The 72,089-nt window shown below is 43.6% G+C and overlaps 1 long non-coding RNA gene and 1 pseudogene across 1 annotated transcript; both read right to left on the bottom strand.

Moving 5' to 3' along the window:
• Positions 1–10,967: 10,967 nt before the first annotated feature.
• Positions 10,968–14,352, bottom strand: LOC117052623 (annotated as a pseudogene).
• A 32,476-nt stretch (positions 14,353–46,828) lies between these two features.
• LOC117053187 lies at positions 46,829–67,652 on the bottom strand. The gene is made up of 3 exons (XR_004427363.1): positions 67,560–67,652; positions 47,923–48,009; positions 46,829–46,962 (listed from the first exon to the last, which is right to left on the bottom strand). It is a non-coding gene; the product is annotated as an uncharacterized LOC117053187 (long non-coding RNA).
• Positions 67,653–72,089: the final 4,437 nt, after the last annotated feature.

Genomic DNA, 72,089 nt, shown 5'->3' with positions numbered 1-72,089 from the left:
GGTCAACCCTGAGAGGGGTTGTGCCCGTGCCCAAGTCCAGGGGACATCAGGGTAGCTGACTGGTGCTCCCGCTTTCCGCTGTCCCTGGTGTTCACCCTTGGCTGACCTACGATAGAGCTCTGGGGCAGTGCTGCCTGCAAGGGTGCAGAGACCTAGTTGAACCAGAGCCTATGCAACCACTCACTTGATTGTAATCAATAAAGTTGTGGCCGAAATTCTGCCAAAAAGCAAACCAAATATTTGAGTCATGTGTGAATTTATTTCTAGGGAATGGTTAAAAGGTCTAAACAAGCAAAGCCAAAGTTGTATTTGTGATTAGTCTACTAGAAGGGGACACCAGGTGCTGGGTGGCCCCAATTCTCATTGCCTGGCATGAATAGTTGTCCTTATGTGCCTTGTAAGGTAGTGGCGATTGAGAAGGGACTATGGGGGTTCAAACAAACAGAGTATGGAAAGAAATATTGGTATGCATTGCAAATAAATACATTAAACCGAAAACAGCTTAGGACTGGAGCCTTCCATTCTTTATTTTTGTAGCCATCTGCATCTGAGCTTGCAGAATAAGGTCTTTTCAATGTGTTTTTGAGGGCTGATGCCAGAGAGTCCCATAATCTAGATGGCAGAGTGTGGAACGTGGATTAAAACAGTGGGATGGGGTGGTCTCTTGGTTTCGGTTTTGTGTAGTGATCATGAGATCCAGTTTCGTTCATCTTAAATTGTCTTCTTAGAGCCAAGCATCATTAGGCACCTTTTTACAAATGTACCCTGTGCGTTGCTCACAGTGCAATGCTATCCAGCAATGTGTTCTGCAATTATTATTATTATTATTATTATTATTATTATTAAGGCCTATTGCAGCACAATGGTTTTTGTGTTCATCTTTAGGCTCACCAGATTTCCAGTACCTGAAAAGAAAAGAAAAGAAAGAGCAGCACTTTTTCTTGGATGTCTACTTCTTCACGCGCTCCCCGTGCCTTCTACCATTAAAAAGATGTTCAGCTCTTTCTCTCTTAACATCCACCCACAGTAGGGATGGATTTTTCTCCCCAGATTTGAGAATTCTAACCATGTAAGGAAAACAACAACAACTGTGGGTCACGACAGTCTATTTTCTTTTCATATGAAGTGATTTCTCATAGGAAACTACAAAAAAATGAGGGTGTCACTTTGGAAGTCTCTTTGGTACACACAAGAACTTTCAGTCAATTTAGTTTGGGCAGTATCCAATGCAGTTTTTCTGCCATTGTCTTGATTTCCATTTCTGCAACAGAACTGCCACTTTCTCCTCTCCATATGCACCCACATCCTCATCAGATCTGCTCTGTATCATTTTGGGTGTTGGAGAGAGTGTGTTGAAAGAGAGATCCTTACACACTCATAGCAGAGTTAGCACAGTGGTGATTGTTCTGAGCATATTAAAACCTTTTTAGGTTTGCATCCACCTTCATCTACCTCCTCTCATCTCCATCACCCACCCCATGCATGAGGATAGCAATGACACTATACAGAAACAAAAATAGCTAAGTCTACAACTGAAATACAAAATGTAATCTATAACCACAAAACCATTATAGGGTTGATTGAAATAATATGATATCTCTCACATATATATCTTATCTAAATCTAACATGATGGTTCTAAGTTGACTTTAATCAATTATCCATAGTTGACAAAGGTAACACCCTAGGCTCACTCTTATTGTCACTTGCATTCTCCAGTGTCCATTGTATACTTAATCAAGTCCCACTATGCAGCACTAAAATTCTCTGATAAATGTATTCTATAACTCCCTCATTTTTAGCTCTCTGTGAATCTATTAAATTGATATTACTAGTAATGGTGTAGTAGGTTTTTTTTGTTTTTTGTTTTACTTCCATGAGATGTTTAGGTGAGATCTGCCATTGATCAAGTCTAAGATCACATACATGGGTGGCGGTGTGTTCTAAACCACAGAGCCTAGAGCAGGGGTCAGCAAACTTTTTCAGCAAGGGGCTGGCCCACTGTCCCTCAGACCTTGTGGGGGGGCTGGAATATATATATATATATATATGTATGTATAGTGAACAAGAACAAATCCCTATGCCCCACAAATAACCCAGAGATGCATTTTAAATAAAAGCACACATTCTACTCATGTAAAAACACGCTGATTCCTGGACCATCCGCGGGCCGTTGCTCGGTCCCTGCTCCTGCCAACCTATCAGTTCGAAAGCACATCTAAGCGCAAGTAGATAAATAGGTACCACACCAGCGGGAAGGTAAACGGCGTTTCTGTGCGCTGCTCTGGTTTCGCCAGAAGCAGCTTAGTCATGCTGGCCACATGACCCAGAATCTGTATGCCAGCTCCCTCAGCCAGTTAAAGCAAGATGACCGCCGCAACCCCAGAGTCTTCCGTGACTGGACCTAAAAGTCAGGGGTCCCTTTACCTTTTTAAGATCACATGCAGTAGTGGTTCCTAATTGGTGGTCCATGGACCACGCATCCGGTGGTTCAATGATGTCATTCACATAACAAAAACTGCTGCAGAGATATCAAAATGTTCAAAGGTAGGGTGGCCCATGGCTTGGCTTTTGAAAAACAAGGGGTCTGCAGTACTTAGCTAACTGGGAACCACTGGCACAAAGGGTTTAAGTTCCCAGCTAGTATTATACAATCCCACTGCCCCCGTTTGTAAAGTTTACAAAATACCTTTGCCAAAAAGGATTAGTGGTTGGTATTGGGTGCATCAATGCAGATGAATGTCATTGGATTTTGTTCCAGGAGACCTTGCAAAATTGAAAGCACCCATCTGCTGATCCAGTCTTGGTAATAAATGCCAGACCAGTTCTCTGTTCTACTACCAAGCTGTGGATGAATGAGATCTTACTCTGACCTTGTACATCCATCAACACAGGTTGAAAAGAGTTGTTAGATACTTAAAGGGAACCATGAACTGTCTTAAACTGCCAGCTGACAGTGTTGCTCAACTTTAGGTTCCTGCAAGTCCTTTTGAAGCTGAGCTAAGCAGGACAAACCATTTAAAAGCATGCCTTCCGCCTCTTCCGAATCACCACATTCATTAAGTTAGAGAATCAAGAAGAGTAGCCCTAACCTAGTGAGAAGCAGCAGCTGCTCATCTGGACAAGGATGTGGAGGAGTACATATGTAGATCTTTGGTAGTAGAGAAAAGTGCATGGCAAAATATATTTGGAAAGGGAAATTATGTAAACAGAATCTGCAACTTTTTGAAATGCATGCCACTAACAAATATTTCTTCAGAAACTTACGTGTTTAAAGCCTCTGCTCCTGACAGCCATTTCCATTTTCCCTTGTCTTGAAAGACTCCAAACCAAAAAAAAATAACCACACTTTTTTACTTCCTCGTTTATAAAATACTAGGGAAGGGGTGTTGAGAAAGAACAAATAAAATCTTTTAAGACAATGTCCCTTTCTCTGGAAGACTATAGCCCTTTACAGAAATTCAACAGGCATAAAACAAACACATTCACCTTTGAAGACCAAATCCAATTTTTTGGGAGAAGCAGTGATCAAAAACTATACATAGTATTCCAAGTATGGTTGCATCAAGCACCAAGAATAATATTGTAATGAGGATGTGCTATTGTCCCCCTCATCCAACTTATGATGATGCTGATGATGGAATCAAAGAGGAAATATTGTAGTGAAGGGTAACTTCACCTGCCCTCACTGAGACGGGTGACATATGTGTTCCAGTCATGACACAGAGTTAAAATTTCCAGATACTGTAAATGACTGTGCCATAAAACTGTTCGTCTTGGAACCACCTAGCAGGACAGTGACCTGTGTGGCAAATACTCCAATTTCTGCATCCATGTTTGATGGTTGGTTCCGGAGACACTGGAATCAGTCTGGTTGTGGTGTGCTTGATGGCATGATGATGGGGTCTCACCCATGCCTGGGCCCTGCAGCACCCCAGTAGCCCATCTGCCTGGGCTAAGGGGCTGGGAGAGAGATGTACCTTGCAAACTCCTCTAGAGTCATCTCCATGATACTCTCATATCATAGGGTTAGGGTGGTGAGGGAAGCCTTTTTTCTATGTAGTAAGTACATCTCAAAGAGCAGAGGAAGAATCTACAGACAATCCAAGAGATAGATGCCTCTGAAGTATCTACTCCTCTTCTTCCTTCAAGACCTCCTTCCTGACTGCCAGCTTCATTCTATTACAGCTCAGCAGCTCCAAGAAACCTTATTGCGTCTCAGATGGTAACAGCTGGTCCCTGCCCCACCCACCCCTCAGCTTGACTGATGGAGTTGCTGTATTGCCTGCATACAGGTGGATAGGACCTTCTAAAATGGATAGTAATGATAGGAGCCCTTTGACTCAAGAAGTCCCACTACATTTCCCATACTTAGCTTTGATGCTCACCTGTTCTTCGCATGTTTCCACAGACATGAGCTTGGCGCCTTCCTCCTCACATTTTTTTTTTTTGAATCTGCCCATGAGTTTAGGTCACGAGAAAGGAGATATATTGTGCTTTGATATAAAACCCAACCATCATTCAAGTTTCCAATAAGGTGGTCTTTGAGAAGAGAAAAAGAAAACAAGATAGGGAATTTAAGATGAACCACCTTGTAAGTCTGTGCAGATTTCAACTATTTTTGTTAAGTTCATTTCTGTGGCCACATGATAACATATATTTATCCAGGAAGCCCAGAAAGATTATATGGTACATGACGCCAAGTAAAATACATAGAATGTATAAAGGAAAGAGCAACTCTTGTTGGAAGTGCCAAAAGGAAGTGGGGACCTTTATACATATGTGGTGGCACTGCGAGGTGATTCAAAATTTTTGGACCCAGGTCTTAGAGGAAATTAAAAAAATGATGAAATACAATATAAAGAAAAACCCCGAAGCACTTCTATTGGGAATTCTGGATGGAGAAATAAACAAACAGGATGTAAAACTTTTTCATTATGCCACTGCCGCGGCCAGAACTTTAATAGCTCAATATTGGAAAAAGAAAGATCTGCCGGGAATTAAAGAATGGCAAGAAAAATTATTCAACTATATTGATCTGGCTAAATTAACAGATAAAATTAGAGGATACAATGATCAAAAATTCCAACAAGACTGGGGAAAATTTGGAGAATACATCAAAAAGCAATGCCCCACTGTGAAATGCTGGCTCCATTTTTAGACATACTGTATCGGGATCAAAAGGAAAAGTGTTAATGGAATGGTGAAGTAATGAAAGATTACAATGAATATTAGTGTAGTACAAAGAAGTGTTAAATGGAATCTGGGAGGAGGACAAGTGGAAGTCACAAGGGAGAAGGATAGAATAATAACTGAATGGACGAATGGATAGAAGGAATAAAGGGAGATATGTGTAATAGGCATAAAGGGTCAGATAATAAAGTGACTGATATGATTAATGTATTCGGAATAGGATGTCATGAATTAGAGAGGTATCTTATTATTTTCCTTTTTTTCTTTTTTTAGTAATGATGTATGGATTAGGTCATGACATGTATAATAAGGCTTTTATCTAAGCAAAGAGCCATATGCAGGCTTTTTAACTCAAATTTTCTTTTTTCTGTATATGGCTTGTGTGTTTCGAGACGATGTTATTATTTGGATTCATTCTTTCTGTATTAAATAATAAAGTTAAAAAAATATAACAAGAACAACATTAACTCTTCAACCCATGCTGATGCTGCAGTAAATACCTGGGTCAGCATAGCTGGAACAGGGAGTGCAATCAAGAACCTTTTAATTGAGAGAATAGACAAAAGATACATGTCCCCTCACAGACCTTATCTGAACCACAGGGGCCTCACCCACTTGTTTCCACCTGAAGACTTAGGGCAGCATCAGGGCAGACTTGAAGTTTGGAGAGGGGGAGTAGCTGTGGTTTATCAAAATTCTCTCTCTCTCTCTAGGCTCTCTGTTCAGCTGTGGAGGGGGAGGGAGGGGAATCTAGAGTGTGTGTTCCTGCCATTGGACAATTGGGACAGATGAGGGATTCTGCTGATTTACCACCTGCTTTGTTGCTCAGCATTCTCCCTGCCTGAGCTGACAGGATGGATCCTGTGGGCTCCAAATGGCTCTGGGGGATATTCCAGCTGATCTGACTGGTGCTCCTGCCGAGCTCTGGCCGAGCTCTGGAACAACCGAATAATAATAATGATGATACTTTATTTATATTCTGCCCACCTGACTGGGTTTAAACCAGCCACTCTGGGCAACTTCCAACAATTAAAACACAACTGGACACCAACCATTAAAAACTTCCCTGAACAGAGCTGCCTTCAGATGTCTTCTGAAAAAAAAAGATAGTTGTTTTTTACTTGACATCTTGTGGAAAAGAGTGCCACAGAGTGGGCGCAACTACCCAATGGCTTGTGCCATTGACACAAATGGCCCTGAACACCCTCTCTCACTTCATGCAGCCTGTTGGGTCCCCTGGTATACTGCAGAGGTGAGGACGAAAAAAGAAGCTGGGAGATGGCTTGAATGTGATTAGAGGAACAATCCGGTTGAATGCATTCAACCACTGATGAGGGCTCATCCTTGAGCCTACCAAGTGGCAGTGAAGGATACAAAGAAGGCCTGCTTTCCTTCCTCCATTGTGCCATCCAGCAGAGCTTTCCAGGGTAGCACAGGGCCTGCTGCAGTCTGGCCCAAAGGAGATGATAGAAGTGAAAGCAGCTTTCTGTGACTTGTTTGCAAAACATTTTGAGGATAAAATTGTTTGCATCTTGCCTCTATTATAACAGATGGATCTTGAAGGGTGTCCACAGCAGAGCCTGTTTCCATTGTGTTGGGTGTGTTTCAGTCAGTAAGGTTCAAGAATGTGGACAAGGTGCTTGGATCGGTCAGGACAACCACTTGCGCTCCAGCCCCTGCCCCTTGTGGCTGATACAAACTAGCAGGGAAGGGACAGCTGGCTGGACAAGAAAGGTGATTACTGCCTCTTTATAAGAGTGGTTGGTCCCAGCCTGCTTGAAGGAGGCAGTGCTAAAACTGCTCCTTAAGAAACCTTCCCTGGGCTCAGAAAAGTACAAGAGACGTAATACACATTCATTCCCATTCTTTGCTTTTGCATCTAAAGCTTTATACGCAATTTTATAGTCACTTTAACTATTAAGTACTCAGTGACCGAGGGGTCAATTCACTATGTGAGTGGGATTGAGGGCTTCTTTCTTATGATGGGCTTGTGAAACAGAAGAGAGATTTTGCTGTTGCACCAGTCACCCCACTGCCCAGCAGTCTCTCTGACCAAGTTGGCAGAAGTTGCCTTTGAAGTGCTGCTCAAGAATCTCTCTCTTTCAGTTGACCTCTTTTGATTGTATCTGCGGAGGCGGGGCTCTCATGCGTGAAAATAATAAAGCACAGGTCTTTTAGCTGACCTGTTTTGATTTTCTCTGTTATACCAAAGAATGGCAAAGTCTTTTCTTTCCTAACCATAGAGGCTAAATAATTTCAAAAGTTCAGGAGAACTGAACTGAATATCTGATGTTTCTCTAGCATGGCCCCATGCAAAGGAGGGCAGCACTCTGCTCTGGTTCTCAGAGTATTCAGGAGGGGCTTTCAGCTGGTGCAGACTCAGGGCAGGTTCCCACTGTGCTACAATTCTTCAGCATCGTAGGGTAGCTTACCAATTTCTTTTTGGAGTTGATCATTTTGGTTGGCAAGATACCGCATTTCCTCTGATATGTTTTGAGCTACAGTGAGTATTTGGAAGTCTAAAAGATTTGAAACAGTTTAAGGCAGGAATATCTGAAATAACAATCTGCAAATATTAAGAAACCATTTTCAAACATTTTGGAACACTCAAGCCTAAAACAGGAAGCAGAGCTCCAGGGTGGGGTTCTTATGAATATGAAAAAAAACAAAATCGAAAATTCTTTCTAGTAGCACCTTAGAGACCAACTGAGTTTGTTCCTGGTATGAGCTTTCGTGTGCATGCACACTTCTTCAGATACCCACCTGTAACTGGAACTATGAATATGAGGACAGACTTGATTCTCTGTGGCTGAGATCACCAATGGAAAACCTCGGAAGACCCCTGGAGCTGGATCAGACCAAAGACCCATGCAATCCACTATTCTATTCTCATATTAAAAGTGACTCATAAAGTATATTTTATGTTCCCCTCCTATGTCCTCCTTTTCTGCTGGGAATCACAGCGTCACAAAGCAATTCCACCTCAAGTCCCACAGTAAAGCCAAATATAGAAAGAATACTTTTCAGTTTTCTATTATGCTTTGTGAGATCTAAGAAAATAGAGGCGCTGAAACTCTTTTTCTGATGAATAATGGGTTGCATTCCACATAATTCTAAGGACATTGTGTCAATGCAGGAATTTCTCCTTGTGCAATGCAATCTTCAGCCCCTTTCCCTCCAATCTGTTCCCCACCCTGGAGAGCAGCTTTGGTGATAGCATGCAGGGAGAAGTGGGGGCAAAGTTCCCTTGTGCTAGTGCTAAAATCTTGCAGTAGCACAAATCTTGCATTAACACAAACATTGTGAATTACAATTTGATGGGGAAGGACAGAATTTCTAGTGGGGAAATGTGAGAATCACAATCATCTGCTTTTCTTCCTGCTGAGCAATAAAACAGTCATAAACTCTATTGGGTCATGAGTTTCATTGAATATATGTATTGCTCACACAATATGGATCCCAAAGTGAACTACAGGAATTGAAGCCTGTTTAAATTAAACAGTGTCTAGCAAAAGTGAGGGTGTGCATAACAAATGCTTACCATCTTTGCTTTCATGGATTGTATCAATCCCAACAACAAAGGTCCGAATCATGTCTATTGCCATTTGAAACTCTGCTCTTTTTGTACTTCCTTCTGATCTAAGGAGGAGGTAGGTAGAAAAGAAATGATTAAATTGTCTGATTATCTGGGGGAGGGGATACTTGGTTTCAAACTACTTTTAATATTGAATTTAAATTGCTGACTTGTAATGCAGATAATATAGAAATACTTTATTGTCACTGTACCTCATGTTTACAGTGAGATTAAATGAGCCCACCCCCAATCTCTCAGTCCTTGTTACAGTCTATGTGCTGTCGTACGACCACCAACCCCGAACGTCAGCTGCAATGTTGCTGTCTTCCATTCAGCAGCCCAAGGATAGAAACTGTTCTTTAAAACTGTTGGTGTGGCTTATCATGCTTCTATATCTCCTGCCCGAGGGAGGAGATTGAAAAGGTGCTGGCCAGGGTATGAGTCATCCCTGAGAATGTCCCTCGCTCTTCTGAGGCAACCGTCTCCTGCGATGACGTCTAGTGAACTCAGGGGACAGCCCACGATGTCGTGTGCTGTCTTCACCACCCTCCGTAGGTACTTTCTGTCCATTTCTGTCAAACCAGTGTCAAACCACTGTCAAACCACTGGCAGAGAGAAGTTAAAAATCCTCATCAAGACCCCTGCTAATTGACTGGCACAATTTTTTACCACTATTCCCAGCACCCCATCTGGGCCAGCAGCTTTGCTGGGATTCACCTCACGCAATGCAGCTTTCACTTGATGGTCATACAAAACAAGTGGCTGTGAGTTTGTAGGCGGCCAGACAGGAGCTGAAATATCTGCTCTTTTTGCCTCATAGCGGGCAAAGTAATCAAATCAACAAAACCATGAATATGTCTTTTATTAATATTTTCTGCTCTCAGCCCTTGATAGCCGCTGCCCTGCTGGTCTGAAGTCCTGTTTCAATTTGGCCTGTTACTTCTGTCATCAGATGGTTGGCCCTCCTTAGAGAGCTGTAAATTTCTGGGTCTCTAGATACACCTGTCCTCTTTGTCCTACAGTATTGCATTTGCCAGGCTGCCTCATGCTCTGCCAAATGTGTATAATATGTAAATTCTTGGATCATTTGGTTCCCTCCCCCTGAGTTTTGCTTACTTTGAGTGCCCTTTAAAAATGAATTAGCTATGAAAATAGGCCATTTGTTCATCTATCCAGTGCTATTTTTCTAGAAAAAGAGGTGCCAAACTCACCTTGAATATCTCCCTTGTTCTCTTAGAATGGCAATGGTGCCCACCTGAGAGGGGCTGGATGAATTCTGGCTGAAAAAGCCCTGCATATATCTCAATATTTAGGTAGGCTCTGGATCCACCCACTTTGGCCATAGCCTTATCCTTTTCAGTCTGTTTTCCCCAAGCACTTTCCTTCATGGGACTGGAGCCTTAGCAGAGGACAGGGTGGATTGGATCAGGAATGGAGGTTCTCCCTCAGAAAATGAGGATTAGTTTGGAAAGGAGCTGAGAATGGCAACCAGGAAAGGGAATTGCCCAGGGTGTCCCAGAGACTTGTTGAAAGATACTCGGAGTCCAGTGTGACTTTCATGCTCTTTATTCAGCTCATAGTAGTGAGGAATACAGTTTCCCCAAAACGTTTGCTTTATATACACTATTTACACAATGGGCCCCACGTGATTGGCTAATTCCGGGATACTCCTGCATGCCAATCGGAGTGTGGATTCACTTCCACCTGGAGCTGGATTGGGTGGCTCCTGCGGACCAATCAGACTGCTGCAATCTCAATCCTATTGTTCTGGGACCAGTCAGACTGCTGCAATCTCAATCCTATTGTTCTAGGACCAATCAGCCTGCTGCAGTTTGGATCCTATTCAACTCAGTACATAACACCCCTCCCCTCAAAGTTCCAGTCCTGCCTGGGAGGTTGCATCCATAGTCCTCAAGGTACGCTGGCCGCCTACGTGTGCGTTGTGGCCTGTGCTGTTCCCTGGTCAGGGGTTCTGGTTCTGGCTCGTGTTCCGAGGCTTCTGGTTGTGATGGGGCTGTTTGGTCTGGCTCAACCAGCTCGCTCTGTCATGGCTCAGGTTCCGGTGCCCTTTCGGCCTCGCGGGTCCTCTCAGTATTTACTGATTCTGCCTCCCCTGCCGGCCCCTCCTGCTCTACGGGTCTGAATGCCCCACTGTTCCCTTGGGACTCCTCTGACCTGTCCTCCTCCTGGTTATCTGCTGGGAATCGTCGCCGTAGCTGGTCGCAGTGGCGGCGCCAGCATTGCCCCCCCCCTCTGTTAGCACCTCGTATGACACGGGGCCCGTCACCCTGGTGACTGTGGCGGGTACCCATGCCGGGCCTGCCCCAAAATTCTTTGCGTACACTGGATCCTGGGCCACAAAGGTCCGGGGGTTCCTGCCTTCACCCATCACTACCTCATCCTGAGCTCTGTCGGGGTGGAGGCGATCCAGTCTGATTGCGAGGCGCCGGCCCATTAGTAGTTCAGCGGGGCTTCGGCCAGTTGTTGAGCTGGGGGTGCTGTGTTGTGCTAGAAGGAACATGGCAAGGCGGTACTCCCAGTCCCCTTGCGTCATGCGGCGTAGGGTGTCCTTGGTGGTCCGCACCATGCGCTCTGCTTGGCCATTGGTGGCACGGTGGAATGGTGCTGAGCGGATGTGGCAGATGGCATTCTGCGCTGTGAAGGTCTGGAATTCTTCTGACATAAATGCGGTTCCGTTGTCTGAGACGAGAGTGTCAGGGAGTCCATGGGTTGCAAACAGCCTGCGTAGTACCCGGATGGCTGCGGACGTAGAAGTGGATGGTACCAGTGCGATTTCCAGCCATTTGGTGTAGGAGTCCACCACTATGAAGAATGTTTTCCCCTGGAAGGGGCACGCGAAGTCCATGTGCAGGCGTGACCATGGTGCTCAGGCGGACTCCCAGGACTGGACTGGGGCCCTTGGGGGATCTGGGCGGGATTCTTGGCAGGCCTGGCAGTGTTTGACCCAGGTCTCTATCTCTCCGTCAATCCCTGGCCACCATACATAACTCCTGGCGAGGGCCTTCATTCTCACTACCCCTGGGTGTGTCTCGTGTAGGGCTGTAAGGACCCTTTTGCGAAGGGGCTCAGGAACGACGACCCTGCTTCCCCATAACAGGCACCCCTTGTGGGCCGACAGTTCACGTTTACGGGTTGTGTAGCCAGCGAATTCTGGCCCGGGGCTGCTGCTGGGCCATCCCCTCCACACCCAGTCCAGGACCCGGGAGATGACCCTATCTTTCTTGGAATGGTGTGCAACTTCTTGTGCCTGAATAGGGCGGTCGGGAAGCAGCTCCAGGCTCATAACCTCTTGTGCGGGTGCTGGGTCGGGGCCTGTTTCTGGTAGTGGTAGCCTGCTGAGGGCGTCTGCGTGGCCCATCGCTTTCCCAGGGCAGTGAATCAGCGCATACTGGTAGCCGGCAAGGAAAATTGACCACCTGAGGACGCGAGGAGACAGCACTTGGGGGGTCTGCTTTTCGGGGGCAAACAAACCAAGCAACGGCTTGTGATCAGTCACCACGGTAAAGGGCAGCCCGTACAAGAAATCATGGATTTTTTTTTACTCCCTTCACGATTGCCAGACCTTCCTTGTCGATTTGCAAGTAGTTCCGCTCAGCTGCGGTGAGTGTCTGGGGAAAGTATGCCACTGGCACCTCTCTTCCATCTGGGAGCTGGTGTCCAAGGACAGTGCCGATGCCGTAGGGTGAGGCGTCGCATGCTAGCACCACCGGCAGCCTCTTGTCGAAGTGTGCCAAGACCGAGTTTGAGACGAGCAAGTCCTTGAAAGCCTGGAATGCGGCCTCCTGGCGCTGGCCCCACACCCAAGGGGCCCGCTTGTCCAGGAGTCTGTGTAGGGGCTCTCCTACTGCCGCCTTATGGGGAAGGAAGGCATGGTAAAAGTTCAATAGCCCCAAGAAGGCCTGAAGTTCAGTTTTGCCCTTGGGCGCTGGGGCATCACAAATGGCCCGTACCTTGTCCCCAGTCGGGTGGACCCCTTCTGCATCCACCATAAATCCCAGAAAGTCCACCTGAGGCGCTCCTAGTAGACACTTTTCCCGCTTCACCTTGGGACCCGCCATCTGGAAACGGTGCAGAACGGTACGAAGGTGGTCCTCAAACTCCTCTGCCGTGGGCCCAGCAATCAACACATCATCGAAGAAGGGGGTGATGCCAGGAATCCCTTTAAGGAGCGAGTCCATTGGATTCTGGAATATGCCTGGTGCCACGCTGACACCGAATTGCAGCCGCTTTACCTTGAACGCTCCCTTGTGCGTCACAATTGTCTGTGCCTCTGCTGTGGCTTCATCTACTGGCAGCTGTTGATAGGCTTGGGCCAAGTCCAGCTTGCCAAAAAATTTTGACCCAGCCAGGGTGGTGAGGACATGGCTGACCACTGGCACTGGGTATGCGTGGGCCATGAGGGCCTTGTTTATGGTACATTTGTAGTCTGCGCAGATGTGGACCGAACCATTAGGCTTGAAGGGTGTGACGATCGGGGTTTCCCAGGTGGCATTAGGCACAGGCTCCAGCACTCCTTGCTCCACGAGCCGGTCCAATTCCTCGTCTATACGGGGTTTCAGGGCGAACGGGACCCGGCGGGCCTTGAGCCTGACAGCTCGTACTGCGGGGTCCAGCTGTAGGGCAATGGGGGGCCGTATGCTGTCCCAATTTCCCATCGAAAACTGCCGGAAACTCCTTGCATATGGCATCCACATCCACTTGTAAGCTAGTGCGGTTCACCCCGGTGACGGCTAGCCCCAGTGGTCCAAACCATGCCAATCCCAGTAAGCTAACGTAGGAGCCCTTGACCACGAGCAAGTCCAGGTGCCGTGTCCGCCCTCGATATTGCACCCTGAAGGTCCCCACCCCCATTGTGGGGACCTTACGTTTCTGGAAGTCCCAGAGGGTGAATGGGGCCGGCCTGAGTTTGGGACCCCCATTAGGGCACAGTTTCCTTAAGGTCCGTGCTGAGATTATGGATAGGGTTGAACCTGTGTCCAGCTCCATGCGGCACGGGGCCCCCTCTATCTGTACCTCTACATAAATTTTCTCAATGTTGGGGTGGGGCAACTGGTATACCTGGTAATCCGTGGTCTCTGTCGAGTTGCCTTGGTGCGTTGGGCCCCGGGACCTGGGGCTCTTGGGGCGGTCATCTGATGCTTGGCGTCGGATGGGCCGAGCCCGACACACCCGGGCGATGTGGCCTGATTTTCTGCACTGCCTGCACTCTGCATTGCGGAAACGGCAGGCCCTCCTCTCGTGATTCTCCCCGCAGCTTGCGCAGTTCCCTCCTTCTGGTTGAGGCAGCTGTGGTGTGTGCACTGCTTGAGTGCGCCGCTGTACTCTGTGCACCTCAACTCTATCTGATCCTGAGTCGTCGATGAGGTCCTCGTGGTGGACCCTTGGTTGGGACGGCACGCTCGGCCGTGCCTCTTACATCGACCTCTCGGTGGCTTCTGTTGCCAGGGCCTCCTCCAGGGCGACCTGGAATGTTAGGTCCTTCTTGGCATAGAGGTGTCATTGCAGCTTCTCGTCCCTCAGGCCACCAACAAGGCAGTCATGCAGCATGTTCTCCAACTCTGAGAAGTTGCAGAACTGAGCGGCTTGGCGGAGGGAGGTCACAAACCCCGTTATGGTTTCCCCAGGGGCTTGCCGCTTTGCATAGAAGGCATTTCGACGAGCCACCACCGAGGGCTGTGATGAAAAGTGCCCCTCAGGCTGAAAGTGGCTTCCCCACAATACATTATGAGATGTTCACTATTTAATAGATCGTGTGGGATCTATGAGGTCTTCAGATGTTTCTGGGTGCCAGATCCCTCCATCACAGGCATCATGGTCAATGGTTGGGGATGACAGGAGTAGACCACTAACATCTGGAGGGCATGTTCCTCACCTTTTAAGGAAGGTACATACATTTAATTCTATAACTACCTCCTGATCATCAGAAAAGATGGAGTACTAGATCCGGTCTCAGTTGGATGCATATAAATCCAATTGAGTCTATCAAGATTTGGAGACCATTTGTTGGGCCTGGAAAAGAAGCAGAGGGAAGCTGTTACCTAGGCTCTCCAGTTGTGCCATTTTGTTTTCTTTTTGCAAAGACCTAGCTTGGCATTTGATGCTGCGGCTTAAAGAAAGAAAGAAGAGGGCTGTTGTCTAATCCCGTTTCAAAGCCATCTGAGCTACAAATGGGTTTTCCAAAGACTTGTATTTTCTGGTACATAATCTGGATCTGGATTGACAAACTGGACCCATGAATCAGAGCAGGGCACCTGTATTGCCAGTGAAAGTGGTGTTCCTGGTTTGCAATGTAGCTGTAGCTTTAATATAAGGAACACGCCTGTTTGAGAAGAAGTGAAAGCAACTTCATGGCTTGGCCAGCTATCAAGCACCTGCCTGCATGGGGGAAGGAAAGAGGAACCAGTTGGGAACAAGGAAAGCAACCTTACTTTGAACTGCAGAGATAAAGAATGCAAATGAAGGCTCATGCCCACATGTGCCGACTCCCAGGCCAGATCAAAGGATGGGAATGAAATTACATCATGAATTAGATCTGTTGCCAGCTTGGAATACGACTTTGACTGTAGACTATATAAGGACCAGTAGCTGAAGGAGCCAGGGAGATCTTGATACATTGTTCTATGCTCCATGTCCCAGAAGCCTTCCAGATCTCCATTGGCTGGGGAAGAAGAACTGAACCTATTCTATCTGCATTATGATTCTTGTTGCCTAAGATCTTTTGTAGTTTTGTAGTTTATTCCAGTTGCTGTTGGCTTTATATTAGACTCCATTCTACGTTGCTGATCAATTTATTTGCTAATGTTAACCAATTAATTGAAGTTTGTCTCTACCTAAGAGTCTCCGTCCAGTGGAATCCAAAGAAACTCTTGCTTGCCTGGTGGTTGCTATTGGCCAAAGAGCCAGTAGGGGACGCTGGCAAGACAGCACCTGTACACAGCCCTAGATTGCACCACCACTCAGTTTCATTGGATGACCCTGAGTTCTAGTATTTAAAAGAGAAAAATCATCTGTAGTTTAAAAAAATTCTTTATCATTTTCCCTCTTCGTGATCTTTCTGTCCTGGAATGAGACCCTTACATAGCTTGTAAGGAAAGTGTTCCACCCATCAGACCTCTTTCTGTTTGGATACCTTGGTGTTGTCATGGAACAATAATTTCTCTAATTTCTTCTTAGGGTTGTTTCATCCTCCCACTGCTAAGAACCACCACCTTTCTGATGTCAGGCATTCCAGAACTCTTCCCATTTAGGCTATACCATTTCCTGATTGGCTGCTGATCATATCCAATCAGCATTCCATATAAAGCATAAATCCAGGAAAATAATTATTTCAGATTTGTTATCCTACCTTCCCCTCACCCAAAAAAGTTATTAGTTTTATTTTTTATTTAGGCCGGGTACATACTTTACCTTCAAAGCATATCAGAATAATCCTTATTCCTCATACTAGTAGTACTAGAATAATCCTTACTCCTCATACTCCAATACTTTTTCCTATCTGAACACTTCTGTCATGAAATATGGCAAAGTGCATTAGTGTAAATCTTCATTTGCAAATTTAAAGCACAAAGAAAAGGAACAGAAGCAGTCAAATTTCAACATGTTCAGTATACGTTTACTGATTGTATCATCATCAAAATGTACATGCCACCAGTGCTATTTTTCCACACTCAAAAGGTACTAGAACTGACCATGAACACTTCCCTTGCTCTCTTATAATTGTGTCCACCTGAGAGGTGTCAGAACTGAGTTACAGTGAGTTCCAGATGGAAAAGGCCCTGCATGCAACTGACTTTCAAGACAGGGTAACTCATAGAGAAGTGTACTTGAATGGAAAGATAAATCTGCACAAACTCTGAATTGGAGTCTGATAAGCTTCATAGTCATGCTGACCACATGACCCGGAAACTGTCTGCAGACAAACGCCGGCTCCCTCGGCCTATAGAGCAAGATGAGCGCTGCAACCCTAGAGTCATCTGTGATTGGACCTAACAGTCAGGAGTACCTTTATCTTTACCTTTAAGCTTCATATGCTAGAAACCCCTCATAACCATGGGTGCACTCCTGGCTACTCGAGTCCAGGGGCACATTGATATGTGATTGCTCCCCAGCGTGAAGAACAACACACACAAGCCATTAAGGCTAAACTATTTTATTGTAGATAAGATGCAGAGTATGTCTCTGCTTGCCAGCTCAATAAGTCAGAGCTGTGCGTCTGCATGTCCAGCATCTCTCGAGCCAGAAGTGAAAGTAAAGTACAATAACATCACATGTGTGAGAATGCGGATAGGACTGGTGGCTTTCACACAGGATAAAAACAGATACATAGTCACGTCAGCCTCGCTGCTGCAGCTTTTGCAGCTCGGCGTGTAATAATATCCTGACATACTCCCCCAATATTAGACAATGAAAGAGCGGCAAAAGCTAAGGCATCATTAAGAGAAGCAAACAAACAGTTATCATTTACATGGTAGGACCCTGTCACCTTTGTTCCATTCTTGGAACTCTCTGAGACTGGTTTTACCAGTTGGAGCCTTTGGTTACTGATTCTCCAGGGGACCAGAGCACTTGCTCTGTCTTTGTTGGCAGGAACAGTGTTGAACTTTGCAACCTGTTGTTGTGGCTTTTTCACATCTGTGAATTGAGCCTGAGTGTCTCTGTTTTGAGTGCAAACTACAGCTACATTTGCAACGGCTGAGATTGCAAACTCTTTAGAGTACCTTTTGGGCACCTGACCCTTTGTAACTCTCTCTGATTTACGCATAAGATGTAGATCTTCTTTGCTGAGTTTCTCCTGAACAGGACTTTTAGGAGAACTCTTTCCAACAGTAAACAGTGCCTCTAAGGATTCTAGCACATCATCTTCTGTTGATGGCCTGGACATAGCATGAGCTCCTCTTTCAATGACAGTGTCAACTGTGTCGGAACTAGCTGTGGTTAAGCTTGCACTGCTACTGTTAGTGTCTGAATGCTCATGTGTATTGACATCAATGGGAAAGCTTTGGAGAATCTGTGTCTCAGGCTTTGCAGTAGGTTCTACCTCTCGGGCAAGAATTACTATGTTAGAGGAAGGCAATAGAACTCTGTATTGACCTTTCTCATAGCCCATAAAGATGCCTTGGGTGGTCGTACCTTCAAGTGATTCCACCCAAATCTGAGAACCAAAAACCTTAAGATGCTCAACAAAAGGCTTTCTTTGAAATAGTATCTCATAAGGTGAGCATTCCATTCCTTTTGGAACTTTCCTGACCCAAGAATATGTGAAGGCAGATAGACTCTCAGCCCAATTCTTTTCAGACAGCTGTGCACTAAGCAATTGTGCATGCATACCTTCATGCAACTCTGTGTTAATTTTAACACACAAATCATTATTCCATGATGATTGGCTTACAGCAACTTTGAGCCGAATGCAATGTTGACCTAGGAAGTCCTGGAACTCCTGTGAATCAAACACTGGTAATTGATTAGTACACAAACATTCAATTTTGCCATCATGCATGAAATCTATCTTAGCACAAAATTCAGTGAACTTGGCCAAGACCTGCTGCGGACTCTCCATAGTGTAAATCCACGAGAATCTAGAAAAATGGTCAGACGGCAATAAATAATATTTAGCTCCGCCTCTAGATTGTGGCAAAGGCCCTATTACATCAGCAGACACCCGCTGGAAACATTTTGTGACTTTTTCTCTGCATGGCTGTATGGTAGTCTTCTTGGACTTAGCAGCACCTGCAAAAGAAGAGTCAACAACATCAAAACAACAGTCAGTAGAAGCAAAAGATAGTAAGTATAGTCCATCTTTGTTCTTCTGAGCTGTAAGGATATCTTCTCCATCCTTAGAAATTGTGCACAGTTCTTTTAACATTGTGAACTCGAACCCTTTCTTGGTAAGCTGTGATACACTGAGAAGATTAAAGGCAATCTCTGGCACATATAAGACATTGTTTATAGTCAGCTGGTGACTCTGAAGAAAAACAGTTCCAGACCCGGTCAATTTTAGGCTTTTTCCGTTCACCTGCGACACGGTGTGGTCCACCTAGACACACACACACACACACACACACAAGATGCACAACTATCTACTCCATATCAATATTGCCTAAAATCACTTCTGTTAAGGAAGTGGCCTTTTAAGAGAAATTTCCCAGGAATCTGGCATTTAACTTGTTGGAAGTTGTTTTTCCTTTGAGATGGTAATTACTTAATTCCTGAGGCAATGGGAAGGTTTTTTCCACCTCCTCCCTTCTTGCAGAGAAACACCTTGAAATTCTTATAGCAACACAAAGGAGACATAACACCCTGCAAGCAAATGCAGCAAGCCAAACTAAATTAAATGCAAAATCACAGGCAACTAAGAAAAAGAGTAGTCTGTGGAACTTAACAAAATGCTAGGTTTATTAGGAACAACCACTGAGGAAAAATCAAGGAAAGTATGATGAAATTATAAAATAATACACTAAAGCTGCAAAGCTTATGGCCCTTCAGTCTTGTAAGGCTAAGGCTGCTATGCAGTGCTGCAGCAAGCCAGCAGCATCCAAGGTAAACAAAGAGTTGTGCACATGGAGCAAAATGGTCCTCATAAACACAAATCAGGGAACACAAATCTAGGAACAGGTAGGTAGCCATTGGTCTGCCATAGTTGAAACAAACAAACAAATCCTTCCAGTAGCACATTAGAGACCAACTAAGTTTGTTCTTGGTATGAGCTTTGTGCATGCACAAAATAATGGTTTCTTTTTAAAACCTCTAGAGACCAGGACACTGGACAAGGCAATCCCAATTGAAACCTTAAGCAGGGAGCAAGCAAACGTTTTTAAAGTGCACAAAAGCCAATTTAAAAAATGTATTATTCTGTCACTTAGCAAAGCCTTGGAATTCAGCCTGTGATCGGCCTCGCGGTTGTCCTGGCAACCCTCAACAACCCAGCAAAGGAGGAGACAACAGGAAGCACCCCCCACAGATACAAAACAGAGGGGTAGCAATGAAGATTCTGAATCCTCTGCCCTCCCGACAAGCAGGCTAAGTGACTGAGATCTGTGTTATCTCCGATCTATCTGCTACAGGAGGCACAACAGCTGTTTGAACGTGCCGGCAGCCGGGAGAAGCAGGCAGCCAGCAAAGAGGAGGGCAGCCACGTGCTCCATGGAGCCCAATCGTCTTCTTGTCTGATTAGGAAGCAGCTGCTCAAAGGCAGCCAGGCTCCGCCCACCAGCTAACCCTATTGGCTGGCTGAGGGGCTCGGCGGCAATGGATAGGGGTTGATCGGGGGACGAATACAACCCCCTGTAAGCGCGGGAAATGGCTCCCGCTTGCTTTGAGGTTTTCTTTTCTCTCCAAGTAGGCAAGGTTTTCACAGTCCCTGGCCAGCAGGGGAGGAACCGCTTCCAATAAAAATGGGATTTTTAAGGGAAATAAAAAATAAGGGATAGGAGCAGGAAACACTTTAAAATACGGGAGATTCCCGGGAAAAACGTGGTATTTGACAGCACTGATGTAGGCTGTTTAAAACCATGAAACAAAACACATCTTCATTCAGTTGCACATTACGCTGTGCCAGTTCCCTTCTTAACTCCTTCATCTGATTAAGATGCGAACGCAAATTGTCTCCCTTTTTTAGGTGAAGGTTTGTGAGACGCTGAAAATGCAGCATTGAGCTTCCAGCTGCAATTCTTAAATGTTCAGCTTGTAAAGCAATCCAAAAATCATTAGCGTGAGGCAAATCCCTCACGTGAATTAACTGAGATGTATCTAGATGCAAAACTAAAGTTGCTTTTGCCTGTTGGTCCCTGTTCACCCAACGTGGACCAGGCAACAGTGGAGGGGCATTAATCACGACATCAAGCAAATTTTGCCTTGTGAGCACTGCCTCCATTTCAACTCTCCAGGTCTGATAATTCTCATCAGTAAGCAACGGACACAATGAGCTGTTCTGCTTCTGCTCTTTTGCCATTGTGGAGAAAAAGGCTTTAACTCTCTGATTTCAGAAAGCACTTAATTGTCCAAGCAAACAAACCTAGCCTTCAGAGGTTTATTGCCTCGTAAATCAGTCCGGTTACTCACAGCTCCATTACAGCTTACTCCTTCTCACAGCGGGAAACGGCCTGCTTCAGCTGGAACTCAGGAATGCTGTTTTCGGCTGCTTTCTCCCCGGTAGACAGCAACAGGAGAAACCATCAGTCAGAGGTCCAACATCTCCGGAACCATCCTCTGCTACCAATGTCAGCATACGTCCCGCTGGGGCAAGTTGTGAGACTGACCCCCCAGGTAGGGACGAAGCCTGGGTGCACTCCTGGCTACTCGAGTCCAGGGGCACATTGATATGCGATTGTTCCCCAGAGTGAAGAACAACACACACAAGCCATTAAGGCTAAACTATTTTATTGTAGCTAAGATGCAGAGTATGTCTCTGCTTGCCAGCTCAGTAAGTCAGAGCTGTGCATCTGCGTGTCCAGCATCTCTCAAGCCAGAAGTGAAAGTAAAGTACAATAACATCACATGTGTGAGAAAGCGGATAGGACTGGTGGCTTTCTCCCAGGATAAAAACAGACACATAGTCACGCTGGCCTCGCTGCTCCAGCTTTTGCAGCTCTGCGTGTAATGATATCCTGACAGTTTTTAACACTTGACTTATATTATGTTTTTATATTCTGCTGGAAGCCGCCCAGAGTAGCTGGGGAAACATAGCCTGGTGACTGGGGAATAATAATAATAATAATAATAATAATAATAATAATAATAATAATAATAATAATAACAACAACAAACCATTAAACACTTATCTAGCAGTAAAAGTAATAGTGTTTGTTATATCCATTAATTTTAGACATAAGCTTACATGTTCAGTGTTCAAACATATTTATGTAACCTTTTCACTGAGAAAATTTAGTGGCTGCTATAACAAGGTCTTGATTTTGGACATTAAAATAGTTAAAGAAAGGGGTCTAAATTTCTTTTTGTCATGCCTTGAATTGCCCTCCTGTGTTTCATGAGACTCTCAGGCACTGCCGTATCCCAGATATTATTTTCCCATATCTTCAGGGGTATTTTTACATGAGTAGAATGTGTCCTTTTATTTAAAATGCATCTCTGGGTTATTTGTGGGGCCTGCCTGGTGATTTTACATGAGTAGAATGTGTGCTTTTATTTAAAATGCATTTCTGGGTTATTTGTGGGGCATAGGAATTCGTTCATTTCCCCCAAAAAAATATCGTCCCACAAGGTCTGAGGGACAGTGGACCAGGTCCCTGCTGAAAAAGTTTGCTGACCTCTGGTCTGGTTCTTCCATTTATCTCTTCTGATAAAACAAAAAAGAGGGGTAGTGATGTATGTCAATCCCAAATCAGATCCTAAACTTATATATAAAGTTGAAGAAGGTAGAATGCTGGTGATTAAAGTGAGTCTAGATGGGGAAATCAATCATTTTAGTTGGAATCTATGCTCCTAATGAAAGGAAAACTAATTTCTTTAAAACATTGGAAGAAAATTGTTTGACATGTGATCAATAAGATAAACATCACACACATGAAATATTTGGGATACAGAACTCCACTTGCAGGAATTTTTTTTAATTAAATGTGTTGATTCGAATAGAAGTCAAAAATTTTGTAGCTGTTGATAAGGGATTAAGATCAAGACTGAATGTAATTGGGTTAATTAAGAATCAGAAGCAGGAAGAAATAAAGTCATTATACCTAGAAATACAGCGGGTCGGAAGTCACACAAAATGTATAATTGGCTTTATAATTGGTGTGTGTGTGTGTGTGTGTGTGTAAATTGTAAGTGTAATTTGATATTGATAAAATGTTTTATATTGAATTTGAATAACTGAAAATTAATATTTGTAGCCCACGAGTTTAAGCTGCACGGGTTGCCGTTGAGAGTTATTTCAGATAGAGGAACACAATTCACTTCACAGTTTGGGAGGAAGATGATGAAGCTGTTGGACGTAGAGGTGTGCCTGACCTCAGCAAGACACCCACAAACCAATGAAGAGTTGTATCGACAGTACCTCCGCTGTTGTGTTAATTATCAGCAGGAGGACTGGGTGGACAAGCTGGGACTGGCAGAGTTTGCCTACCATAATACAGGTTTAAGGATTTAGATTTGGTGGATAGAGTGCCTGAAGAACTGTGGATGGAGGCTCGTAACATTATACAGGAGGCAGCAAGGAAAACCATCCCAATGAAAAAGAAATGCAAGAAAGCAAAGTGGCTGTCCAATGAGGCCTTACAAATAGCGGGGGAGAGAAGGCAAGCAAAATGCGAAGGAGATAGTGAAAGATACAGGAAATTGAATGCAGATTTCCAAAGAATAGCAAGGAGAGACAAGAGGGCCTTTCTAAACGAGCAATGGAGGAAAATAACAGAATGGGAAAAACCAGAGATCTGTTCAAGAAAATTGGAAATATGAAAGGAACATTTCGTACAAAGATTACCACAATTAAGGACAAAAGTGGAAAGGACCTAACAAAATCAGAAGACGTCAAGAAGAGGTGGCAAGAATACACAGAGGAATTATACCAGAAAGATATGGAGGTCTCATACACCCCAGGTAGTGTGGTTGCTGACCTTGAGCCAGACATCCTGGAGAGTGAAGTCAAATGGGCCTTAGAAAGCCTTGTTAACAACAAGGCCAGTGGAAGTGATAATATTCCAGCCGAACTATTTAAAATTTTAAAAGATGATGCTGTTAAGGTGCTACACTCAATATGCCAGCTAGTTTGGAAAACTCAGCAGTGGCCAGAGGATTGGAGAAGATCAGTCTACATCCCAATCCCAAAGAAGGGCAGTGCCAAAGAATGCTCCAACTACCACACAATTGCACTCATTTCACACGCTAGCAAGGTTATGCTTAAAATTCTACAAGGCAGGCTTAAGCAGTATGTGGACCGAGAACTCCCAAAAGTGCAAGCTGGACTTCGAAGGGGCAGAAGAACCAGAGACCAAATTGCAAACATACGCTGTATTATGGAGAAAGCTAGAGAGTTCCAGGAAAACATTTACTTCTGCTTCATTGACTACGCAAAAGCATTTGACTGTGTTGACCACAGCAAACTATGGCAAGTTCTTAAAGAAATGGGAGTGCCTGATCACCTCATCTGTCTCCTGAGAATTCTCTATGTGGGACAAGAAGCTACAGTTAGAGCTGGATATGGAATAACTGATTGGTTCAAAATTGGGAAAGGAGTACGACAAGGCTGTTTATTGTCTCCCTGCTTATTTAATTTATATGCAGAATCCATTGTGTGAAAGGCTGGGCTGGATGAATCCCAAACCGGAATTAAGATTGCTGGAAAAAATATCAACAACCTCAGATATACTGATGATACAACCTTGGTGGCAAAAATTGAGGAGGAATTAAAGAAACTGTTAATGAGGGTGAAAGAGGAGAGCGCAAAATATGGTCTGAAGCTCAACATAAAATAAAATAAAAAACATTATGGCCACTGGTCCCATCACCTCCAGGCAAATAGAAGGGGAAGAAATGGAGGCAGTGGGAGATTTCACTTTCTTGGGTTCCATGATCACTGCAGATGGTGACAGCAGTCACGAAATTAGAAGATGCCTGTTTCTTGGGAGAAAAGCAATGACAAACCTAGACAGCATCTTAAAAAGCAAAGACATCACCTTGCCGACAAAGGTCCATATAGTTAAAGCTATGGTTTTCCCAGTAGTAATGTACGGAAGTGAGAGCTGGACCATCAAGAAGGCTGATCGCCGAAGAATTGATGCTTTTGAATTATGGTGCTGGAGGAGACTCTTGAGAGTCCCATGGACTGCAAGAAGATCAAACCTATCCATTCTCAAAGAAATCAGCCCAGAGTGCTCACTAGAAGGACAGATCCTGAAGTTGAGGCTCCAGTACTTTGGCCACCTCATGAGAAGAGAAGACTGCCTGGAAAAGACCCCGATGTTGGGAAAGATGGAGGGCACAAGGAGAAGGGGACGACAGAGGATGAGATGGTTGGACAGTGTTCTCGAAGCGACTGGCATGAGTTTGTCCAAACTGCGAGAGGCAGTGGAGGATAGGTGTGCCTGGCGTGCTCTTGTCCATGGGGTCACGAAAAGTCGGACATGACTGAATGACTGAACAACGACAATAAAGTGATGTCTACTGTCAATTTGAAATCCAGATGGTTCTCCATCAAGGCCTTTTGATATTCTGTTCTTAGGTTCTTTATTAACATCTTCATTTTCTGATGATTAACCTTAAAACATGCCAGCATGCCAAATTCATTTAGTTTATCTACAGTCTCCGCTCCCCGTAATGGGTTTTCCAGAACTATCATCAGATTATCAGCAAAGGACTGTAACTTGTAATTTTCTTTTAAAATCTTTATCCCCATAATTCTCTCACCTTGGCTAATATCTCTAAGCAAAGCTTCCAAATCCAAAATGAAAAGTAATGGAGACAATGGACACCCTTGTCTTAACCCTTCTGTATCTCACAGGGTTTAGGCAGTTGTCCATTAACAATTATATGAGCTGTCTGTGATTAATAAATTGATCCTACCCATTTAATAAATTTATCTTCAAAGTTCATTTTTTGCAAAACTCTAATCAGAAATATGCAATTCACTTTGTCGAAAGCTTTTTCTGCCCCGTCCGTCCCTTGAACTCCACCACACACCCATTAGGTAAAACAAAGGTAAGTATTTACATGTTTCTGTTTCCTGGCCAAGTCAAGCACACCCTTTTGTCTTGACCAAGACCCCAATCCATTGAGGTTGAGTTTGCTATTGTCTTTGGGATGACTACCTGTCTGGCACTCAGCTGCCAGGCTGCCAGAGTATCGCCCAGGCAGTGATGCTGCTGTGTACGTCGTCTCACACTTCAGGGATTATGGCCATCCCTAGCCCTCTCTCAAGCTACTCTTCTGGTAGCCATAATTCTTCTGATCAGAACACCATTGGAATGGAGCAAATCTGTCACTGGGGTGATTTTACATGCATTTTTAAAGGTTTTCTCCTCAGAGAAACCTAAATTCCACAAGTCAAAACAAAATAAAAAATAAAAAAATTCATTCCAGTAGCACATTAGAGACCAACTAAATTTGTTATTGGTATGAGCTTTCATGCGCATGCACACTTTTTCAGATACACTGAAACAGTGGATAATATGTAACCTTCAGATTTGATACAATGTAACAAAAGTGGTTACATTTTTTACACTGACAAATACCCCTTCCTTTTGGTCCATGTGGGAACCAATGACACTGCAAGCCATAGCCTCCAGAAGATCAAAAGTGATTATGAGGCTCTGGGCAGGAAGTTGAAGCAATTAAATGCACAAATTGTCATCTCATCTGCCCTCCCAGTTGAATGACGTGGCCCAGGGAGAGGGGGGGAAATAGGGGAAGTGAACAACTGGCTTCGCAAATGGTGCAAACAGGAACGGTTTGGATTCTTAGATCACGGTCTGCAGTTTCTTGAAGATGGACTTCTGGCAAGTGATGGTCTGCACCTCACAAGGGTTGGAAGGAATGTTTTTGCCATGAAACTCAAAAACCTCACCAGGAGGGCTTTAAACTGACTTATGTGGGGGAGGGAGACAGTGGTCCTGAAGGTAGGAGTCTATCAAGTACTGAAGATGATCATCCAAATGTCAAGGACCAAATGGAGCAAACAGCACGCAGACCTAGTGGTGGGAGGAAAATATCCTTAAATAAGAGCCATGGGGGAATGATCAATGGTCTTCAATGTCTGTATACTAATGCACAGAGCATGGGAAATAAATAAGATGAACTTGAGCTCTTGGTACAGAAAACTAAATATGACATAATAGGCATCACTGAAACCTGGCGGGATGAGTCTCATGATTGGAATGTAGTAATAGAGGGATACAATTTATTTCAGAGAAATAGACCAAACAGGAAAGGAGGAGGAGTAGCGTTATATTTCAGGGATGTGAATACCTGTGAAGAGATCCAGGATTTGAAACTCCAAAGCCAAGTTGAGAGTATCTGGGTCAAAATTAAGGGAGAGAAAAATAACAGTGATCTCATTGTGGGAGTTTACTATAGACCCCCAAGCCAAACTGAGGACACAGATGATGCCTTCCTGGAACTGATGGCCAAGCATTCAAAAGGAAGTGAGATAGTAGTAATGGGGGATTTCAACTACCCTGATATTTGTTGGATGTCAAACTCAGCCAAGAGCATAAGGTCGAACAGATTCCTCACTGGCCTTGCAGACAATTTCATTGTCCAGAAAGTGGGAGAAGCAACAAGAGGATCAGCCATTTTAGATCTGGTCCTAACCAATAGTGATGACCTGGTTAGTGGGGTAGAAGTGGCAGGATCATTAGGTGGGAGTGACCATGCTCTACTGGAGTTTATTATACAGCGGAAAGGAGCAACCAAGCATACTAAGACTCAAATTCTAGACTTTAAGAAAGCCGACTTCAGAAAACTTAGGGAAATGCTGGGTGAAATCCCATGGACAGAAATACTAAAAAGGAAGGGAGTTCATGATGGTTAGGAGCTTGTTAAAAGGGAGATATTAAAAGCACAACTTCAGGCAATACCAGTGAGACGGAAACATGGAAGGTGCCTAAAGAAGCCAGGGTGGCTATCTAAAGAACTTTTAATTGATTTAAGATTTAAAAGGGATATGTACAAAAAATGGAAAAAGGGGGAAACCACCAGAGAGGAATTCAAATAAATAGCCAGTACTTGTAGAGACAAAGTCAGAAAAGCTAAAGCACAGAATGAACTCAGGCTTGCTAGAGAGGTTAAACGCAACAAAAAGGGCTTTTATGGGTACGTCCGTAGCAAAAGGAAGAACAAGGAAACAGTGGGGTCACTTAGAGGAGAAGATGGTGAAATGCGAACAGGGGACAGAGAAAGGGCAGAACTCCTCAATGCCTTCTTTGCCTCAGTCTTCTCCAAGAAAGAAAACAATGCCCGACCTGAAGAATATGGAGCAGATGATTCAGCAGGGGAAACACAGCCCAGAATAAGTAAGGAGGTAGTACAGGAATACTTGGCTAATTTAGATGTATTCAAGTCTCCAGGGCCAGATGAACTACATCCAAGAGTATTAAAAGAACTGGCAGAGGTGATTTCAGAACCACTGGCAGTAATCTTTGAGAATTCCTGGAGAACAGGCGAAGTGCCAGCAGACTGGAGGAGGGCAAATGTTGTCCCTATTTTCAAAAAGGGGAAAAGAGAGGACCCAAACAATTACCGCCCAGTCAGCCTGACATCAATACCAGGAAAGGCGGGAGGAGCTGCAAAAGCCGGAGCTGGAGGCGACGGCGGAGGGAGGGTGGAGAAGAGACACAGAGTCGCAGGTTGCAAGCTGAAGACCTCCAAAGTAAGGAGGGAGAATCAAGATGGCGTCGGCGTAACAAGCGGGCTTCGGAGCTCTCGAGATAACACGAGCGATAATTATCGCTCACTGCTTCCAGGGAAGTAAACAGCTTTTAATTCCCTAATTTTATACATTACTCTTATCTTCCCATGGGATTTTACTGATATCTCTTACAAGCTTCCACGAGACACCCTGGGCAGGCTGCCAGCCGATAGCCGTTACTCGTCAAATCCCTTCTTTGTTTTGTTTTTGCTACTATGAATTAGGGCTTTTATCTCTCTTCTCGTCTTTCTCATCCTTCTGGTTTTCCTCCCACTTCATTATGATGCCTACTAGTAAACGCAGCAGAGACCCAGAGGAAGCAGTCTCAGCACCAGCTCCCAAACAAGCTAAATTGGAGGACTCTTTTAGTAAACTGACCTTCATGGTGCCAATAAAAAACAGATTTTCTCCTCTTAAAGATGTCTGCGAAAACGAGGTGGTTACTCTAGCGGAGGATTTGAATACTCCACAGACTATAAATGTAAATGGAAAAGCTACAGGGGATGGATCCCCCCTGGCGACAGGTCCAGAAATTGAACGGGGGGATTGTACTAGTTGGGAACAGCTCCATCTAATAATCAGAACTCTTCACTGTATTTTTGAAAGACTCAATGGGCTATCCTCACAATTCTGTAAACTTCAACAAAAAATTGTTATTCCTCCGCCGAAGGCAGCCCAATCTGCGGCAACAGGTGATCCAGGCAGACAGCGATACCTCCCTTTGAGTAACAAAGAACTGGATAACTTTAAGTCTCAACTTAATCCCCTATTGACCCACTAATCGCTGATTCTACAACCAAGGAAATTATGTCTCACTATCTGGGATGGGTCTCCGCGGTGGTGTTAAAGAGCATCTAAGCAAACTTCTAAACATTGTGCCATCACAAGTCGACCTTATTGCAGTGCTACCACTGAATTATCAGCACAGGCACCAGAAAGTAATGCTCGCTTTTTATTCCTCAAGGATTCCCTCTATCTCCATCAGGCGGAAAGCATTCCTGGCAAGTTGCGGCATTATACCAACAAGAGTCTTCACCGATTCCAAGATAAAACCACTCCTAATCGATAGATCTCCCGATAAGACCTCCTCATTTACTATCCCAGATACAATCCGGGACCCTGAGCCACCTACCTTAGAAACGTATGTCCCGCAACAATCCATGTCCCATGCTTCCACCGTAGTAGCAAAGAATCATAGCTGTGAGGACAACCACCGGACACCCCCGGAGGAAAGATGTCTTATCGCCTCTTTTGCTGAGCTACCAACAATTGAACAACAGGAAATAATCTGTAGGCTGGACTCACTTAAACAACAGCTCTTGCACATCCTCCATACTAAATCGTTTATGAACATTAATCATCCCAATTCAGCAGAACCGTGCTCTATGGAAATGGATGAGTTAATCCCTCAAAGCCCTATGCCAAAGTGTGCGACTCCCTTGCTGGGTGCCAGGGCCTCTCTCCAGGAAACAGATCCTCACTCCATACCTCAAGTTGGACATCTATCCCCACCATTAATAGATCTACATTCATCCCTCTTGGAAAACGAGCCGCAGAAGGAAGCTCAAAATCTCACCTCTCTTAATAAATCATTGCCATCCTACTCCTCTATGCCGGAACTGGAGTCCTCCTACCCAAACGACATACAAAGAGCGGATGCATTAGTGAATTCTCCTTGCTCAGCCCTAGAGGCAGTTCCAGATCTACAGTCTCCTCTGATACCGAGACAAACACAGGAGGATGATGCCCCAGTGCTGAGAGTTAACACCGTGCTGATTGAAGATCCTGCAGGTCATATAAACCAGATCACCTCAACCTCATCTGGTTGGCCTACTAGGGGGCCTCCCTCTGCCGTCTCTGCGAAAACTGATACACAATCCCTTAAAGACCGACGGCTCCACTTGGAGGCCCTCCACACATCGTCCCCTAACATCATGGAGGCGTGTGACCTGTCTGTATTAGAAACTCCACCCAATAGAGGGAATGTCCAGCTGCGTCAGCCTGTCTATCCCTCTTTGAACTATATGCCAGTGCGGCCCACACTAGAGCCACTCCTACAAAGTAAAATAACTGATTTCTTCGCGGGGTCCTCTCAGCTCTTGCACATCCTCTCCTAAGGACACTATCTTTCCCCCTAAATGACAGTTAATTGGAGAGCATAGAAACTGTCCGCTATTGGTTCTTTGTTGGAACATTGCCGGTTGGCGTGGGAAAAAATCTGACCCCGAATTTCTGGCATACATCAACTTGTTTCACATCATCCTATTACAAGAAACCTGGGAAGAGGAGGAAATTGTTATAAATGGTTTTGACCTCCTAACACTCCGTGCTAGCCCCTCCTTGAAAGGTGGTCGCCCCAAAGGTGGCCTCGTAATTGGTGTTTCACTCAAGCTACATACTAAACTCTCTTTTGTGCAGGCTTGCCCTCCTTATGTTCTTTCTGGGCTGATAACAGGGGGAAAGATCTCGCTTCTAATATCCAATGTTTACCTCCCCCCAGGAGGGCGGCGCCCTGAACTTCACTCTAGATGGGACTCTTTAGAAGACCATCTTCTTTCTTGTTACATTAAGTGCCCAAATATCCCTTCTATAATCAGTGGAGACTTTAATGCCCGTACCGCTGCCAATTGGGACTCATTGACTAAAACCAAATGGTGGGTTACCCCCTGTTTTGACAACTATGAATGGGAGCACGCTGCAACAAAAATTTCTAAGGATTCCAGAGTAAATGAGGCAGGAGTTATCTTCTATCTAATGGCCGTCCACCTGAATTTAGTTTTATTGAATGGTAGATACCCCCCCTGATATACCGGGGCAGTTTACTCATCTTGGCACAAAATCTAATAGTGTCCTTGACTACCTGTTGGTTTCCAGGGATTTAGCTATGAGTGTCCTTTCCTTTAAGGTCGATAATGTGCAAGTTAGTGATCACCTTCCCCTCATGGCCATGCTGTCTCTGGTCTGGCAAGGGGTCGATCATAGACACTTCCCCCTTATGGAAATTAACGCAGCATCCAAATTAAGAGGGATTAAATGGTCAGAGGTTCTCGCCCTAAAGTATAAAGATTTTTTTCAGAAAGAAATGCAAGTTCATCCAATTGTTTCAATTTCCGACTCATGTGATCCCAGTGCAGTTCTGAATCTCTTTAGCCACCTTACAGCAAACTTTACTGCCTTTTTTACATTGCCTTCTCAAACAGTTATGTGAGCCCAATATAACTCAGGAGCTCCCTGGTATAACTCTGTATGTAAACAAGCCAAACTCCAACTGCGTTCAATATACAACGAATACAAAAACTCAGGCGCTTCCAGTTTACCACCTATATACTTTCAAGCCAAATCAGTCTATAAACAGGCTCTGAAAATGGCAAAACGGGAGTGGCAGTCTACCCGTTGGCAAGCCTTGATCTTAGCTTCCAAATCCTGCAGAGCTAATGAATTCTGGTCACTAATTAACAGTAGAGTTAGGAAATATCCCTTGACTGTTATCCCGGCCCCTACTTGGGAACAGTTCTTGAGGAAATGTTTCTCACAGGCAGAGGCTCCGGTTCCCCATCTGGAGCACTCGTTCGAACACCTACCCAGATGGCCGCCCACAGATCCAGGCGAAATATCAGTCCTACTATCCCAGTTGAAAGTGGGTAAGGCCCCTGGCCCTGACCTGGTTCCTGCAGAGGTCATTAAGTCACATCCTGAGTGGTGGTCAGGAATCCTGGCCAAAACCTTTGACGCCATTAATGCTACTGGCTGTATTCCCAAGTCATGGAAGGAAGCCATTATTATACCAATCTATAAAAAAAGGTTCTCCTGCTGATCCAGGGAACTATCGTATTATCAGCCTCCTTCCGACTATAGGGAAAATTTATGCCCACTTGTTGCTGTCTAAACTGTCTCAATGGGCAGAAGAATCCAACCTGATTGGCCATGAACAAGCGGGCTTTAGACCCAATCGTTCCACCATAGATCATGCCATAATCCTTTATCACCTTGCAAGGAAATACTCCTTCCCCAGTCGAGGACATTTATGCGCTGCCTTCATAGACCTGAAGGCAGCCTTCGACAGCATCCCCAGAACCATTCTATGGGAGAAATTGGCGAGGTGGGGCATTGATAAAAGGCTCCTTTGGCTCATGATCCAACTGCATGGTGGATCCTCTGCCAGAATTAGACTTACCCCCGCTGGTGACCTTACAAATGCGGTCCCGATAAATAAAGGAGTCTGACAAGGTTGTATATTAGCACCTTACCTTTTCAACCTGTTTGTCAGTGATATGAGAGAGTCTCTAAACGAGTCGCACGCTTACATTCACGCCCCCCGCATCGCAAACTACCGTTGTCCGCTGCTTTTATACGCAGATGATGCGGTGATCCTTTCTTACTCAAGGGTTGGTCTATGTAGGGCGTTAAAGATATTTACTGCTTACTGTCAATCTAACCAATTGTCCACCAACCACTCAAAATCCAAAGTTGTAGTCTTCTCTAGAAGTTGGAAACTTTTTCAGTGGAAGCTTGGTGGAGTAAAAATAGATCAAGTTTTTAAGTTCCAATATCTAGGGATTGTCTTTCAATATAACCTGAGCTGGAAATCCCAAATTCAACATCTACTTAACAAGGGCAAAACTCTATCTCATGCACTTCTCCAGTTCTTTTTCTCAGACGGAGCCCTACACGTGCCCTCGGCTTTAAAGGTGTACAATGCAAAAGTTATTACCACTCTTACTTATGCCGCTCCGCTTTGGGCAGCTCTGGTAAATCCGGCCCCACTGGAGGTGCTGCAAAATCAGTTTCTTCGCCGGCTTTTAAAACTCCCTACGTGTGTTAGTAATGCAGCTATACGACTAGAATTGAAGATTCCTTCATTAGAGACTCTCTTATGGAAACAAATATTCACCTACTGGTTAACTCTTTGGCATAGATTACCCAGCCATTATCTCGTCCAATGTCTTTGGCGTGACAAATTTGTAAACCCTTGGATTGGGAAAATCCATGCCAAACTTCTGTCTTTTGGAATCTCTCCTTTAGATTCGCTTAATTTAGACCCCGCTTCGGCAAAAAGATTAATCAAACAAAGACTGGATGATTTGGAGCTACAGCGTAATCACATGCTGGGTGGGGGTGTCTGCTCGCCTCGGAATTTTGGAGTTATTCCAATACATCATGTCCCTCTATACCTATCCTCCCTCTCCACTGCTGGGCACCGATTCGCTTTCACCAAAGTGAGGTTTAATGTTTTTCCTTCCAATGTCCTGAGACATAGATTTTCCAAGGGCTTAGTTTCCGCCTTTTGTGACTGTGATAAAAAGTCGATGGAATCTCTCCATCATATAATCTTTATTTGCCCCCTGCATAGTGAGGCTCGGGCAAAATTACTAAGACCAATAACTCAGAAACTTACAGGTGCACCAGCTGAGTCACACCTTGCCTTACTCCTGCAGGACAATGATTCCTATACTACCTTGCAGGTGGCAAGGTTTTTAAACTCTGTCATATCTCAAAAAAGGCGCTGTGGCTAACTGTTGTTGTTGTTCAGTCGTTCAGTCGTGTCCGACTCTTCGTGACCCCATGGACCAGAGCACGCCAGGCACGCCTATCCTTCACTGCCTCTCGCAGTTTGGCCAAACTCATGTTAGTAGCTTCGAGAACACTGTCCAACCATCTCATCCTCTGTCGTCCCCTTCTCCTTGTGCCCTCCATCTTTCCCAACATCAGGGTCTTTTCTAGGGAGTCTTCTCTTCTCATGAGGTGGCCAGAGTACTGGAGCCTCAACTTCAGGATCTGTCCTTCTAGTGAACGCTCAGGGCTGATTTCTTTGAGAATGGATAGGTTTGATCTTCTTGCAGTCCATGGGACTCTCAAGAGTCTCCTCCAGCACCATAATTCAAACTACACGACCACTAATACTTTTGTTTTCTGCTCCTTGGTTGCAATTTTAAAACTTGTATTTGTGCTGTGGTTTGATTCCCTATGACTCCAGGGTCTATGGTATGCTGTAACTTTATGTTATATATTCCATATTTTATGTTTTTATGGGCTTATAGCCGCAATAAATTTGAATTTGAATTTGAATACCAGGAAAGATTCTAGAGCAGATCATTAAGCAAACGGTCTGTGAGCACCTAGAAAGGAACGCTGTGATAACTAAAAGTCAGCATGGGTTTCTGAAAAATAAGTCATGTCAGACTAACCTGATCTCATTTTTTGACAGAATTACAAGCCTGGTAGATGAAGGGAATGCTGTGGATATAGCCTATCTTGATTTCAGCAAGGCCTTTGACAAGGTGCCCCATGATATTCTTGTAAAGAAGCTGGTAAAATGTGGGCTAGACAATGCTACCATTCAGTGGATTTGTAACTGGCTGACTGACCGAACCCAAAGGCTGCTCATCAATGGCTCCTCTTCATCCTGGAGAGATGTGACTAGTGGGGTGCCACAGGGTTCTTTCTTGGGCCCAGTCTTATTCAACATCTTCATCAATGTCTTGGATGATGGGCTTGAGGGCATCCTGATCAAGTTTGTAGATGACACCAAATTCGGAGGGGTGGCTAATACCCCAGAGGACAGGATCACACTTCAAAATGACCTTAACAGATTAGAGAACTGGGCCAGAGCAAACAAGATGAATTTTAACAGGGAGAAATGCAAAGTACTTCACTTGGGCAGAAAAAATGAAAGGCACAAATACAGGATGGGTGACAGCTGGCTTGAGAGAAGTACATGTGTAAAGGATCTAGGAGCCTTGGTAGACCACAAACTTGACATGAGTCAACAGTGTGATGCAGCAGCTAAAAAAGCCAATGCAATTCTGGGCTGCATCAATAGGAGTATAGTGTCTAGATCAAGGGAGGTAATAGTACCACTATATTCTGTTCTGGTCAGACCTCACCTGGAATACTGTGTCTAGTTCTGGGCACCACAGTTCAAGAAGGATACGGACAAGCTGGAATGTGTCCAGAAGAGGGCAACCAAAATGGTCAAAGGCCTGGAAACAATGCCTTATGAGGAACGGCTTAGGGAGCTGGGTATGTTTAGCCTGGAGAAGAGAAGGTTAAGGGGTGATATGATAGCCATGTTCAAATATATAAAAGGATGTCATATAGAGGAGGGTGAAAGGTTGTTTTCTGCTGCTCCAGAGAAGCGGACACGGGGCAATGGATTCAAACTACAAGAAAGAATATTCCACCTAAACATTTGGAAGAACTTCCTGACAGTGAGAGCTGTTCGGCAGTGGAATTTGCTACCAAGGAGTGTGGTGGAGTCTCCTTCTTTGGAGGTCTTTAAGCAGAAGCTTGACAGCCATCTGTCAGGAATGCTTTGATGGTGTTTCCTGCTTGGCAGGGGGTTGGACTGGATGGCCTTTGTGGTCTCTTCCAACTCTATGATTCTATGGTTTCGGTAGCTTGTTTTCACTTTCCCTTATTCCAGGTGGGGTTTCCGTTTACTTGAACTGAGCTGAGGCTGGTTTGACAGCTGAAGTACAGCTGCAGTACCTGTGTAGCCCTTGTCAGTGGGCACTGCTCTGTAACTCAAACTGGATGGGATTTCAGTAGCTGTCAACATAAGGGGACTTGATTGGCTGGAAATCTGACAGTTATTTGAATGTTGTTTGATGATTGGTCCAGCGCTTTATGAATTGAAAGGTCAGCGCAAGGCCTTATGAATGGAAGGGTTTTCACAATCGGTCTACCCTTATATACGGGCACATGTTAGAGAAGGAGACAGAGGACAGCACAATGATGGGGGTAGCACAATGTCGTTGTGAATGGTACCATTTTGAGAAATTGTTTATGGCACAATATCTCATTTATAGGAAAGGGTGTGTGTGTCCTCCCCCTTCCTGTAAATTCTGATAGAAACTGTACCTTACAATTTGTTTTTCTGGGGATTAATTTAAGTCTAATGTATAACTGATTTTCCTTTAGTCAAAACAAAATAGAAAATTCTTTCCAGTAGCACCTTAGAGACCAACTGAGTTTGTTCTTGGTATGAGCTTTCGTGTGCATGCACACTTCTTCAGATACACTGAAACAGAAGTCACCAGACCCTTAAATATAGTGAGGGAGTGGGGAGAGGTATTACTCAGAGGGTGGTGGGAATGGGTGATCAGCTGATAGGTGTGGAAAACCTGTTGATGACTCTTAACGGCTGCAATTAGTCTTGCAGGGAAAGGCAAGGGGTGAGATGGCTAAAGATAGCTTTGTTAAGTATAATGAGATAAGAATCCAATGTCTTTGTTCAGACCAGGTTTCTCCGTGGTTCTAAGTTTTGTGATTAGTTGCAATTCAGCCACTTCTCTTTCCAGTCTATTTCTGAAATTTCTTTGTATTAAGACAGCTACTTTGAGATCTTTTATAGAATGTCCTGGGAGATTGAAGTGTTCTCCTACTGGTTTCTCTGTCTTGTGATTCCTGATATCAGATTTATGTCCATATATCCTTTGGCGTAGGGTTTGGCCTGTTTGTCCAATATAGAGACCTGAAGGGCACTGTTGGCATTTGATTGCATACACAATGTTGAAAGATGAGCAATTAAATAGTCTTGAGATGGTATGTTTGATGTTGTTGGGACCAGTAATGGTGTTGTCCGGGTTTATGTGGCAGCAAAGTTGGCATCTGGGTTTATTGCAGGCTCTGGTACCAGTGTCCATGTTGAGTCCTGTGGTTGTATTATTGTGGGTGAGGAGCTGTTTGAGATTGGGTGGCTGCCTGTAGGCGATGAAGGGTCTTCCTCCCAGAGCTTGAGAAAGAGAACTGTCATTGTCTAGGAGAGGTTGTAGATCTCTGATGATGCGTTGTACTGTTTTAATTTGGGAGTTGTATGTGATTACTAGTGGTGTTCTGTTATTTTCTTTGCAGCAAGTTCTCTCTGGGTATCAGTCTGGCTCTGTTGATCTGTTGTTTAACTTCATCAGGTGGATATTTTAGTTCTAAAAAGGTTTGCTGAAGATCTCTTAGGTGAGAGTCTCTGTCTGTAGAGTTGGAACAGATGCGGCTGTAACGTAGGGCCTGGCTATATACAATGGATTGTTTGGTATGTTTGGGATGGTAGCTGGAAGCATGTAGATATGTTTGTCGGTCAGTTGGTTTACGGTATAAGGTGGTGTCTATGTGTCCATCCTGTATTTTTATAGTAGTGTCCAAAAAGTGTATTTCTTGCATAGATTGGTTCATAGTTAGGTTGATGGTGGGGTGAAAGTCATTGAATGTCTGGTGGAAGGTGCCCAGGGTCTGTTGACCATGTGTCCAGATAATAAAAAATATCATCAATGTAACGCAGGTACAAGAGAGGTTTGAGTGGGTAGGAATTTAGGAAACGTTGTTCTAAATCTGCCATGAAGATGTTGGCATACGGTGGGGCCATGCGGGTGCCCATTGCTGTGCCGCTGATCTGAAGGAACAGATCCTCACCAAATTTGAAGTTGTTGTGGGTAAGGACAAAATGACAGAGTTTGGTAGCAAAGTCCACTGTGGTTTTGTCTGAAATAGTGTTCCTTATAGCTTGTAAACCATCGTTGTGTGGGATGGTTTTCCTTTAATTGTATTTGTACATCACACCTTCACCTTTCATAAACTGAAATTAATTTTCTGCTGATGGGTTTTAAAAGTTTTCTAAAGCATCCCAGCATTGGTTCATACATAGTCACAACACCCTCACCCTCCGGGGCATATTAAGAATTGCAGTTTGTACTTCCCAACTACTTCAATGTAGTTTAAGGAGTAGTTAACAGTTCCTGTAGTTTAACTACAGTTCACAGGCTAATAAAAGGCTTTGCTGCCCACAGCTGCTCAGGAGAAAGACTGCTGTAACCACATTTGGGAAACCGTGATTGAAGGCAGCCTTCCCCAACTTAGTGCCCAACAGGGGCGGAGGAAGGCACGATCGGCAGCTCCCCACAAGCCGTCTTTTCACCTGGTGGGATCGCAACGTCGCTGTGGAAGCAGCAGCGCCAGCCCAGACAGAGTGCGCACGCGCGAAATGTCGCACGTGCGCACTCACTCCGCGGCTTGCTCGGGGGCAGCCGGCAGGGCAGGGCAGGGCGGCCCAAGTGTCACCCCCCTCCCCTTGAACTCAGGGCAGCCCGCCCCCCTCCCCCCCTTGCGACGCCGCGAGTGCCTAATATCTGTGCCAGGAGGGCCAGATATCTCCCACCTTCAAATGTATGTTACATGGTAGCTTGTTTAGTTTGCGAGTTGCTTTGTGGTTTAATTTAAATTAATTGGTTAGTCAGTTAGTTTAAACTGCAATAGAAGGTTGTCAAATAATGTAATAGTTCTGCAGATAACTAGATAACTAGTTGGCCCATCTTATTTGTGTGTATTGAGCTGTTGGTATTATAAGTAGAATAGTAAGCTGGGAAAGAATAACATCAATGCTATCAAAGGAGGCAGGCATGGGGCTTGGAATTACTACCGTGGAGGGGCGAGGGAGGTACGGCGGTGGGAGCAGATTCCACAGGCGAAGGGGTCTGAGATATGGATATGCTCGTACCCCTTCCTATCTGTGCCCCATCCCGAGGGACAAAGGTAGGGTGAGGACTACTCACCTCGGTCACTGGTGTTGTGCAATGCCAGGTCTATAGGCAATAAAACCGCTGCCCTGAAGATCCCGGGCCCCAGGGAGGTCAGACTGGCCTCAACCAGAGCCATGGCATTTTCGGTCGTGGCCCCGGCCTGGTGGAACACTCTCTCACAAGAGACCAGGGCCCTGCGTGATTTGACACCTTTTTGCAGGGCCTGCAAGACGGAGCTGTTCCGCCAGGCTTTTGGCCCGGGTTCAGTCTGACTCATTCTCTCTTTGTATAGGAACAAGCACGAAGGAGGTTTCCCATCCCGCTCACAGGTCCTTATAATATCAGTGGAAACAGTTGGTCCTGGTAAGTATTAACCACTTTCAATTTAACCTGAGGACTGCAATTTGTTTAGTTTAATTTTAATTTTAATTATAACTTATTTGAATTAATTTTGGGATGCATTTTAATTGATTGGCTGCTTGTTTTATGTATATTGTGTTATTAATATGATGTTAGCTGCTCTGAGCCCAGCTCCAGCAGGGGAGGGTGGGATACAATTTATTTATTTATTTATTTATTTATTTATTTTTCTTAATAAGTGCCCAAGACACCTGGAGGGTACTAGGTTCAAGAAAGCTGATATAAGATCATAGTAGCCCTTAACAGATGATGTGATTTATAGCTCTGCCTTCATCAACCTGGTGCCCTCCATATATCTTGGACAACAGCTACCAACAGCCCCCCCAGCTGATGGGAACCATAATCCAAGACATCTTGAGGGTATTAGGTTGGCGAAGGCTGGATAGTTCATCAAGATGAAGATGAACTAGAAATCAGACAGGTAGGTAGCCGTGTTGGTCTGCCATAGTCAAAACAAAATAAAAAATAAGAAATTCCTTCCAGTAGCACCTTAGAGACCAACTAAGTTTGTTCTTGGTATCCAGATTTCTGATCACCGTCCTATCCCAAAAGAAGAAAAACGGACTTCTGGGTGGATTGGACATTCCTTTTAAATCATGACTCATGATGTAATTATGTGATACCTTAATTGATGTTTTTATAATTTTATGAATAGGGGGTGATGTTTTATGTTGTAAATTTACTGCTTAGCCTGTTATTTTAAAGTCCTCTCGAAGTTCTAAGTAGAAAGGCTAAGTATATATATGTTGTTTGAAAAATCGTGCGCGATGGGCCAATGGCCGTAATAAAATATCAATCAATTGTTCTTGGTATGAGCTTTCATGTGCATGCACACTTCTTCAGATACACTGAAACAGAAGTCACCAGACCCTTATATATAGTGGGAGGGTGGGGAGGGGGTATTACTCAGAAGGGTGGTGGGAATGGGGGGTTGGCTGATAGGGGTGGAAACCTGTTGCCATCTCACACCTTGCCTTTTCCTGTAAGACCAATTGGAGTCGTTAACAGTCATAAACAGGTTTACCACACCTATCAGCCAATCCCCCATTCCCACCACCCTTCTGAGTCATACCCCTCCCCACTCTCTCACCATATATAAGGGTCTGGTGACTTCTGTTTCAGTGTATCTGAAGAAGTGTGCATGCACATGAAAGCTGATACCAAGAACAAACTTAGTTGGTCTCTAAGGTGCTACTGGAAGGAATTTCTTATTTTTTATTTTGTTTAGAAATCAGACGTACATAATAAGGAAGCAATCGTGGTGGATATACTTATCCAGAATTCCTAGCGTCCCTTTTATGAGATTCCAGACATAGGAGCACTGACATTAATAGGATTGGAAAGGGTCCTTCGGTGGTAGTCTGGGAGCATGCTGGGGGGGAGGGGCAGCAGGGAAGGCTTGGCTCTGGAGGACCCAACACTTTTCCAGTTTCAAAGAGGTGCTAAAGTGGGGGGGAGGTGGATAACACCAACCCAAACTGGGAGCAGGCAGAGTAAATTGGGAGGGGTTGTTTTGTGTTTTGTTTTGTTTTGTTTTGTTTTTAATGGACCGTGATAGAGGAGTTTAAGAGCACTGCTCATCTCTGGATGGGTGATTCAACAACCATTGGTTCTCCCTCCCTTTCTAACTTCAGGATTGTCGTCTCAATTAATTACAATAGCAAATGCAGTGTGGTTGGATTCTTCTATGCTTTATTTCATGAAGCCACTTAAGTCTTTGTAGTTGGCAAATAAGGTGACTTGTTTAAGCCTCAAGAAAGCAGAATTGATGTATTCTTAGGACCTGATGTCAGAGCGTTGAGCTGTATAAGCACCCATTTTAGTTGCCTCTGCATTTATTTATTTTTTAAGGGGGTGGGCTTGTTTCATCGTCATTGGTTGTTGTTTTTTTACAGAGATCTTAGAATCCAGTTTCATGTAAGCCACTTCTTTTGAGGACGCATCTTACAAATGCATTTTTTTTTAGCAGTGCAGAGGTGATCATGCCAACATTGCAGCTGGTAAGCACAATTTCTTTCTAGTGCAACGCAGTTCTCAGTTCCTGGACGTGCAAGGCCCCAGTTATTTGGCTGCCTGCTCCCCCAGTATCTGAAAAGAGGGGGAAGCGTGAATCAATCTAGATGTCTGCTGGCTTCTATGGCATGGAGATGGTGTGGGCTACAGAGAAAGGTTTTTCTTTGCACCAGAGGAGTTGAGCAAAACCACATCCTCTGGCCTGCATGGTCTGCCAACTGTGGCGATGGCTCCCCATGCGCTGCGTTTTCTTCTCCTGAAATAGCCTTTAAGCTGAATTGCACATTGTGCCCTGAGAACATATACCGTATTTTTCGCTCCATAAGACACACTTTTTTCCTCCTAAAAAGTAACGGGGGATATCTGTGCATCTTATGGAGTGAATGGTGGTCCCTGAAGCCAAATTGCCCAGGCGCCAAAAGAGGATCATGCTTTTTATTTTACAAAGAGAAAAGGGGGTGTTGAAAGGACCCCGCTCAGCAGCTGATCAGCAAGAGATCGGGAGAGAGATAAGAGTCCCTGGCTCCCTTTCAGCCCCGCCCTCTTGCCCAGGCCTCCTTTGTTGAATGTGCTGCAGAGGGAAACTGTAGAAAAGGCTCCCTTTCCTTTAAAAGCTGCAGAAATGTGAGTTGAACCCCATAAAACGGGGCTTTTCCTCCTTGCTTTTCCCCCTTTGCAAAAGGAGCTGCAAAACGTTTAGCTGATCCTCAAAAAAACCAGGGCTTTTCCCTTTGCAAAAAAAGTTGCAAAACTTTTAGCTGTTCCTTAAAAAAAGGGCTTTTCCCTTTGCAAAAAAGCTGCAAAAAATTGGCTTTTAGAGGAGGAAAACCAGAAAAATATTTTTTTTGGTTTCTCCTCTAAAAACAAGGTGCGCCCTATGGTCCAGTGCACCGTATGGAGCGAAAAATATGGTACATGTTCCTAGACAACACAGTACTAGCCTTCTACAAACCTCCCTTTCTGGAAACCAAAAAAACATTCACACACACACATTTCACACACACACACACACACAATGTAGAAGCTGTCTGCAGACAAACACCGGCTCCCTTGGCCTATAGAGTGAGATGAGCGCTGCAACCCCAGAGTCGTTCGCAACTGGACCTAATTGTCAGGGGCACCTTTACCTTTATACACACACACACACACACACACACACACACACACACACAACATTTTACACACACACACACAATGTTGTATAACCCAGACATTAGAAGAAATTTGTTTAGACTTACCTTCCAGGAAACTTATTGTTTGCATCAATCCATGACCAGCTGTCACCCCTTTTATACAATCCAATCCAGTAATCAGAAGTTGCGCCTTTGAGTTGTGATTCCAAATATATCTGCAAAAGAAAATAATGAAATCTTTACTGAAAACAAACAAAAAAGCTATATATTTTTTTCTTAAATGTTTTTTTGGACAATATCCCTTGCCCAATAAGACAATAGCTCCTTACAGATATTTAGTGGGGATATAATGTGTGTGTGGGGGGGGTCACAATAGCAGGATTTGCCCTTGCCCTGTGCATATTTCCTTGAAATGTCTGAAAAAGGCTCCAGTGCATACAAAAACCATGGAAGGCTTAGGGGACCCATCAGTCACACCAGAGGACCCCATTTTGCCAGCTCCCTCAAGGTCTCAGTAAGTCACATTGTTCTCCTCTGGTTCTGAAGACTCTGTCCAGGAGGTTCCAGTGGAATCATGGTCCTCCTGCTATAGGAGAAAGTACGCTAATCAATTACTGCTAGATGGGGCCATCTAGGCCAGGATCTTCTTTTCACAATGGCCAGCCAGATGCCTGTGAGAAGCCTACAAGAGGACTGAGAGTGCAAAAACATTCTCCTCACCTGGGATTCCCAGGAACCGCTGCTGAGTGGAATAATACATCCAACAGTGGGAACATAATATGTTCATTGTGTCTATTAGCCAGTGATATACCTTTCTCCCACAAATTTGTCTAAACTTCTTTTTGGACCATCCATGTTAATAGCCATCACTACTTCCAGTGGGAGCAAATTCCACATGTGTTGTGTGATGTTCTTTTGTCTGGACTGAATCTTCCAAAGTTTGGCTTCCTTTGATGTTGAATTGTTTCCAGTGCACACACTGCACTGTTTTCTGGATCCTGTAGTGTTAAAACCAAGTCATCTGCAAACGCTCTCACTTTATATTCTCTTTCTCCCACTCTTATTCCTTTAATATTCTCATTTTGCCTAATCATATTTAGCAAGACTTCCAGGACCGAAATGAAAAGTAAAGGGGATAAAGGACACCCTTGTCTTGTTCCCTTCTCAATTCTTATTTCCTCTGAAACCACATTGTTAACAATAATTTTTGCTTTCTGCTCTTGATATATTGCATTTATTCCGTTTATAAAATTACCTCCCATCTCCATCTTATAGAAATTTTGTTTCATAAAATTCCAAGAAATATTGTCAAAGGCCTTTTCCGCATCTACAAACACCAAAATAGCTCTTGTATTGCTTCTCTTTTCTAATCTTTCCAGCACATCCACTATATTCCTTATATTTCCATTCAGGTGCCTCTCCGGCAAAAATCCTGCTTGATCATTGTGAATGTACTCCTTCAACACTCCCTTCAGTCTCTTGGCCAAAATATTTGCAAAAATTTTATAATCCACGTTTAATAAGGAGATTGGTCGGTAATTTTTGACTTGTGTTTTTTCTGTATCCAGCTTCGGTATCAGAGTAATATATGCTTCCTTCCAAGACTCTGGTGCCTTCCTCCCCTGTATTATTTCGTTGCATACTTCCATCAGTGGTTGAATCATCCAGTCTTTTAAAACTTTATAGTATTTTGCTGTTAAGCCATCCGGTCCTGGAGCCTTATCCAATTGCATAGCTTTTATTGCTTCTTCTATCTCTTGCTTTGTAATAGGGAGATTGAGCATAGTTTTTTTCTCCTCTGGTATCTTACACATTCCATTTTTCTCCAAAAACTGTTGGATCAAATCACTGTCCTGATTTTCTCTCTTGTATAATTGCTTATAAAATTTCTGAAAACATTTCCTAATATCCTTAGGATCTTCAATGCTTTTTCCCTCATCCAATAAGCTTGTAATAGTGTTCTGTTTCTGGCGCTTCTTCAGTTGCCAAGCCAATAACTTCCCACACTTATTCGCCGATTCAAAGGTTCTTTTGTGTTGCGAGGGGTCAGGAGCAATAAAACCCCTGCGTTCAGAAGCCACAAATCACCAAAATGGGTCCAGCAGGCTTCCCGATCACGCAGTTCCAAAACACTTTCACCTTTATAGCAGAGTTCAAATGCACAGCGTTCATGAAGCGAAACCCCCTGCAATATCGTCTTTGTTAATCAGCAGTCTTTAACAAACGTACACTGACTCCTCCACTGTCAGCAAAGCAGATTTATTGCAGAGTAGCATAACTCAAAAGCCCGGAGATGAGGCGTTCATGGCTCCTCTCCGGTACAGGCAAAAACGAAAGCAACCTTCTCACACAGACTTCAGACTCGGTCGCTGAGAATTATAGAAGTCTCATATTACAAAGCATAACATCACATCAGTTCCTGTGTGACGGCGTAGCTAGATCTGTGTGTAACCCTTTCAGATCCTCACAGGTTCTCTGTCTCAGCCATTTAATTTTCCACTCTATTTCCTGATTTATTAAATTTGAAAACTGTACTTGTAACGCTTTAATTTCTTTTTGTATCTGTAGATCTTTTGGTTTGCATCTCAATTTTTCCTCCTTCTCCTTAATCCTTGCCCAAAATTTTTCTTTTTTCTCATTTTGTTCTTTCCTCCTATTTGTACTTTGCTGGATCTGAAAACCTCTCATCACGACTTTGCTTGCGTCCCAAATCACCCTCTTTTCCAAATTCGTTTTTAAATTAATTTCAAAATAGTCTTTTAGGGTTCTTTGGGCCTTCTCAGTAATTTTTTCATTTCTTAGAAGCGAATCATTCATCCTCCATCTGAATGAGCATTGCAGAGTCAATTTTAATTCCTGGTAAAATGTGGGCTAGTCAATGCTACCATTCAGTGGATTTGTAACTGGCTGACTGGCCAAACCCAAAGGGGTTAACGGTTCCACTTCATCCTGGAGAGAAGTGACTAGTGGGGTGCCACAGGGTTCTGTCTTGGGCCCAGTCTTATTCAACATCTTTATCAATGACTTGGATGATGGGCTTGAGGGTATCCTGATCAAGTTTGTAGATGACACCAAATTGAGAGGAGTGGCTAATACCCCGAGGACAGGATCACACTTCAAAATGACCTTAACAGATTAGAGAACTGGGCCAAAGCAAACAAGATGAATTTTAACAGGGAGAAATGTAAAGTACTACACTTGGGCAAAAAAATGAAAGGCACAAATACAGGATGGGTGACACCTGGCATGAGAGCAGTACATGTGAAAAGGATCTAGGAGTCTTGGTAGACCATAAACTTGACATGAGTCAACAGTGTGATGCAGCAGCTAAAAAAGCCAATGCAATTCTGGGCTGCATCAATAGGAGTATAGCGTCTAGATTAAGGGAAGTAATAGTACCACTATATTCCGCTCTGGTCAAACCTCACCTGGAATACTGTGACCAGTTCTGGGCACCACAGTTCAAGAAGGATACTGACAAGCTGGAACGTGTCCAGAGGATGGCAACCAAAATGGTCAAAGGCCTGGAAACGATGCCTTATGAGGAACGGCTTAGGGAGCTGGGTATGTTTAGCCTGGAGAAGAGAAGGTTGAGGGGTGATATGATAGCCATGTTCAAATATATAAAAGGATGTCATATGGAGGAGGGAGAAATGTTGTTTTCTGCTGCTCCAGAGAAGTGGACACGGGGCAATGGATTCAAACTACAAGAAAGAAGATTCCACCTAAACATTAGGAAGAACTTCCTGACAGTAAGAGCTGTTTGACAGTGGAATTTGTTGCCAAGGAGTGTGGTGAAGTCTCCTTCTTTGGAGGTCTTTAAGCGGAGGCTTGACAGCCATCTGTCAGGAATGCTTTGATGGTGTTTCCTGCTTGGCAGGGGGTTGGACTGGATGGCCCTTGTGGTCTCTTCCAACTCTATGATTCTAGGATTCTATGATTCTTTCATGTGATCCTTCTTCATAGAGTCGTTGCTCCACCTTCTTGATCATTTTGCATGCCCTGTAATGCACTTTTTGAGGTGAGGCACCCAGAACTGTATGCCAGTATTCTAGCTGCAGTCACACCATTTCGCCAATTTCAAGGCACTCGTTTGCAGACATCTGGAGAACAGCTTAGCCATTGCTTTGCTTTTAAGTAAGAAAAATAATTAGATCCTTCTCAGGCCACCACATTGAAAATCAACCCCACCACACCTCTTCACCTCAATTTTGGGGAGCTGCTTCCCCCCCCCCAAAAGGTACCCCCTTCTAGTTTGAACTTTCATTTGTGACTGTCCGAAAAAAAGATACATTTTTTTTTTTAGAGCTGGCAGTCAATGTGTAGCCAGTGGGTGGAGGGTAGAGTTAGCACACAATTGCTTTCTGGGGAATGAGTAACTGCTTTGCGACTAGCTCTAACTCTCCTCCTCCTTAATGGATATTACAGAAAACATCACAAACCCATGGAGTTTCCTCTGGTCCATGTGACTTCTTACTGCTCATGGAGGAGAGGAGCAAGAAGCAACTGTTATAGGACTTGAAGGCTATGTAGTCATCATACTGTGATGGGTTGTCCCTGCTATGTGTGTATTCCAGCATCCAACAAACCTCTTCTGCTCTACTTTCAACATTAATCATTTCGGAGAAAGGTTTTCCCGAACAATAATCTGCACAGTCTTGCCAAGTTCTGGGTGGTTTAAAGATATCAAACAAGTATAACCTCTTGTTATGCACCGTCCAATGTTGCTTAAGCTTTTCCAAAATGTCATCTTTCCGTCAAGCCACAAATACGTGAGGAATAAGGGAGGGAGAGAGAGGGAGAGAGAGAGAGAGAGAGAGAGAGAGAGAGAGAGAGAGAGAGGATATTCATCAGAAGCCAGCTTCAATGTCTCTGCAGACCTTTAAGCATTATTTATAATGTGAAACAGGTGATATAACAATACCTTGTTATATTACAAGGTCTCAGTATATTTTATTATAGATTATATTAATGAGCTATGTTAAGAAGAAAGTTTGCAACATGATTCAATTGTTTATTCTAACCACCAACATTAGCCTGTTTTCACCGAGATGTATCATTCATTTTCTTCTGTTTCTCCATTTGCATGCATTGGAAATTTGTTAGCCAGTTTCCTAACAAATCTATATAGACAGACAAAAGTACCAGATGCAAGTTGAGAGGTATGTGTGAGCTCTGCCAGGTCTGCTGTAAAATTAGACCGGTATGTGGCTCATTCATTTTAAAAGCTTTCAGAACTTTTTTTTTAGTGTAATATATATGCATTTGAACAGCAGTGGTTGCAGAAGAGATTCCCACTGCTTGGCATCTTGCAGAAAGGTTTTGGGAACCAGTTTAAGTTGAGTGGAAGCAGGACCGGTGCTAGGGTGTCTTGCGCCCTAGGCGAGACCACCTTCTGCCCCCCCGCCACCTGCCCCCTGCCAAAGCCTGCTTTAGCGGGAGGTGGGGGTGGTGTAGGGAGCAAGCAGCACCTCTCCGCTACAGCGGAGAAGCTGCTGCTAGCCCGTCCCCCCCCCCGCCCAAGCCTGGCCAGCGCCCCCTCCATTTTGGCGCCCTAGGCAATTGCCTAGTTCGCCTTCATGGACGCGCCAGCCCTGATTGGCAGATACAGAGGTTGGCAGTGCCCTTCTAAAGTCAATAACAGGTTTTTGTTTTTTTTGTAATGGGCTCTCCCTACATTATTCAGCATCACTGTCTCAGAGTAACTTACCAATTGCATCTTGCAGTTCCTTATTTTTTTTGTTCTCTTCAGTCAGCCTCATTGATAAATTCGTAGCTATCTTAATTCTGTCAACATCTTAAAAGATTGCAAAAATTCAAGTCAGGGAAATCTCAAGCAACTAGCTACATTCTTATCCTTATTTTTTGTGTGTGTGTGTGTGTGTGTTCCAATCCTCACTCAGCTTTGAGGTAAAAGGTAAAGGTAAAGGTACCCCTAACCATTAGGTCCGGTCGTGTCTGACTCTGGGGTTGCGGCACTCATCTCGCGTTACTGGCCGAGGAAGCTGGTGTACAGCTTCCAGGTCATGTGGCCAGCATGAGAAAGCCGCTTCTGGTGAACCAGAGCAGTGCATAGAAACACTGTTTTCCTTCCCGCCGGAGTGGTACCTATTTATCTACTTGCACTTTGACGTGCTTTCGAACTGCTAGGTTGGCAGGAGCTGGGACTGAGCAATGGGAGCTCACCCCGTCGCGGGGATTCGAACCGTCGACCTTCTGATCGGCAAGCCCTAGGCTCTGTGGTTTAACCCACAGCGCCACCCGCATCCCTGATCAGCTTTGAGGTAGTGTAAGTCAATTACCACCCCCCCTATCACATAAACTCAAACAGCTATACACATAAAGTACAAACAGCTCTGTTGATAACAGCATTGGAACAAAATGTATCCAGGCGAACGAAGGCACAATAGAAGTTAGCAGTAAACAAAGTTAGATAGGGCTGTGTCAGCAAGACTACAGGCCAGTACAGTGGAACCTCGTGTTATGTACCGTCCTCCTTGTGAACATTGCAGGTTATGAGCTCCGCTAACCTGGAAGTAGATGCTCCTGGTTGTGAACTTTGCTCCGGGATGTGAGCAGGAGGCACCATTAGTGAAAGCACGCCTCATGTTACGAGTGGTTTCGAGTTGAGAAGAGACCTCCAGAATGAATTAAGTTCGTAACCGGAAGTACCATTGTATGCTAGTATGCTAGAGCACAGCCATGGCATTGTGGCAAAAAGTATCCATTGAGCTTCTGCCAGCAACGCTCTGCAGATGTTCCGAATACAGTGGTACCTCGGGTTAAGTACGCTTCAGGTTAAGAACTCCGCTTAAGAACAGAAATTGTGCTCTGGTGGCACAGCGGCAGCAGGAGGTCCCATTAGCTAAAGTGGCGCTTCAGGTTAAGTACACTTCAGGTTAAGAATGGACCTCCAGAACGAATTAAGTACTTAACCCGAGGTATCACTGTAAGGGAATGCCAAAGTTTTGGGGCTTCTAATTGGATTCTGTATGTATTCTTTGTGTGTTAACCCTATAAAAGGTTCCTGTGGGCAACAACCAGTGTTCAGCCTTTGGGAATTATCCTGTTGAATCAATTTCTCTGTGCAGACCAATCAAGCTTTTTTGACTCTCTGCTCATCCTGACTCATGAGTGCTTACTGCTGCTTGTGAGGCTTGTAGATTTTCCTGCTACAGCTTGGTGACCTTGAGCCAGGACCGCTCCCTCAAACACACTCTTTGCACCAGGCTGTGTAGAACATGTATATGATTCTTGGCACATTGCAGCTTCTGGGAGCTCACAACCAGGAGCTCACAGACCTTGCAAACAAGGGTGAGGATTGCTGGAGGAGACTGAAGAGAGGGAGCTCATTCCTTTTGGAGCCTGAGGGTGTTGCTGATTGAGGAAGCCAGGCTGAAGGAGGAAGTGAGTTGAGGGAGGAGTTAGCAGCCAGCAGCTGTCAAACATAGTTCATTGCAGCTGCTAGGAGCCAACAATGATTCCAACATCTCTGCTTGTTGGCCAAGTCTCCCACGGGGCTTTTGAGATAGATATAGAAACAATTGGGGTGTTTGACTTTTACTGCCCAACTCCCCAAGGGACTGAGACCTCTAAATCCTTGATCGGTCAGAGAGGAATGAATGGAGGCAGGATGCAGTAAAAGCAAGGCAAATCTTGATATTTCTCTTTGCAACAAAGTTCCCTCCCCTCCTAGCAAGAAGGCAAGAGAGACTCAGAACCAAGAAGAAACATGTATCTTGATCTTGATATTTCTCTTTGCGACTTCCGGTGTGAGCGCCATTCCGTGTAGTCGGGAGCTGTTTCGGTTCCGAGACAGCTCCGGTGTTTTCGGAGATTGGAGTGACCGCAACCGCGCTGCGGGCTCCGTTAAACTGCGGGAGGAGCATCCCGAGGGCTTGGGTTCTAGCGGGCGCCAGACGTGCCGACCTTGCTCTCCAGCAACCCTTGTAAAAGGGAGGCTTGAGCGAGCGGGGTTCCGGTACGGCGCTGAAGAGCCATCGCTAACCGAAGACACGAAGCAGCGGGTACTGCCGGATTTTGAGCGCTCTGCTTTTCTTCAATCTGGATCCAAAATAAGGACTCTGTAAGTACGAAGCTTAATTTGAACCTAAAGTGTGGGAATTTGGCTTACGGAGAGAGATTTAAAATGAGGAAGTCCGTCTCTCTCTGACAGCGGCAAGATCTAAGTAACGTCAAAGGAGCTGGAGCCGCTTAAGACTTGCTTTAAAGAGTAGCGCTGATTTTCTGTGGATTTACAATTTTATATGAAGACACCGCTCACCCTCTGGATTAAGGAGTCCAGGTCAGTTAGCGGGCGGCGGATACATTGTATTATATTGCTTCCGATTTGTGTTTTCAACTGGATACTTTCGTTTTCCTGCTACTGTTTAACTTGGAACTGCTTAAGTTGCACTGCAATTTGGACTCTAAGTAACAACTGACTTGGATTGCTTTGGTTTGGATACTTTTCTTGACTTTGGAAGACTTTTTAGACTTTTTAGAACTTTAAGTGCCTAAGACTGTTGCAAGACTGTGGAGCTGGAATTGCAAGGGGACTTTTGTTTTAAAGGAAGTTGCTGGGTCTGCTCTGCTCTTTGTTCTCTGATTTTGTCTTGTGGCCACCTGGTGTTTACTTTTAGGATTGTTTTGGGTCTGGCTTACTGTGACTCATTGTGACTGAGGTGACCTTGAGTTCCCAGCAGCAGAGTGTTTTGGAAATGCAAGAGATAACTCCGACTACAAGGGCAAGAGCAAAAAAGAGGAGCAAAAGGAAGAAGTGAAGAGAAAAGCCTCTGTTTCAAAAAGCATTGAAGAGCAAATGCTTGCTGCTATTGATAAACTCAATACCAATCTGCAGGCTGTTGCAGAGAAATTACAAAGTGATATTAAAGAATCATCAGATAGATTGGACAATTCGATTCGAGCCATTGATAAGACAGTGAAGGAGAACACTGTGGCGATTGATAGGATTGGGAAAGAGGTCAAAGTCCTTAAAAAAGAATCAGAGGAATTTAAAGAAAAAATTAAGACTGTGGAATATAAACTTGAAAGTGTTGATCCAGAAAAAAAATCAGAGGCTTGAATCTCAACAAAGAGACGTGCAAGAATCTCTTGCTTTTCTGCAATTGAAGGAGAGAGAGACAAACCTAAGATTGAGACATCTTCCCGAGTTGGAGCAAGATAGTTTGAAGGAATACATAATTAAAGAATTTTCCGCATTCTGGGAGCTGGAAGAAAATGATTTGGCAGCATTCATAGTGAAGGCCTATAGATTTGGAGCCAAAGGAAAAAAGAACCAAAAGATAGTGAATGATTGTATGGTTGTGTTCCAGAATATACAACAGAGAGACCAGATCCTTGATTTTCATTATAAGAAGAACCTCGTGGTCCAACAGAAATCGGTCATCATTTATAAGGACGTCCCACGTTACTTTCTGAATTTGAGATTTAATTACAATGATTTATCATCCGAACTGCGTGCAATAAAGATCCCCTTCAGCTGGGAATTTCCAGAAGGCCTAACTTTCAAGTATAAAGAAAGGAGAGTGAGAATTGGATCATTTGAAGACAAGAAGAAATTTTTGGACAAACACGCAGCAGATTTCAAAGGATCCTCATTGGACCCTGCAAGATTGTACCCAGCTGGACTAGGGGGATCAGGCCTAGGAGAAGGAGAAGAAGAAGAAGAAGAAGAAGAAGAAGAAGAAGAAGAAGAAGAAGAAGAAGAATTAGAAGGAGCAACGGGAGGCAGTGCGAAGTAAGATGACGTTGAAGTGTTGACATGGAATGTTCACGGTTTGAACCAGAGGCCGAGGAGACACAGAGTATACCACGCACTAGAAAGGAAGAATCTGGACTTAATTTGCTTACAGAAGACCCATGTAATTCGGCACCACAGAAGGATCTTACAGAATAAAAAATCAGGCCAAGAATTTATATCATCGGACAAAGTCAAGAAGAGAGGAGTTGTGATTTATGCAAAAGAGAAATATAATCCAAAACAGTTGTTCAAGGATGAAGAAGGAAGATACATTGCAATTGAAATTAAGGTACAAGGCGACAAATATTTGATTCTGGGACTTTATACACCAAATGATGGAAAGTCAACCTTTTATAAAAAGATCCATGACATGCTTTTGGACTATTTGTATTATAATATCATTTGCCTAGGAGATTTCAATGGGACAGTTTCTACCTTGATGGACAGGTCACAAAGGACTAAAATTACAAATGAAGGGAAACTGCCCAAAACCTTTTTTGATATGGTGGATAATTTGGATTTGATAGATGCATGGAGACTGAAGAATCCAACAGAAACTGAGACAACGTATTTTTCAGAACCACATATGTCATGGTCAAGGCTAAATTATATCTGGATTTCTAGAGCATTGGCATCAAAAATACAGAAGGCAGAAATCTGCCCCAATACCTGTTCAGATCATAATGCTGTACAATTGGATTAAAAAAAAATTCTCCAAAGATTCCTTTAGATGGAGAATGGATGATGCGTTACTGAGAGATCCTAAGGTAATGGAAGAAGCCGCAAAGAAGATGAGAGAGTTGTTAGTATTTCACCCCCTCCCTTTGTGAGAATCGTGTGACTTATGGTCTGAGAGAAGGGGGAGGGAACTGAGTCTTTGATCTCTTAATTAACTTCTCTCTGCCAGACAGAATGTGACCTTCACTGTGTGTGTTAGACAGGGTTCGTTCTGGAGATAAGATGTGTGGAAGAAACTTAACCACACAGGCTGTATAGTTATGTATATATTGTAGCTTGTAGAAAAATAAAGAAGAACTGTTTCAAGTTAATATAGCCAGCGCTTTATTCAACCTCTGAGGAAGTGAGGGTGCTCATGACAGACAGTCTTGAGTCCAGATATTTATGATTGAGCTGTAGGTGTTCCAGTCTTATCGCCTGGCCCAGTCGGGGCACGAAGTGGGGCACAAGACCTGGATAGATCCTGGCTTAAATCAACATATGGTAGCAGGCGCATGGTTTTGATCAACATATGGTAGCAGAGGCGGATGGCTTCGTTCCTCCTATGGTGGCAAGCGGCTGGTTGGCGTTCCTCCTGTGTTGCAGAGCGGCTGGTTTTCGTTCCTCTGCAGATGAAGGCTGCTGAGACGTGCTGCTGCTTCATTTGGTGAGACAGTTCGGCTGCTTCATTTCGGAGCTGTTTTCAAGCTACAGAATTGATTTACAATGGTATGCTGTTTAGCTGCCAGAACAGATAGCAGAGACGCTTTTCCAGATTCTTGCTAATTGCGCTCAGTTTGGGGGAGTGAAGTTAAAGGGAGTTAAGGCTTATTTTGCTGCATGAAGAAGTGGTGTTTGCTACAGTTAAAAACGCAAGCATGTCTTCTGCACAGTTTGGCCAGATATCTCTCTCTTTTCCTCCTCTTACGCCAGAGACGTACCCTACCTGGCAAGTTAGAATGAAAGCGCTTTTACAAAGGGAAAGGCTTTTCCATACCATTGAGGATGATCCCCCACAGCAAGATGACGATGATTGGCCTGCCTGGCATGAAGCTGATCAAAGAGCCAGGGGGACTATTGTTCTGGGCGTTTGTGATACCCTGTTGGTTAGTTTAGAAGATGCTGAAACGGCAAGAGCTGTTTGGGACAAACTTCGTAATTTGCATCTTAGGCAGGGAGCAGGGAGCAGTATTCTTTTTTTCAAGAAATTGTGTAGACTAGAGTTGCAGAAAGATGGCGATTTGCCCAGCCATCTGTCCCAATTACAACGTCTTAGACAAGACCTCATCCAAAGAGACTTGACTTTTTCTGATGCTGTTTTTTCTATGCTAATGATTAATAGCCTGGATGAGTCCTATGATGCTATTGCTTCTCAGTTATCAGCATTGCCTAATGATCTTTTAACACCGGATCATGTATCTGGCGTGCTCTTAAATGAGTTTGACCGCAGACAGACTGTTAAAGAAAGCCGGGGCAAAGCTGTTGAAAATGTTTCTAAGCCTTCAGCAGGAGAAAGTGAAACTACTGCAAAGGCACTGAAGTCAGTACGTTGCTATGGCTGCGGAGAGCTAGGTCATTATCGGAGTAATTGCAAGAAAGCTTCAAAGAAGAAGGGCAACTTCAAAGGTGGTGGAGGACGACGCAGACCTCAAGGGCCAGCTGCACAAAAGGCTTTGATCTCTCGTTGTACTGATAAGGACGCATACTCTGTTTTTGTTGTAGATTCTGGGGCCACGCGCCATGTTTCTAATGATAAAAGCATTTTCATTAATTTGCAGAGACAAGAAGGCCGAATTCAACAGGCCGATGGGTCAAAGATAAAGTCTCCTGGCCAGGGAACGATTTCTCTGCAGAATCTTAATGCAACAGTTAAGAATGTTATGTATGCACCTCATTTGCAGGACAATTTGCTGAGTGTTTCTCAGCTTACTTCTCAAGGTCTCAAGCTGGTGTTCACAAAGTCCCGATGTGACATTATTAGAGACAACAAACTCATTCTTTATGCCAAATGTGTTAATGGTTTATATGTATTGCCTTTTGTTACAGGTGCAACAGCTGGTACAGCTAAGAAAACTAAACAGGCCCACTGCAACATATCAGTTGATAAGAATGAGAAGTTGCATAACCATTGTATTCATGATTATCATCGCTTGTTTGGCCATCTTCATTTTCAGGCTTTAACAAAAATGCAAGATTTGGTTGATGGTATGAAGGTTAAGAAATGTCCTTACCACATGAAATGTATCTCTTGTGCAGAGAACAAAATCAAACAGGCCTCCAAAGGTGCAGAATCAGGAAGGGAGGTTACAAAACTTTATGAAGTAATTCATGCTGATTTGGTGGGACCTCTAGCGCCCTCTAGAGGAAATTCACGGTATTTTCTAGTTCTGATTGATTCATTTTCCAGATATGTCTGGGCTTATGTGTTGCAAAAGAAATCAGAGGCTTTTCAGAGATTTAAGCAATTCTGTGCATGGCTTAAGAATGTGCACAATGAACATGTACGCTGTTTTTTTACTGACCGAGGTGGTGAGTTTTGTTCAGAAGAATTTGAAAGTTTCCTCTCTGAACAGGGAATTGAACACTTGACCGCCACACCCAGGTCACCATGGCAAAATGGCCTGTGTGAGAGAATGAACCAAACGTTGCAACAAGGGATAAGAACTCTGTTGCATGATTCAGGCCTCTCTAACCTTTTTTGGGGGGAAGCTCTGTCTTGCTTCACTTATGTCTATAACAGGAGATTTCACTCAAGTATTAAGAGTACTCCGTATGAGATGCTGTTTCAGAAGAAACCATTTGTAAAACATTTGAAAATTTTTGGTTCAGAAGTCTGGGTACACACTGTGAAAAATGACAAATTGAGTAAGTGTGGTCAACATGGTATCTTTCTAGGATATGAGAAAGGTTCTTATCGTGTTCTGATGACAGACACAAAAGCAATAAGGTTGACCAGGAGCATAGACTGCAATCCTAAATGGGACACAGTTGGTATTTTCCAATGTTACCCACTGTCTGATGATGGAAATGTAAAACCAAAACCAGAAAAGAAAAAGGTTAAGTCTGATGATGCTGATTCTAGTGATAGTGGAGAGTCTGATCCAGATACAGACCTTCACAGTGCCCAAGCCTCAGTTAAAGATGAGCCAGAGGCTGGTGCAGATGAGCAACCTTTGTTCACAATAGATCCTCATTCTCCTAAAGAGGAAGTGGATCCAGATGATCAAGAGACTGTAAGAAGATCCGAAAGAACCACCAAGGGAAAACCACCAAAGCGTTTTTCCGTTGAGTTTGCCAAAACTGCTGTTACTGCCAGTAATTCAGATTCTGTGTTTGAACCAACCAGTTACAAAAAGGTTCAAAACATGTCAGCCAAAGACGCAGAACCTTGGCTTAATGCCATGAAATCTGAATTGAATTCCCTCAAGCAAAATGAAATGTGGGAATTGGTTCCACAAGAACCAGGCATGAAATTAATAGATAGCAGGTGGATTTTCAAAGCCAAAACTGACAAACATGGTAAAGTGGTCAGACACAAAGCTAGACTAGTAGCTCGTGGTTTTTCTCAAATTCCTGATCAAGACTACCACGAGACATATTCACCAACAGTTAGGTTTGAAAGTATCAGACTGTTGATGAAACTTGCTGCTGAGGAAGGCATGACAATTTCACACCACGATGTGAATACCGCATTTTTATACGGTGTTCGAGATGAAAACATTTATATGCAACCACCAGATGGTGTACAAGTAAAGCAAGGAATGGTGTGCAAGTTAAAAAAGTCTTTGTATGGCCTCAAACAAAGTTCTCGCTGTTGGTATACCAAACTTACTGAAATACTGTTTTCCTTAGGTTTTGAACAAGGAAAGGCCGATTCCTGTGTTTTTGTAAAAGAGCACAAGCAACAGAAGTTGTATTGCATTTTTTTTTGTTGACGATCTCTTATTCTTTTGGAAAAATGTAAATATTTACAAAGACACACTCACGAAGTTGCAGAAACATTTTGATATGAAAGATCTGGGAGATGTGACTAATTACTTGTCATTAGAAGTTGAAAGGAATGACAAAGGTGATGTTCTGTTACACCAGACATGCAAAATTAATGATTTGGTCCAGAAATTGAGACTCACTGAGTCAAATGCAGTGGACACTCCCATGGTCACAGGGTACCAACATGACACAACTGCTACAATGTTTCCTGATGTCACATTGTTTCGGAGCATATTGGGCAAGCTAAGTTTCATAGCTAGATGCACCAGGCCTGATATTGCCATTAGTGTAAATCTGCTCAGCAGATATTCAAACAATCCCACAGTGCAAGACTTTAAAGCGCTCAAACGCATTGTGAACTACCTTAAAGGTACTATGCACTATCGCTTGCGTCTTTCTAGCCAGAAGTCAGGTGGTTTAGAAATTTACACGGATGCCAGTTTTGGAAGTGACGCAGTTGATGGAAAAAGCACTTCAGGTATCTGTTATATGTACAACCAATGTGTTTTTGATTGGGCATGTAAAAAGCAAGCGACTGTAAGTTTGAGTTCATGCGAAGCAGAGCTCAATGCATTAACTCACTCACTTATGGACATTGAGTGGTTACTGCAGCTATGCCAAGACATTAGACTGAAAGTTACTTGTCCAGTTAATGTATACCAGGACAGTAAATCTTGCATAGCACTGATACATTCTGAAGGTTGCAAGCAAAGAACAAAGCATTTGCAGATAAAATTACAACGCGCCAGAGAATGTATTCAGAAAAATGTTGTGAAGGTTTCATATGTACCAGGGAAGGAGATTCCTGCTGATGTGTTGACTAAGGCTGTGAACAAGGAACAACTTGGTATATATGTTAAACAGTTACAGTTATGTTAGATTCTCACAAACCTCGGGATGAAATGGGGGAGTATGTTAGTATTTCACCCCCTCCCTTTGTGAGAATCGTGTGACTTATGGTCTGAGAGAAGGGGGAGGGAACTGAGTCTTTGATCTCTTAATTAACTTCTCTCTGCCAGACAGAATGTGACCTTCACTGTGTGTGTTAGACAGGGTTCGTTCTGGAGATAAGATGTGTGGAAGAAACTTAACCACACAGGCTGTATAGTTATGTATATATTGTAGCTTGTAGAAAAATAAAGAAGAACTGTTTCAAGTTAATATAGCCAGCGCTTTATTCAACCTCTGAGGAAGTGAGGGTGCTCATGACAGACAGTCTTGAGTCCAGATATTTATGATTGAGCTGTAGGTGTTCCAGTCTTATCGCCTGGCCCAGTCGGGGCACGAAGTGGGGCACAAGACCTGGATAGATCCTGGCTTAAATCAACAAGAGTATATTCAGATAAATTTGAATACACAAGTAGAGAAAAGAATTGTTTGGGACGCAAGTAAGGTGGTGATGAGAGGGTTCCTTATAAGGGAAAAAGCTAAAAAGAAGGAACAAAATTTAGAAAAAGAAAGATTGTTGAACCAAATAAAAGAGAAAGAGAAGAAGTTAAGAGGTCACCCGAAAAATCAACAAATTCAGAAAGAAATAAAGATCTTGCAGTCCCAATACGCGAAAATATTAAACCAAGAAATTGAATGGAAAATTAGGCTGATGAAACAGAAAACATTTGATTCGACTAACAAATGTGGGGAAATGCTGGCTTGGCAGTTAAAGAAGAGACAGAAATTGAATACCATCACCAATCTAAAGATTAAAGACAAGAATGTGGAGAATCCAGAGGAGATTAGAAAATGTTTTCAGAAATTTTATAAACAATTGTACAAGGAGGAGAAAGTAGAGGAGAAAGTTATTGAACAATTCTTGGAAAAGAATGGATTGGACAAAGTCCCAGAAGAGAAAGCAACAATACACAACCACCCGATTACAAAACAAGAAATGGAGGATGCAATTAATAAAACACAGATAGGAAAGGCCCCAGGACTAGATGGACTGACTGCAAAGTATTATAAGTCCTTGAAAGATTGGTTAATCCAGCCATTGAAGGATGTATGCAATGGACTGTTGGAGGGAGGTAGGGCACCAGACTCATGGAAAGAAGCGTATATCACTTTAATTTTGAAACCAGATTCAGAAAAAACATTAATGAAGAATTACTGACCAATATCATTATTGAATGTGGACTATAAAATTTTTGCAAATGTCATGGCCACAAGGTTAAAAAGAGTGTTGAAGGAATATATCCACAAAGACCAAGCAGGTTTTTTACCTGGAAGACATATGAATAGTAACACAAGGAATATTGTGGATATATTGGAAAGGTTGGAAAAGAAGATAAACACTGAAGCAGCACTGATGTTTATTGATGCGGAGAAGGCCTTTGACAATATTTCTTGGAGTTTTGTGAAGAAAAATCTAGAAAAGATGGAGGTCGGCGAAAGATTTATGAATGGCATAAATACCATTTATAAAGAACAAAAAGCAAAAATTATAATAAATAATGTGATATCAGAAGAAATTAGAATTGAAAAAGGAACAAGACAAGGGTGCCCTATCTCCCCTCTACTTTGTATAACGGTCCTGGAGGTCCTTTTGAACATGATTAGAATGGACAAGCAGATAAAAGGAATAAGGGTGGGAGAGAAAGAATACAAATTGAGAGCCTTTGCCGATCATTTGGTCTTATCCCTACAAGACCCTGAAACCAGTGTGCCTAAAGCATTAGAGATAATCGACTCATTTGGACAAGTAGCAAGATTTAAGTTGAATAAAGCCAAAACTAAAGTGTTGACAAAAAATATGGTACCTATGCAGGTACAGAAATTACAAGACCAAACAGGACTAAGTTTTATTAATAAGGTAAAATATCTAGGGGTGAATTTGACACCGAAGAATCTAAACCTGTTCAAGGACAATTATGAAAAATTATGGAATGAAATAAAAAGAGACCAGGAGATATGGACTAGATTAAAGCTGTCTTTGTTGGGCAGAATAGCAGCTATAAAAATGAATGTGTTGCCAAAGATGTTGTTTCTATTCCAAGTACTTCCAATTATAGACAAGTTGGATTGTTTTAGAAGATGGCAAAAGGACTTATCTAAATTTATCTGGCAGGGGAAGAAACCCAGAATAAAATACAAGATTTTGACAGATTCTAAAGAAAGAGGTGGATTCTCACTGCCAGATCTAAGAATTTATTTTGAAGCTGCAGCCTTTTGCTGGTTAAAAGAATGGTTCAAGTTAGAAAATACGGATGTGCTGGACTTGGAAGGACATGATAATGTGTTTGGCTGGCATGCCTATCTTTGGTATGACAAATTTAAAGCCCACAAAGCTTTTAAAAACCATATTATCAGAAATGCCTTGTATCAGGTTTGGATTCGGAACAAAGATTTATTGGAGAGAAAGACCCCTAGATGGCTGTCACCAGTGGAGGCTAAGGCCTATAAGAGACCTAATATGCTTGCAAAATGGCCGTAGTATGCTGATATACTGGAACAAGAAGGTCAGAACTTTAAACTGAAAAGTTATGAACAATTGAAAGAGGAGGTATCTGACTGGTTGCAGTATTATCAGATAAATGAAGTTTTTAAGTTAGATAGGAAACAAGGCTTTCAATCAGAGAAATCCAAGTTGGAAACAGAATTAATAGAACCGAATACGAAGAATCTTTCCAGGATGTATAACTTGTTGCTAGAGTGGCATACAAAAGATGAAATGGTTAAATCAGTAATGATTGACTGGGCAAGAGATGTGGGGCATAACATAATGTTTGAGGATTGGGAGAGGTTGTGGAGGGAAGGTATCAAGTTTACTGCATGTAATGTATTAAGAGAAAACATTATGAAAATGATATACAGATGGTATTTAACACCAGTGAAATTAGCTAAGATGTACCATGGTATGAGTAATGAATGTTGGAAGTGTAAACAAGTAGAAGGTACCTTCTATCACATGTGGTGGACGTGCCCAAAGGTAAAGGACTTCTGGGAGAAAATTTATAATGAACTTTAAAAAGTGTTGAAAAACACATTTACTAAGAAACCAGAGGCCTTTCTGCTGGGCATGACCAATCATGAGATCCCCATGAAGAACTACCAACAGTGGAAGACTGGCATCATCTTCGTCTGTCACTCCTCAATCGTTGGTAATTCCTGTAATTTCCACTTTGGGGCTGAAAGTGTCCTCGCAGCGGTTGTTGCATACATAAACAATCTTTGTTCCTTTTTCACAATCTCTTCTCCCATTAAGCCTAGCAAAAAAGCTGCCGGCTTTTTGGGGAAGGTATACTTAAACATCTTTTTCAACTCATTATAAATCAATTCCCAAAATAATTTTGTTCTCTCGCATGTCCACCACATATGATAAAAATCACCATCCTTCTTTCTGCATTTCCAACACAGTTTATCACTCCTCCTATACATTTTAGCTAACTTAACCGGTGTTAAGTACCATCTATACATCATTTTTAATACATTTTCTTTCAAGGTGACAAATGCAGTAAATTTCAAACTTTCATTTCATAATTTCAACCACACATCATAATCAATATTGTATCCAAAATCCATTGCCCACTTTATCATAACTTCTTTTGTTAGTTCATCTTTAGTAAACCACTCCAACAAAAAATTATACATTTTAGTTAACAATTTGCTTCTACCTTCCAGCAATTCAGTTTGAAATCTAGATTTTTTTATCTTCAAAGCCAATTTTCCTATCACACATAAACAGATCACTTACTTGGTGATATTGCAACCATCCTGTAAAATCATCTTCAATCTGGTTGTATGGTTTTAATTTCCAACCTTTATCTGAATTCACTATTAAATCATTATATGTGGCCCTCCTCCCTTCCATGTTCACTTTCTTTACAGTAAGTACTTCTATAGGGGAGATCCACCATGGTGTTTTCCTCTCCAACAGACATTTATTCCTATCCCACACTTCATATATGGCTCTCCTTATCACATGGTTCAAAAATCCTCTATGTACCTTAACTTTATCATACCAGAGATAGGAGTGCCATCCAAATCTGTTGTCATAACCTTCCAGATCTAACAAGTCTGTGTTTTCCAATGTTATCCATTCCTTTAACCAACAGAGACAGGATGCCTCATAGTAAAGTTTCAAATCTGGCACAGAAAATCCACCTCTTTCCTTCTTATCTATTAACAGTTTAAATATTATCCTTGGTTTCTTCCCCTGCCAGATAAATCTCGATAATATTTTCTGCCATTCTTTGAATTGTCCTGTCCCCTTGATTACCAGAATTGTTTGGAATAAAAATAACATCCTCGGTAACACATTCATCTTAATCGCTGAAATTCTGCCACAAAACGACAATTTTTGTCTGTTCCATATTTCCAGATCTTTTTTAATGTCTTTCCAGACCGGTTGGTAATTATCTTCAAATAATTTGATATTTTTTGCAGTCAACCAGATTCCTAGATACTTTACTTTCTTTACCACCATAATTCCACATTGTTGTTGCAATTCTTCTATCTGATCTTTAGCCATATTTTTCACCAACATTTTCGTCTTAATTTTATTCAATTTAAATCCAGCCAACTGTCCAAATTTTTCAATTTCTTTCAGTGCTTTCAGGACACTAGATTGGGGATCCTGCAACGTCAACACCAAATAATCTGCAAAGGCTTTTAATTTAAATTCTTTTGCACCTACTTTAATACCTTTTACTTCCGGACAGTTCCTCAATCTGTTCGTTCAGACCTCCAGGACCATAATGAATAATAAAGGTGACAGTGGACAACCTAGCCTGGTACCCTTTGTTATGCCAAAACTTTCAGATAACACATTGTTCACAATCAATTTAGCTTTTTGTTCAGAATATATTGCTTCAATACCTTTCAGAAAAGATCCCCCCACACCCATCGTTTCCAAAATCCTCTTCATAAATTGCCAAGAAATATTATCAAAAGCTAAAGTTTGCATTTTGGCATGGAGAAGGACATCCTCTCTACAAACAGTCAGAAATTATATCACACATAAGTTGGATTTACTGTGGCTCAGGCGGGCCAATGTGTGATATTCCTGAGGATTTAGCAAGTTTTACATAGTTCCAGACACAGTTTATACAAAACATTAGCATTTGATAAGACAATCAGGATGCCTGTCACACATCCCTCAACCCAGAGCATCTGGGCAAACAATGACAGTTATACAAAGGAGGTTCATCAATTTAGGCGAGATATAGAAAAGATAGGAACGTCCCCTTGCTGTGTGGCAAATAGGATTGAGGAGGCAGAGAAAATATTTGGAGTCTTTGGAGTGCCAAGATGGCTTTTGGTTTGCTCTCATGTACTATTTTAGACATGTGATTTATGTATGTGTGTTTACCTTGTGCAGTTAACAACATGTATTCTATATTTGAGACCTTAGAATTCCTACAACATCATCATGAAGAACAAGCAGCTAGGGGCACTTCAGAGGGCCTTTAGCCACCACCTTTGCCACACTAACGTAAACTCAACCCTGCACTCACTGAAATTATAGGACCATTCCATGCTCCTGTCTGTCTCCTGTGCCAATCAACATCTATATCAAACCGTTGGGAGCTCCCCTCTGGGTATAGGGAGCATGGTGGCCTCAGTATGCTGATGACAGCCAGCTTTATTTCTCCATTCCATTGAAATCAGGAGAGGCTACAAAGGACCTGTGTCTGGAAGCTGTGATGGACTGGATGGGTGCCAAAAAACTGAGGCTGAATCCAAAGAAGCCTGGAGTGCTGTGGATGGGTAGTTCCCATGTCTGGGGGTTAGGTTTGTGACCTGTTCTGGGCGCAATTGTGGAAGTTTGCATTTCTTAGTGCAGAAAGTATTGATTTAATGTATAGAAATCTTTTCTATTCTGATTGATATAAGAGAATTCTAGAAGCTACTAGAAGCTTCTCTGTGTGAGAGAAGCAGGCAGAAGGGTCATGATTGGATAATATCTTCTGGGAAGCTGGTTTGAACTGGTTCTCTTATCTCTTCCTATTAAGGTGTCAGAGACATGGCCGGCAGAGAGGAATCTACAGAGGGGGAGGGAGAGGGGGAGGGGGAGGGGGGAGGGGGAGGGGGAGGCAGAGGCAGAAGAAAACAGGAACTTGATTCTTTCACACAACAAAAGTGAGATAAGCCCTACTCACTCTGGATTGCTGCCTGTAAGTTTTCGCAGCAGCACAGAGATTAAAGAGCAGGATCTAGGTGGTAGTAGGGGGTCAGATTCAACCTTAGTGTAAAGGTTTAGACTTGTTATAAGTTTATAAATTTTGTAAGTGCTGCAACTGGATTTTTTTGTTGTTGTTGTTTAGTCGTTTAGTCGTGTCCGACTCTTCGTGACCCCATGGACCAGAGCACGCCAGGCATTCCTGTCTTCCACTGCCTCCCGCAGTTTGGTCAGACTCAAGTTGGTAGCTTCGAGAACACTGTCCAACCATCTCATCCTCTGTCATCCCCTTCTCCTTGTGCCCTCCATCTTTCCCAACATCAGGGTCTTTTCTAGGGAGTCTTCTCTTCTCATGAGGTGGCCAAAGTATTGGAGCCTCAGCTTCAGGATCTGTCCTTCCAGTGAGCACTCAGGGCTGATTTCCTTCAGAATGGATAGGTTTGATCTTCTTGCAGTCCATGGGACTCTCAAGAGTCTCCTCCAGCACCAGAATTTAAAAGCATCAATTCTTCAGCAATCAGCCTTCTTTATGGTCCAGCTCTCACTTCCATACATCACTACTGGGAAAACCATAGCTTGAACTACAGTGGTACCTTGGGTTACATATGCTTCAGATTACATACGCTTCAGGTTACAGACTCCGCTAACACAGAAATAATGCTTCAGGTTAAGAACTTTGCTTCAGGATAAGAACAGAAATCGTGCTCTGGTGCTGCAGCAACAGCAGGAGGTCCCATTAGCTAAATTGTTACTTCAGGTTAAGAACAGTTTCAGGTTAAGAATGGACCTCCGGAATGAATTAAGTACGTAACCAGAGGTAACACTGTATACGGACATTTGTCAGCAAGGTGATATCTCTGCTTTTTAAGATGCTGTCTAGGTTTGTCATTGCTTTTCTCCCAAGAAGCAGGCGTCTTCTAATTTCGTGACTGCTGTCACCATCTGCAATGATCATGGAGCCCAAGAAAGTAAAATCTCTCACTGCCTCCATTTCTTCCCCTTCTATTTGCCAGGAGGTGATGGGACCAGTGGCCATGATCTTAGTTTATTTGATATTGAGCTTCAGACCATATTTTGCACTCTCCTCTTTCACCCTCATTAAAAGGTTCTTTAATTTCTCCTCACTTTCTGCCATCAAGGTTGTGTCATCAGCATAACTGAGGTTGTCTGAGGTTGTACTGGATTTGTGACCATTAAGCTTATTTGCCTTCAGTAGAAAGTAAAAGCTCTGCTGAATATGAAGTACAATTCTGCTCTATTTTTGGAAACTCTGCTACTACATGTTTAATATGACAGATTGTACTCCTCCTGAAGGAACAGGTGCATATTCAGCATTTCTGAATTCCAATTTGTCACTAGTTACAGGTGGGTAGCCGTGTTGGTCTGCCATAGTCGAAACAAAATAGAAAATTCTTTTCAGTAGCACCTTAGAGTTAGTATCTCAAGTGACTTCTGGGCTAGGAATGCTTATACCCAGCTTAGGCTGATTTGCCAGCTGGGGCAATTCATCTGTTGTCCATACTCTGGTGACTTCTTGTCTGGACTACTGCAACGTCCTGTAGGGAGTCTGCCCTTTAAGGTGTTCCAGCGTCTGCAGCTGTCTACTAGATTGGTAAGTGAGCCATCCTAATGTGACTATGTGTCATTGGTCCTGAAAGTGCTGCAATGTCTGCCAGTGAACTTCCTTCCACCCCCAATTGAAGGTGTTTGTAATAAATTTATTATTTATACCCCACCCATCTGGCTGGGTTTCCCCAGCTACTCTGGGCAGCTTCCAAAAGAATGTTAAAATACAATAATCTATTAAACATTAAAAGCTTCCCTAAGCAGGGCTGCTTTCAGATGTCTCCTAAAAGTCTGGTAGTTGGTTTTCTCTTTGACATCTGGTGGGAGGGTGTTCCACAAGGCGGGTGACACTACCGAGAAGGCCCTCTGCCTGGTTCCCTGTAACTTGGCTTCTCGCAGTGAGGGAACCACCAGAAGGCCCTCGGCGTTGGACTTCAGTGTCCGGGCAGAACGATGGGGGTGGAGACGCTCCTTCGGGTATACCGGACAGAGGCCGTTTAGGGCTTTAAAACCCCAAATGGCTTGGAACCCAAATATTTTCATAGAATCATAGAGTTGGAAGAGACAACAAGGGCCATCCAGTCCAACCGCCTGCCAAGCAGGAAACACCATCAAAGCATTCCTGACAGATGGCTGTCAAGCCTCCGCTTAAAGACCTCCAAAGAAGGAGACTCCACCATACTCCTTGGCAGCAAATTCCACTGTCAAACAGCTCTCACTGTCAGGAAGTTCTTCCAAATGTTTAGGTGGAATCTTCTTTCTTGTAGTTTGAATCCATTGCCCCGTGTCCGCTTCTCTGGAGCAGCAGAAACAACCTTTCACCCTCCTCTATATGACATCCTTTTATATATTTGAACATGGCTATCATATCACCCCTTAACCTTCTCTTCTCCAGGCTAAACATACCCAGCTCCCTAAGCCGTTCCTCATAAGGCATCGTTTCCAGGCCTTTGACCATTTTGGTTGCCCTCCTCTGGACACGTTCCAGCTTGTCAGTATCCTTCTTGAACTGTGGTGCCCAGAACTGGACACAGTATTCCAGGTGAGGTCTGACCAGAGCAGAATGCAGTGGTACTATTACTTCCCTTGATCTAGATTTTGAAGAGCAGCTTCTGCAATATCAACCATCATGAATCCTATGATCACCAGGCAAGGCCTTTGTGGTGGTGCCACTGCCAAGGGCTGCCAGGTTGATGTTAACTTATGATAGGACCTTTTCAGTGGTGGCCCCCTGTTTGTGAGACACCCTATGTGTCGAGATGCATCTGCCTCTGTAATTGTTTTTTGGAAGGAATTTGAAAACATTCCTGTTTACCCAAGCATTTAATGGCTGAAGGACATTGTTCCAGGCACCCCTGAGATCACTGTTTGAGAGAATTTTTTTTTTTATTGCTTTAAGTGTACTTTTTAAATGATGTCTTAACTGTAGTTGCTTTTAGAGCACTCACCCCACCCATCCATAAAAAAAGAGTTTTTCTATGGGTGAATTTGCTGCCCTGGGCTCCATTTGGGATGAGAGGAGAGACAGACAGACATAGTGTCAGGGACTGGACTGAGGAGGAATGGTGGAGACCTCATCCTGAAACATTCAGAGAAGAGGAAGACCGTATAGATTTTCAATAGTGGTTTGCAGAAGGTCACAGATCAGAGATAGATGAAGGGCAAAGCTGGGAGAGAATGGGAGAAGGTGGGGGGAGAGGGTTGTGCCGGGGCAGCTGGCTGACACATTATCACTAGAAAGCATTCCAGACCACCCCCTTCTCCCAGAACCCAGAAAGCATTGAAAGTAGGAGAGCAGAGAGCCAAGATACAAGTGGCCTTAAGCAGCCACTGTAAGGGGTGGTGGTGCTGTCGATGAGTGAGAAGAGGGGAGATTACTCTGTGCAACGCCATTACTCCTAGAGGCTGCCTTTCTAAGCCTCTCTCTGTGAATATTGAATAAAATACATTGGTAAGAGCTTTTGCTGTCTATTTTTCCCTGGCCGCCTGGTGGGGAGGTGGGGAATCGGATTCCCAGATGCCTGGCAGACAGAAAGTTAAAATAAAAACTTATTCTACCCACTGCAACCCACCCATTATGCTGTGGTTTCTGTTCCAACAGAGACATACCATTGGGAATAAGCTCTGCTGGAAGAATATATGCCTTGGAGGGGCGGAGTGGGGAGGCTTAGCATCCCAGCTGCAACTCATTGCTTACCTTCCAAACTCTGGAGATCTGGATACCTCCTGCCCATGTAATCTGAAATCTCATTCACGCCTTTAAGAAAGATGCTTCTTTTTTTCATTTCACGGTTATCTAATGGAAAGGTGAGAGGGGAGGAAAAAGTAAAATTATACAAATGTTCTGCTACTAGTCATGCCAAGTGGAAGTACAGCTTTGCTTTCACACGCTATTGTAGATTTCTCCAGCCACACAAACTGAGACAGGAAGAAGCCTCCACAGCTCACTTAAGACAGAGCCATATCTACAAGGGGGGGGGGGGGGCTAGCCAGTTTTTTTGCATGGGATGAAGCCTCCAGAGGAATGCCATTGAGGCTCTGAGCCTGCCTGTGCGCACACAAATATGCATTGGGTGTGTCTGCCAAATGGAGTCATTCACCTGGGGTGAAACAAAGCCTAGTATCTCCTCTGCTTAAGACAACAAGCTAAAGAGAACAACAGATTTTAAAAAGGCAATGGGCTTGTTCACATCGGAGTAACTGTCTTGTCCACACCAAGTATTTAAGCGGTTAGTGAGGGGCAGCAGTGAAGAAAAATTGATTTCAATGGGAAAGATTTAGCCAGGCCTTTACCTCACCTACTGAAACCAATGAGAGGAAAGGGGGCTCTGCAGAGTTTGGACTGCGCCTTCTCTTTTTGAAAGGTTGACGGTGAAGCAGAGAAGCCAGAGTAAACCTGAAGGTTTCCACCATGGTCACTGCAAGTGCTACTCACAGAAGACGATCATAATAGTTGAGATAATGATGCAGCCCACAAGAACCATCATGGCAGCATAAAGAGCGTAGGGAGAATAGAGGATTGCTTTTGCACCAATGAGCCTTTCTTGAAGGACAAGAGAAAAGAAAATTATGCTTTCATTATCCATAGCCAACATCCCACTGCAATCCCAACAAACAAGGTTTTCACAGTAACCTGTTCTGCTCGGCAAGCAAATCTCCATTTTGAAGGAAGTTGCCTTTGAGTCCAAACTCCATGGAGTGAATATGTAAATAAAGCTTTCCTGAAGGGAGAGTAAGCTGCCTAAGGCCAATGGAGGCTGGATTGAAGGCTGTGGCAGAGACAGACCTCTGCTTCTAGGTCTGTTTGGATCATTTCATATTTTCTAAGGTGCTGAGCCTGTGCTGGACAGTGCAAGACATTGTATGAATAACTTTGGATGTATCATTTGATGGATCTGTTTTATTTTGAAGAGTTCTAGTAAAATTTGAATAATATTTTCATGGGCCTGTGCAATGCTTCATTTCCAAAAGGAGTCATTTTTTTTCAGACATCCAGTCGCTTCAGACTGCACAATATTACCGTATTTTTCGCTCCATAGGGCGCACCGGACCATAGGGCGCACCTTGTTTTTAGAGGAGGAAACAAGGGAAAAAAACATTTTTTCCTGGTTTTCCTCCTCTAAAAGCCCTGTTTTTTTGAGGATCAGCTAAAAGTTTTGGAGCTTTTTTTGCAAAGGGAAAAGCCCTGGTTTTTTTGAGGATCAACTCAGATTTGTGCAGCTTTCTTTGTAAAGGGGGAAAAGCAAAGAGGAAAAGCCCCGTTTTTATGGAGTTCAACTCACATTTCTGCAACTTCTTAAGGAAAGGGAGCTGTTTCTACAGTTCCCAGACAGATAATCTAATCAGCCAGTCAAATGTCGCTGGGGAAACAAACAACCTCCCTCTGCAGCACATTCAACAATGGAGGCTTGGGCAAGAGGGCGGGGCTGAAATGGAGCCGGGACTCTTATCTCTCTCCCGATCTCTTGCTGATCAGCTGCTGAGCGGGGTCCTTTCAACGCCCCCTTTTCTCTTTGTAAAATAAAAAGAACAATCTGCTTTTGGCCCCTGGGCAATTCGGCTACAGGGGCCACCATTTGCTCCATAAGACGCACAGATATTTTCCCTTACTTTTTAGGAGGAAAAAAGTGTGTCTTGTGGAGCGAAAAATACAGTAATATCTGCAACATGGATTTCACTCAGTTTGTGTCACAGCCAGCAAGAGAGAGTGGACTCAAACACCAGATTTTTGCCCCTAGGAACATCAGAAGAGCCTGACTGCTGGATGAGACCCAAGGCCCATCTAGTCAAGCATCCTATTCTCACAAAGCCAGACAGATGCACCACAAGCAGGGTGTGAGTACAACAGCACTCTCCCCACCTGCCAGGAATGTCCAGGAACTGGCACTGAGTGGCATGCTCCCTCCAACAGTGGAGGTCTAACATAGGCTAGTAGGCACTGATAGCCTAATCTGTCATGGATTTGCCTAAAGCCCTCTTAAAGTTTTCCAAGTTGGTGGCCATCACTACATCAAAGAATCACAGAATTGTAGAGTTGGGGTTGTAATGCAGGGATGTGCAGCTGTCCCATATGGGGATCAAACCTGTGACATTGGCATTATCAGCCCCACGCTCTAATCAACTGAGCTATGTGGCAGCAAATTCCACATGTGCTGTGTCCTTCCCCACTGGGTTTGGTTCAACCTCTGGGCCCAAATAGCTAGTCAGGCTCTCCCGCTCATGGCACCCATCCCCATCATGACTGATTCCAGATCCTTCCCATCCACCAACCTCCCTTTCTTCTGCTTTCCTGCCATCCTGTGAACAACAAGCTACTACAGACCCTTAAATGTTGGCTTTTTCCCTGGGGCTGCCTTTGGGATACTTTTCTTCCGTTGGAATAACTTCTTGACTCGACTGAGTCTTCCTGGTGGCTTTGCTGGTGCTTCTGGTTGCTTTGCTGGTGCTGTTGGTTGCTTTGCTGGTGCTGCTGGTTTCACATTTCCTGTCATTTTTGCAGTTGCTATTTGGGGTAGGGGTGGGAAGCAGCAACAGAAGTATCACACACACATTTTCATCAATGTACAGCAATGTTCAGCAGATGCATATTTTTATTTTTAGAGATTTCTCTGGCCCTTTCTGCTAAAGGAACCCAGAGCAGCATTGTGTTTACTTTGCACTCAAATGAGTGGGGTGGAATAATTTAAATTATGTAAGTTCCACATTTTCACTGCAAAAGACAGGAAGGCGAGTAACTTACTTTTTTTTAGCAGATGAGGAATAATAGCATTGGAATGGAAGAAGAAGAAGAGTAGAAGAAGAGTTTGGATTTGATATCCCGCTTTATCACTACCCAAAGGAGTCTCTAAGCGGCTCACATTCTCCTTTCCCTTCCTCCCCCACAACAAACATTCTGTGAGGTGAGTGGAGCTGAGAGACTTCAGAGAAGTGTGACTAGCCCAAGGTCACCCAGCAGCTGCATGTGGAGGAGAGGAGACGTGAACCCGGTTCACCAGATTACGAGTCTACTGCTCTTAACCACTACACCACAGGAGAATGTTAGCCGCTTTGAGACTCCTTCGGGTAGTGATAAAGCGGGATATCAAATCCAAACTCTTCTTCTTCTTCTTCTTCCTCCCCCACAACAAACACCCTGTGAGGTGAGTCGGGCTGAGAGACTTCAGAGAAGTGTGACTAGCCCAAGGTCACCCAGCAGCTGCATGTGGAAGAGTGGGGAATCAAACCTGGTTCACCAGATTACAAGTCTACCACTCTTAACCACTACACCACACTGGCTCTCATGAAGCAGTGCTACATGCAACAAGTACAGGGAGGAATGGGAAATGGTGACCTGCTTACTTATTTGGAAGAACAGTATGGAGCCACACCACCATCATGAATGAACTGTGGCCAGAGACAATGAATTCTTCTGAAAACAAAAGTCCGAAGCTGCCTACCTGCCTCCGCCATTTCATGTGTGTTGATTCTACTGGTGCCTCATGTCATCTGATCTGCTGAAGGTCTGGTGTTTAAAGAGGAGTCACAAAGCAGTGGGTTCTTCAGCTGCAGCACTAACATCCCAGACCTGCCTTATCTAAATACATACATGGCAGGTTGATTGTAGTATTGAGAAGAACATTGTTGGGAAGGTACAAGGGAGTCCCATATGCCCAGAGATCTTGTCCCTGTGCCTTGGGAGTGGTTGAGTCAACTGAACATATTCTTTTTATCTGCCCATTTTATGTAGACCTTAGACAAAAATTTATAGCTCCACTGCTATCCCAACCTAGTCCGGTAGACAGAGAAAAACGGGTTTTGTTTTTGCTGAATAACTTTACTGGACCAACAGCATCCTTGGTGGCCAAATTCCTTTTTTTTTGGCCCTTAAGCGCCGTAAGGTTAAAATTGACAGCATTGACATGGGTCTAAATGTATAATCTACTTTTATTGCTGGCTTAAGTGTCATGTTCCTTTAGATGCTTAGTCGTTTTAATTTTTGTATGGATAAATCCTTGTTTTCTGACTGACGGTCAAATAAAATTTTGATGATGAAATACATGGCAGGTTGATTGTAGTATTGAGAACATCAGCCCCTCCCACCCCAAGCACACTTTGCAGGGCCACTTGTGGGGGCAGATGGTAGAGCAGCTCCCCCAAATGGGACAGGTAAGTTTCTATAGAATTTTATTTTATTTTATTTTATTTTATTTTATTTTATTTTATTTTATTTTATTTTATTTTATTTTAT

This window comes from Lacerta agilis, chromosome 9, assembly GCF_009819535.1.
Source record: "Lacerta agilis isolate rLacAgi1 chromosome 9, rLacAgi1.pri, whole genome shotgun sequence".
NCBI lineage: Eukaryota > Metazoa > Chordata > Lepidosauria > Squamata > Lacertidae > Lacerta > Lacerta agilis.
Note: the sequence above shows the minus strand (reverse complement) of the source record. Positions and strands in the feature narration are given on the sequence as shown.